This window comes from Delphinus delphis, chromosome 15 (assembly GCF_949987515.2).
Source record: "Delphinus delphis chromosome 15, mDelDel1.2, whole genome shotgun sequence".
Classification (NCBI taxonomy): Eukaryota; Metazoa; Chordata; class Mammalia; order Artiodactyla; family Delphinidae; genus Delphinus; species Delphinus delphis.
This window is the reverse complement of record NC_082697.1, coordinates 47,934,847-48,005,818: the sequence shown is the minus strand read 5'-3', so window position 1 is coordinate 48,005,818 and position 70,972 is coordinate 47,934,847. Positions and strand designations below refer to the sequence as shown.

General features: G+C 46.3%; 2 protein-coding genes and 1 non-coding gene across 6 annotated transcripts; 1 reads left to right on the top strand and 2 right to left on the bottom strand.

The window, feature by feature from the left end:
* Positions 1–35,405: 35,405 nt before the first annotated feature.
* SNX5 (sorting nexin 5) lies at positions 35,406–59,038 on the bottom strand. 3 transcript variants are annotated; one of them, XM_060031327.1, is made up of 14 exons: positions 58,933–59,038; positions 58,612–58,693; positions 48,752–48,856; positions 47,527–47,637; positions 46,350–46,471; positions 45,165–45,288; positions 44,395–44,490; positions 43,078–43,183; positions 42,920–42,995; positions 41,617–41,656; positions 41,441–41,527; positions 40,042–40,201; positions 37,449–37,534; positions 35,406–36,199 (listed from the first exon to the last, which is right to left on the bottom strand). In XM_060031327.1, the coding sequence occupies exons 2-14, from the start codon at positions 58,660–58,662 to the stop codon at positions 36,149–36,151; spliced, it is 1,215 nt and encodes a 404-aa protein (XP_059887310.1). In that variant the 5' UTR covers positions 58,663–58,693; positions 58,933–59,038; the 3' UTR covers positions 35,406–36,148. The 3 variants fall into 3 exon arrangements, with proteins under 3 accessions (XP_059887310.1, XP_059887309.1, XP_059887311.1); XM_060031326.1 differs by lacking the exon at positions 58,933–59,038 and having other exon boundaries at positions 58,612–58,833; XM_060031328.1 differs by lacking the exon at positions 58,933–59,038 and having other exon boundaries at positions 35,406–36,178; positions 58,612–58,833.
* Positions 53,436–53,672, bottom strand: LOC132439042 (small nucleolar RNA SNORD17). Its single transcript, XR_009522276.1, has one exon. It is a non-coding gene; the product is annotated as a small nucleolar RNA SNORD17 (small nucleolar RNA).
* A 14-nt stretch (positions 59,039–59,052) lies between the features above and the next one.
* MGME1 (mitochondrial genome maintenance exonuclease 1) lies at positions 59,053–67,922 on the top strand. 2 transcript variants are annotated; one of them, XM_060031330.2, is made up of 5 exons: positions 59,053–59,123; positions 60,435–61,012; positions 64,153–64,372; positions 67,111–67,243; positions 67,631–67,922. In XM_060031330.2, exons 2-5 carry the CDS (start codon positions 60,496–60,498, stop codon positions 67,790–67,792), a joined length of 1,032 nt encoding a protein of 343 aa, XP_059887313.1. In that variant the 5' UTR covers positions 59,053–59,123; positions 60,435–60,495; the 3' UTR covers positions 67,793–67,922. The 2 variants fall into 2 exon arrangements, with proteins under 2 accessions (XP_059887313.1, XP_059887312.1); XM_060031329.2 differs by lacking the exon at positions 59,053–59,123 and adding an exon at positions 59,184–59,357.
* Positions 67,923–70,972: the final 3,050 nt, after the last annotated feature.

Here is a 70,972-nt window from a genome sequence, read left to right as displayed (position 1 = left end):
ATCCAGGAGCCAGTGAACATTTCCCAAGGAAAGTCCTTATGATGGGATTTTTTCCTGTGCTCGTAGCTCCCCAGGTACGAGACATCACTGCAAAGCTGTACTTCACTGGTAACAGTGTAACACATGACAGCAATAAGGATAGACCCGCATGCAGCTGGGGGCTCTGCTCAATGCCAAGGCCCAAGGCGCCCACAGAGCCCCAGCCAGCAGACATGCGGCTGAGTCCACTGTCCTCGCTGCTGCACCCAGGACAGCACATCTGCCAGCACTCTGCTGGATACCTGACCTCAGCTGGAAGTCACGGACACAGACAGAACCTCCACGTGCCATCCAGCCATCCCAAACGGCCACGTGCAAATCCTCTCCTGGTTCTTCATCTCTTCTCACCTCGTGCTAACAGGTAATCGTGCTTAACAAACTTGGAAGGTGGATACAGAAAGCGCCATCCCGAGCTGGGTGGGACAAACTACAGGAAGCTCAGAAAACACTGTGTATTTAAAGAGCCGTTTTGAACAGCTGACCTTTTCAGACAAATCCCAGCAACCTTGGCACCGCCCCTGAGACGGCAGACTGGGGAGGGTGTGCAGCCATGGTGGCATGTCGATGACCACTCAGCAACACCTCCTGCGCCCTTTTCAAATGCCTACTGTTTCCTGACAATAGTGGTGGCCGTGGACAGGCTGGTCCCCGATGTCATATTCCCTCAATGGAGGCCTTTGTCTCCTGCCAGCAGCTCCACAGCCCTTGTCTTCACGATGCGTCACCCTCCACCGGAGCCCTGCTCTGTGGACAGTGTAACATGGTTCTGGCAGGGCTCAAAGGAGGCCTGCACTCCCTCCCAGCACGTGCAGAAGTGCCACTTGCAGGATGCAGAGCGGAGACCTCCATCCCGGAGCTTGACAGGAACTCGGCCAGCCTGAGTGGGGGATGATTTCATCACACCCTCCAGCTCCAGCCTCTCCCGATCACCTTCCAGCCACATCCCTGTTCCCGTCCCTGTTCCCATGGTAACCAGCCTTTCAGATGGACCCCCACCTCCTGGCAATCAGTCCCTTCCCACATTTCAGAGGGCTGACCCGAGCAATCTGTTGTGGAAGGGCAGGATGTGACTAGGTCATAACAGACATCGTGGCTTCCACCTTGCTCTCCCCAGGATCACGCCTCTGCCATGGGGTGAGGGCAGTCAAGCATCCCCGTGGAGAGGTCCGTGGGATCAAGAACTGAGGCCTCCTGCTAACGGCCAGCATGAGCATTGCATCCACGTGAGTGGCCGTCTTGGAAGCCAGTCTGCCAGCCCCTGTCAACGCTTCGGGTGAGTGTAGATCTTGCATCTTGACGGCAACCTCATGGGAGACCCTGAGCCAGGACCGCCCTGCTAAGCCACTCCCAGATTCCAGACCCACAGAAACTGTGAGACAGTAAATGACTGTTGTTGCTTTAGGCCACTAAGTATTGTTACACATAACATGGCATTAGGGAGCCTGATATTCTGGGTGATAAAGTCTGAAGCCTGCAGGGGCAAAGAGCAGAGTGGTGAAGGGCAGAGAATGGACATGGTCAGTGATCCAGCACACGTGGTTTCCGGATTCCTTACTGTCCTGCCCCTCGTTGTGAAAAAAGGAAGGAGGTGTTAAAAATGCAAGTTATCCAATATGCTCCAACCACCAGTCAGTACGTAGGACACCCCCTCCAACCATGAACTGGATACTGCCCTCCCACAAAGCACCCCAAATCATGTTCTTCTTATAAAAATTATACAGCTTTCTTGACTAGAGCCCCGAGCTCCTTTTCACAGAAACTACAGCCTGGCCAGACCCCCTCAACCAGTTCTGCACTTGGCCAATGGATTTCTCTTTAAAATCTAACCTCCTCTCTCGTCAGTTTTATCTTAGCTTCATTCTGAATTTCCAAGCTATCGAAATAACTCATCTCAGCTCAGTGATCACTTTCACTCTTGCGCCCCCAACATTGCATCACCTTCATATCTGATGCCATAATTTCTCCCCATCTGCATCTGGAAAGTTGACTGAAGTAGTGACCTGGGCAGAGCTAACCGCAGAGCCCTCCACTACAGACTCCACGACTGCCTGGGGCCAGAGACCCCTTGACGACAAACACTTTGCAGAAAGTTGTACAACCTGCCATAAATGCCCTGGAAATGCTCTCATTATCAATGAGTTTTCCAACCCATTATTCAAATGCTGGCTGGATACAGTTTATCCATTCACTCTATTCACCAGCACTGTCTACAAAGAAAGTTATCTTAGCTTGTGTACTACTTTCCCGCAGCTGCTGTAATAAATTGCCACAAACCTGTTGGCTTAAAACAATAGAAATATATTCTCTCACAGGTCTGGAGGTCGGAAGTCTGAAATCTGTATCCCTGGATGGAAATCAAGGAGTGGGCAGGGCTGTGCTCCCTCTGGGGGGCTCTAGGGAGGAATTGGTTCCTTGTATCTTCTAGCTCTGGTGGCCGCTGGCATTCCTTGGCTCGTGGCTGCATCACCCCAACTTTCAAGTCCAGTATCTTCAAATCTTTCTCTGCTCTGTCTTCACTTCACTTTCTCCTCTCCACGTGCAGGTCTCCCTCTGCCTGTCTCTTATAAGGACACACATAATGGCATTCAGGGTCCAGCCGGATAATCCAGGATAATCTTTTTTAAGATCCTTTGTCACATCTGCCAAGACCCTTCTTCCTTATAACATCAACAGGTTTCAGGGATTAGGACCTGATATCTCTGGGGGGCGGTGGTGGGGGGAGGCATTATTCAGTTCACCCACACCAAGATTTCCCACCTCCTGATCACTGCATTCTTTCCTAATGTTTACAAATAAACTATATCATGTCTGCTCTATCATTTTCCAAAAGTTAACATCAAGGTTACTGTCTCTACTTTTATCAATCCACTTAAGAACTCTGCTTCCCCAGGCCGCATCAGTCCGGACATAAAAATGGGGTCATAATAAACAAAAACAGCATTTCTCAAGTTTGCCATTACTGCTGGTTCTCCAGCCCCCTAGAAACATTGGGAATCCCTAGAACGTATCTCTTAAGTAGAGGCAGCTTAGAGGTTGAGATCACAATCTCTGTTTGGACGGTCTGGGTTTGACCCATCACTGTGACCAACTTTCCAAAGATGACCACAGAAATCTCTCCCCTCCCAATGCTCTTCTGCAGTGTGGACTCGACCCCCGCTCCCAGCAAGAGGTGGCGTCCGTTTCTCCACCCCTTCGATCTGGACGAGTCTATTGTGCGTTCTCCCATAGAATGTGGTGGAAAAGACACTGTGCCATCTCCGGGCAAAGCCCTAAACTGGGCAGGCAGTTTCCCATTCCTGCCTCTTGGAATGTTCTTTCTTGGGATGCTCCTTTCTGAAGCCAGCCACCCGGCTGCGAGGAAGCCCACCACACAGAGAGACCACTTGGCCGACAGCCCCCGCTGAGCTTCCAGACGGCCAAAGTGAGAAGCCACCATGGACGTCCAGCCCAGTCAAGCCTTCAGAGGCCTCATGCCCCACCAACGTCTGACTGCAACCACAGTGGACCCCAAGTGAAGACCACCCAGCGAGCCCAGTCAACGCACAGAACCACGAGTGACAATAAATTGTTGTCTTAAGTCATTGAGTCCTGGGGTGCTTATTATATACCAATAGATACTTAAATGAGCCACTTATTAACTGTGTAACCTGAAGCAAGTGACAGGCCTTAGCTGAGGGTCCAGCCAGAAGCAGACCCTGCAACAAAGACCTGGTGCATGTAGTTCATCTGCATTCCAGGAAAGCCAGGTAGGAGAGTGGGGAGGTGAGACAGGGAAGAGAAGGCAGCCAATAAAAGGGTAGCGTTTATGAGCGGGTTACCACAGTGACCCGTCCCTCCAGGGACCTACAACTACTGTCTCATCAATAAAATGGTGCAGCCATTGTGGACAACACTATGAAGTTTCCTCAAAAACTTAAAATTACTGTGTGACCCAGAAATCCCACTCCTCAGTATATATCCAGAATAATTGAAAACAGGATCTCAAAGAGATAATTTGCACACCCATGTTCATAGCAGCATTATTCACAATAACCAAGAGGTGGAAGCAACCCAAGTGTCCATCAGTGGATGAATGGATAAACCAGATGTCGTATATACCTACAGTGGAATATTTTCCAGCCTAAAAAATAAGGAAATTCTGTCATATGCAGCAACACGGATGCACCTTGAGGACTTCATGCTAAATGAAATAAGCGAGTCACAGAAGAACCAACACTGCATGATTCTACTTATGTGCAATATTTAAAGGAGTCAAATTCATAGAAACAGAAAGTAGAATGGTGGTTACCAGGGGCTGGGGGAGGGGCACAGGAGCTGTTCAATGGGTATAAGGTTTCAGTTTTGCAGGATGAAAAGTTCTAGAAACCTGTTGTTGCACAGCAAGGTGCACGCAGGTAACACTGGAAACTTAAAAATGGTTAAGATGGTAAATCTTACATAATGTTTTTTTACCACAATTAAAAAAAATTGTCTCAGCAAGGAGCAAACAAGTTGGGGTATTCACCATCAACTCCCTTGTTGAGGGTCACTCTTGGGGTGTTAACTCCACCCCCCATGCTAAGGGCCAGAGAACACCCTGTACAGAGATGCAGGAAGCCATCAGCACAGATGGGACTCTCAGGGGTGACCTCTGGGTGAGCAAGGACCTGGGTGGGGCACTTATGGGGTCTGACACATCACCTACCTTTGAGTCTCAGTTTCCTTGTCTGTAAAACAGGAATAAGCAACACCCACCTGGGCGGAGGTTGTGAAGGCTATTTTGGGTGACAAAAGCTCCCTGCCTGCTCCCCCCACCCCCGGGGCCTCCCCAGTCTGAATTTAAGTGCACACAGCTCAGTCCCGAGTTAGGACCACCCCCACCATCACACACCCTGCCTCCCCGCTTTTATTTTTACAAATCAGTGAAATATTTGCCCAGACCCAAACTTTTGGAACCAGCCTCTGAGGTTTGCAAAGACCGAGGCAGTAGCTCTGGGTCCCAAATGCACACTCCACCTCCTCCTGGACTCCGCCCCCCCTCCCAGCTCACAGATGTTCCCGCTGAGAGAGGTGGACACACAGGCAGCCTCTCTCACCAACCTCCACCAGCGTGACATCACCTCCCCCGGCAGACAGACTTCGCCCTTCTTTATCTCGCTCGTTTCAGGCTCCAAGCACGGCTTTAGACACCCTTTCTGGAGGCTGGGAGAAAATGTGCTAAAATACCAGCAGTGATCCAGCTGGTCGTAGGACTGAGGGAGTCGCTCTTTCTTCTCTATGCTTCCTGGATTTTCCACAATAAACACATTCTATTTTTTATTGACAGAAAAACCAATTGTGTTTTTTAAGCAAGCCACCTAAAAGCCCTGGTTGCCTCCGCATTTTTCGTAGCCTCAGCTCATTCTGAGCGTCAGTTTTTCAGCCATGATACTATTTCCTGCCTCTCTGGTTTGAGTCCTCTGCCTTTGGACCTTTGCTCCGTCCTTTGAACATTTGAGCTAATCACAGATGCTTGTGTAAACCACACCAGCCTCCCTCTACGTGTCTTGATTTTCCTTCTCACTGGGAATATTTATAACCCAAATTTGCTTTACAATCTCCCAAACCAAGAAATTACCCTCACGTTCTGATACGATGCACTAAGAACGTGCCACCCCGTCCCTAATATAGGAGGAAACATCAGACAGACCCAAACTGAGGGACAGTCTATAGCATAACTGGCTCTCACTCTTCAAAACTGTCAGTGATGACAATGGCTCCTTTCCTCCTCCCCAGCTGGAAGCACAAGGGAAGTTTTCGCCCAATATTCACTTCTTAGAGCAGATTGGGCTTCTGGAGGTAATTCACAAACAGGTGAGGACCCCTCTCCCACTGGGCCCCCTCTGGAGTTTCAACTCAGCCTGGTCTACACTGAGCCCCGAGCAATTCGTCAATTTCCGTTCTGGTTCCCTTCCCCAGCCCTGGTTCCTGTGTAGCTTTCTGCTCCTGGAGCCATGATTCTCTGCACTTATCTGTTGGTGCCTCCGATGCGGGGGCAGCAGTTTGCCCTGTGGCCTCACTTCTTTCACAAATCTAACAAGAGTTGTTGATTTAGTAAAAAAACAGGACTTCCCTGGTGGTGAAGTGGCTAAGAATCTGCCTGCCAATGCAGGGGACACGGGTTTGGGCCCTGGTCCGGGAAGATTCCCACATGTCACGGAGCAACTAAGCCCGTGCGCCACAACTACTGAGCCTGCGCTCTAGAGCCCATGAGCCACAACTGCTGAGCCCACGTGCCACAACTACTGAAGCCCACACGCCTAGAGCCTGTGCTCTGCAACGAGAGAAGCCACTGCAAGGAGAAGACCGTGCACCACAACGAAGAGTAGTCCCTGCTCGCCGCAACTAGAGAAAGCCCACGCACAGCAACGAAGACCCAATGCAGCCAAAAATAAATACATAAAATAAATAAATTTTTTAAAAAAGAAAAGCATTAGGGCTTCCCTGGTGGCGCAGTGGTTGAGAGTCCGCCTGCCGATGCAGGGGACACGAGTTCGTGCCCCGGTCTGTGAGGATCTCACATGCCGCGGAGCAGCTGGGCCCGTGAGCCATGGCCGCTGAGCCTGCGCGTCTGGAGCCTGTGCTCCGCAACGGGAGAAGCCACAAGAGTGAGAGGCCCGCGTACCGAAAAAAAAAAAAAAAGAAAAAGAAAAGCATTAAAAATATATATATATCTTAAAAAAAAAAAACTGTCAGTGTTGTGAAAGACAAAGAAAGCCTGAGGAACAGCTCCAGACTGGAGGAGACACAACCACAGGCAACTTGTCATCCCGTGATCCTGGATATCCTTTTGTTTAAAAGGAAGGTATTGGGACAATTGGTGAAATCTGAATCTGAATAAGGCCTGATATTACATCACTGGATTGATAGAAGTTTCCTGAGTGGGGTAAACGCACTGTAGTTCTAGAAGAGAATGGTTTTTGTATTTTTGGGAATTATACAGCTGAAGCTTTGGGAGGTAAAGGGTATCCTATCTGCAACTTATTCTCATATGACTCAGAAAAAACAAAACCAACACACACACACACACACACACACACACACACACACACACAGAATGTGGGCGAAGAGTAAAAAACAAGTTCTTTGTTCTATTCTTGTGATTTTTCTATAAGCCTGAAATTATGTTGAAATTAAAAGGGAAAAAAATCCCACAAACCTCAGGCACCGCAGGCCCGTCGGCCCCTGGGGCTGTCCTTTCCGTGTCTGTGCCTTTAGTTCTCTGACGAGAACCTCTTCCTCCTGTCTGGGGGCTCATCCCTCTCTCACCCACAATTCCCCGCTGACTGTCAGAATTTCCATTTGGGACTGTCTCAGGATCCCTTTCGCTAATGAAGACAAAAAGGCCTTTCCCTACCCTGCTGCAGAGCAGGAATTCCCCTCCACGGCAGATCCTGGATTCTCTCCATCACAGCAGTGGTTCTCACCCTCGGAAGCCCTAAAAACTCCACGCTGAGGAAACACCCTAGATTAGAATCTCTGGTGGGGGAACCCAAGCACCTGTGCTTGGAAAGCTCTCTAGGTAATTCTATTGAGTAGCCAAGACTTTAAAAAATCGACCCTACATCCCACCCAGAAAGACAACAATTAAGACCCCACCCCCACCCCGACTGCATTCCAGAACAATCAGACCAGAATCTCCGGGGTTGGGGCCCAAGCAACTGACTTGTTTAAACTCCCCAGGAAATTAGACCGCCATCACGCTGATTTCTAAATATAAAAATAAAAGAAACAATTGAAAACAAATCAAAAAATAAAGAAAAACAATCAGCTGGAAACAGGTGATTCCAAAGAGCAGCCACGTTTGAGAACCAGTGACTGAGGACGGCGGTTCCCAAACTTGAGCTGCATCTGAGTCTCCAGTGAGGCCTGATAAAGCGCAGATTGCTGGGTTCCACGCCAGGGTTTCTGATTCAGTCGGTCTGGATGGGGCCCGAGAACCTGCATTCCTAACAAGTCACTTGTCAGGGGACGCGCCTGCTGCCCCTCAGGACAAGACTTTGGGAACCACTGATGAGAATCTCCCTATTGTGTGTGGCGCTGGGATCAGCGAGGCGGCACCACCTGAGAGCCTGTTAGAACTGCAGACTCCCAGGGCCCCCAGAGCTCCTGATTCAGAATCTGCATATTAAACCAGCTTTCTTGATTTCCAAGCCGCGCTGCTCTAAAGGAAATCCCCACCATCTCACACACATACACGTGTGTTAGGGCCCCGAGCACTCAGGACTCAGGATGGAGTGGCTGCATCTGGGGAGGACCCCCATCAGTATGACCCAAAAAGCCCTCTCGTAAAAGATGGTTAACATAACCCAGACAGGCAGAGGCCACCAGTCTGCTGGACCAGGATGAGAGGAAGGGGGTGGGCAGAGGCCCTGTAGGGGTTAACCGTCCAGAAAGCACAGGTGGGGGTGAACACCCCAGGAGCCCCCTGGTCTGCCCTTTGATTTGACCACCAGAGAATGAAGTTGACACAGCTGCCTGACTCCTAGGAGACTCCTGGCTAGCCCAGTCACTTGACGTTCTTGACCTTGGACTGTGTCCTCACCCTGATGCAGCCCCTTTAGGGACTCTGAGCAGGGAGCCCAGCTCAGAGCTAGGTGTCTGTCGCCGCCACACCGTCATCGTTGCCTGCAGGGGCTGCACTTAACTGTCTGCGGGCGCTGCCCCGAGGCTGCACTTCACCGGCTCTTCACAAGAGTCCTGAGGTCGGTATTTATTATTAGCCCCAATTTACAGATGAAGGAACTGTGGCTACGAGAGGTGAACTTGCTTGCCCCAAACCACAGCAGCTGTTAAGTGGCAAGGGCAGAACTGACTCCCAAATCTCTCTGGCACCACCGTCTTGACAATAAACTAACCTGAAGCAGAACCCTCACCCGGAGAGCAGGAGCCTTAACTGGCCACTGTGCTCTTCCTGTGTTTCCTCTCTGGTTTCTCCTTTGCTGAAATGACAGAAACAAAAATTATTCTAAAGCTGTGACCCTTGGGCATGTGTGGCTATTTACGTATAAATTAAAATTAAATAACATTTAAAATTCAGTTTCTCAGTCACACTAGCCACGTGTCAAGCACTCAACAGTTTCACGTGGCTGGTGGCTACTGAAATCGCATAGGACAGATTGTGGAGCAAATTTCCAAAAGTTCTGTTGAACAGTCCTAGTCCGAAAAATTTTACATGCCCTTCACTACCCACGGTCACTCTTCATTCCAAGTTAACTTTAAAAAAGTAAAGAAATGAAACTTCAAACCCACAAAGCGTGCTTTTACCTTGTTCTCATTTGTCAAATAGAAGCCAACGTTTTCAGCCATGAAACATCAGGTGTTAGAAGGGAGGCCCCTACTGGCAACACATGGGATTACAACCTAGCACAATCAGACACTGGAAACAGGCCAGAGGCTGGGGTGGAACAGCCATCACTGAGGTATCAGGGAATACACAAGTGTGGGAGAAATTCCATATCTGGATAGGATCAGGGATGAGACTCCAGGAGCAGACCCTCAGTCAGAGAATCCATCCATTGCCAGACTGAAATCTCCAGTATCATATATCTCATGCCTAACACAATGCCTGACACCAAGAAGATACATAATAAATGTTACTTACTCAATTTCTAAAAATCTAAAACCAGTAAATGGCACGAATTTTCCAGTCATTTATCAAAATGGGCATATAGGTTTCTGCCTTTGATATTCTGATGTGATGATTATGTAACTTCCTAATAAAGCTTGGTCTTGATATTAAAAAAAAATTAGTCACTTAAATAATTGATTGAATGATTGATTCTGAGGATTCCAGAACTGCACCACTGATCATTTAATCCTTTTATCATTTTTTTCGCAATTGGACACATCCTTCTTTTTCTTTTTTAATTTTATTTGTTTATTTATTTATCTATTTTTGGCTGCATTGGGTCTTCGTTGCTGCGCGCAGGCTTTCTCTAGTTGCAGCGAGCGGGGGCTACTCTTCATTGCAGTGCATGGGCTTCTCATTGCGGTGGCTTCTCTTCTTGTGGAGCACAGGCTCTAGGCAGGAGGGCTTCAGTAGTTGTGGCTCACGGGCTCTAGAGCGCAGGCTCAGTAGTTGTGGTGCATGGGCTCAGTTGCTCCGCGGCATGTGGGATCTTCCTGGACCAGGGCTCGAACACTTGTCCCCTGCATTGGCAGGCAGATTTTTAACCACTGCGCCACCAGGGAAGCCCCCATCCTTTATATTAAGAAGCCAATGGAGAAACAGGATTTACTATTTCAGACACTTAGCTGACACGAGAGTGTTCAATAATCAAGGGTGGTTAGGACTTTATGAAATCATCAAGAACAAGATGTCAAAATTTTTGAGTCTCTGGTAAAACATGAAAAGACATTCCTGGTTCTTCCTTTGGCCCAAGGTGGCAGGAATGAAAGATCGCCTGCCTGATTGGGAGATGAATCAAATCCCAAACCATTCATTTATCCATTCAGTTCACAAATACAGACTCGGCCGCATGGGAGCCAGGTGGCAAAGGAAATGAGCTGGCGGCTGCTTATCTGAGCCCTGCGCACAAAAGAACACAACGCATCCAAAGCTCATCCCCAATCTGGAAAGCACCCTGGGCCGAGCAAATGCTCCACAAAGACCTGGGCTGGGGAGGGCAGCCTGTGGTCTCTGACGTCTCTTCTGGGGTTCCAGGTGCTGGGAGCCCTGGGCTATTGGATGCGAATCTTGACCGTGAAGAAATTGGAGTATAGATAGTGATGCAATCCCAGGGCACTGCAGAGGACCCCCAGTTATTGGGGAGGCTTTTCACGGGATCCAAGCAAGCCGATCGACAGGTCTGAGTCAGGGCTGTATTAATGATCTGGTGGCCTAAGGCTGCTTATCGGTCGCTCTCCAGAACTGGAGGGGACACAGGGTCTGGCCTAGCTTCACGGGGATGGAAGAGTGGAGAATGGAGAATATCATTTATTGCAAGATCCAAAACAGCCCGCCCTCCGACAAAAAACAAAGGATGGTCCCCCTATTTGATGAGTTTCACTGGGTTCCAGCCTTGTGCGTGGTCCTGTTCTAGGTGCTGGGGAGACAGATCGGTGAGCTTCCGGGGCCGGGGGCAGACTCATTACAAAGGGCCCTTCTATCTCATCCTCCTCTTCACAAGCCCACTTGAGCCCCCTCTCAATTCCTGGCATAAGTAAGGCACTATTTCACGACACTTTTACCTTAATTAAAAGGTCTCAGATACCCATACCCAATGTGCAAACGACTTGGACAGGGGACTATCCGAATGGCTGGGAAACATGAAAAGAGGCCCAACAACAGTGGTTACAGGGAAATACAAATTAAAACTACGAGTGCTGTGACTGCACCCTCACCAGAATGGCTAAAGCCAAACCTCTGGAAATGTCCAGGGTGGGTGAGGTTGGGGAGTAGCACACACTGTCAGTGGGAGTGTGGATTGGTCCAAGCACTGCAGAGAACTGTCGGGCAATTTCTGTTCAAGTTAAACAGGGACTTCCTTGGTGGCGCAGTGGATAAGACTCCGTGCTCCCAATGCAGGGGGCCCGGGTTCGATCCCTGATCAGGGAACTAAATCCCCCATACCGCAACTAAGAGTTCGCATGCTGTAACTGAGGAGACTGCCTGCTGCAACTAAGACCCAGAGCAACTAAATAAATTTTTTTAACAAAATAATAATAATTAAAGTTAAACATACACTTAACATACAACCAAGCAGTTCCACTCCTGGGGATAAACCCAAAGGAAAGGAGGGTGTTCATGCACCACAAAGGCCATGTCCAGAAATGCACATCACAGCTGAACTGCGAATACCCAGATCCTAAACATAACCCAAGTGCCCATCAGTTGAAGAATGGAGAAATATCACGTACGGCACTGAAGGGAAATGACCGAACTGCTCTTACATGCGATAATATGGATGAATCTCAAAAACAATGTTCAGGGAAAGAAACCAGACACAAACGAGCACATCCCGTGTCACTAAGTTCATATGGAGTTCGACAGGCAAAACTCACCGGGGGGACTTCCCTGGAGGCACAGTAGTTAAGACTCTGCGCTCCCAATGCAGGGGACCTGGGTTCGATCCCTGGTCAAGGAACTAGATCCCATATGCATGCCGCAACTAAGAGTTCACATGCCACAACTAAGGAGCACGCGAGCTGCAACTAAGATCCAGCACAACCAAATTAAAAAAAAAAGTCCTCATCCATGGCGCTGGGGTCAGACAGTGGCTGCCTGCTGGGGCGGTGGGAGGTGGCGACTGGGAAGAGGGCTTGAGGTGACTCACTGGATGATGGAATGTCCTCTGTGCTGATCTGGGTGGTGGTCACATGGGTGTAGACACAGGTAAAAATTCATCAAACTGTCCACCTAAGATTTGTGCATTTTACCGTGTGTAGATTATGCCTCAATAAAAGGGTAAAAGCAATCAAAGGTCTTGGTGACCACACTTGACAGAAGCATGGCTGAACATCAAAAGCTTACATGAAATACCATGACCACATCCCCTGGGGGTTTAACAGAACAGCGTCTCAAACACAGTCACAGTCCCCAGGCCCTTGGCAACAGTTTCCATCCTTACTGCTCACCTAGCACCAAAAGGGATGTGTCCCTTTCCAGCCAAGCGGGCTGCAGCCCCTCCCAGAGCTCTCAATGGACTCACTCCCTGGAGTTGTCCTCCAACAGCTCCCAAGCACCTGGGGTTGAGTGCTGCCGGCGCAGCCCTGCACCCCCGGAGCCAGGCCTGCTCAGAGCCTCGGAGACGGCCCTGCTGGACTTTAGTGGAAACTTACGGGGCCCTGAGCAAACTAGACACGCAGGGCTGGCCTGCAAGGAAAGGTTAGACAAAGGGGGCTTCCCTGGTGGCGCAGTGGTTGGGAGTCCGCCTGCCGATGCAGGGGACACGGGTTCGTGCCCCGGTCCGGGAAGATCCCACATGCCACGGAGCGGCTGGGCCCGTGAGCCATGGCCGCTGAGCCTGCGCGTCCGGAGCCTGTGCTCCGCAACGGGAGAGGCCACAACAGTGAGAGGTCTGCGTACTGCAAAAAAAAGAAAAAAAAAGTCCTGCTGTATAGCACAGAGAACTATATTCAATATCCTACGATAAAGCATAATGGAAAAGAATATTTTAAAAAAAGAATGTATATATATATATATATGTATGTATAAATGAAGCACTTTGTGCAACAGAAATTAACACAACATTGTAGATCAACTATACCTCAATAAAATATTAATTAATTTTAAAAAACCAAGAGAATGAGTTAAAAAAAAAAAAAAGAGCTGTCAAGTGGTAGGAAAGATCCAGACTGGAGGTATATTTGGGCATCATTAGAACAAATTCAGTTTTTAAGTCCATAGGAATCAATGAATCACCTGAAGAGAGATTTAAAGAAGAAAGAGCCTGAGCTCCTAGGAACCCAGACTTTAGAGATTGGGTAGAGCAAAGGGAGCAAGTAAGGAAGCACAAGAAGACTCCAGCGAGGCAGAAGGGAAACCAGAAGAGGCAGGTGTCGCCGAGGCTGAGAGACAAGAGGATTTGGAGAAGGAAGTGGCCTCCCGGGTGGGACGCGGCCCATAGGGTGGGCAGCACGGAGGCGGTCAGGACCTGGACGAGGCAACTCCAGTGTGATGATGGGCAGAAGCCCACTGGGATGGACCAAGGGATGAATGGACAGAGCGGGGTGGGGAGTGGAAGCTTGAGTGTCAGTGACTCTATCCAGAAGGTTGGATCAACTGGGTGCAGCTACAGGCAGATATGGACAAAGGACCGATGGAAGAATGGGCGGGAGGGTGTGCAAGCTGAGTGTCAAGACTCTATCCAGAAGGTTGGATCAACTGGGTGCAGCTACAGGCAGATATGGATAAAGGATTGATTCTCTTCTGCTCAACATATTATTGTGAAAAACTTCAAACCTGCAGAAAGTTGAAGGAAGAGTACAACGCACAGCTCTTCACCCTTCACCTAAAGTCATCATTTGTTAACATTCTGCCGCATTTACTTTCCACACACACACACATATTCATTTTGGGGTGAATCACTGGAAATAAAGTTGCAGATACTCCTAAATACCACAGCATGCCTTTCCTAGGAACAAGGCCATTCTCCTACATGACCTCAATGCCACATCCCACCCAAAGAAATTTAACATTGAATCGGTAACATCATCTAGCAGACAGACCATATTTACGTTTCCCCAGAAGTCCAGACATGGCCTTTATAGCTGCTTTCTATTTCCTGGTCCTGGATCCAATTGAGGTTCACTCCTTCCCTTTTGTTGTCAGGTTTCCATACTTTAATCGGAAACAGTCCCTGGCCTTTTTCTTGTCTTTCAGGGCACTGACATGCTTGAAGAGTTCAGGCCAGTTGTCACGTTGCCTGTCCCCATACTGGATTTATCTGATTGTTTCCTCATGACTGGATTCAGGTTAAACATTTTTGGCAGGAATACCACATAGATGATGTGAGCTTCTCAAGGGAGAGTTTTTGAAAGATGGAAAATACTCCATCGACTTGAATGCAGATGTAAATGACGCAGTAGATCAGGATGATGACGGGGAGGGAAATTGGCTCAGTGAAGGAGGTCATAACATCCTTAAATTGGCCAGAGGTGGGGTCCGGGGCCGGGGGATGGGGAGGGTGGAAACAGATGAAGGGATAGACATACCTGACTGGCAGCAGGTACGTCTCCTTGGTTGTAGCAAACAAGGAGACGCAGAAGGTGGTGTGAATGAATGAACATAGTCTGAGGCAGGGAGGGTGAGTCTGTTTGGATCTGATAGCTTCTACCTCCTCACTGAAATGAGGTGGCTGGTGGGAATGTAAAAAGGCACAGCCGCTGTGGAAAACAGTATGGCAGTCCCTCAAAAAATTAAGTAGACAGGAATTCCCTGGTGGTCCAGTGGTTAGGACTCTGTGCTTCCACTGCAGGGGGCATGGGTTCAATCCCGGGTCGGGGAGCTAAGATTCTGCATGCCGTGCGGCATGGCCAGAAAAAAAAAAAGAAGAAGAAAAAGAAGAAATTCCCAGGCCTAGATGTTTTCACTGGATAAGTTTATAAAATATTTAAGGAAGGCTTAACACCAATTTTATACAATGTCTTCCAGAAAATAGAAAAGTAGGGAGTACTTCCCAACTCATTTTATGAAGCTAGTATTATCCTGACACCAAAACCAGACAAAGATAGTACAGAAAAGAAAATTAGAGACCAATATCCCTAATGAACATAGATGCAAAAACCCTTAACAACGTATTAGCAAGAAAAGTCAGTCATATATAAAATGAACCATACATATTGACCAAGTAAGATTTATTTCAAACAATAAAATATTTGAATGCAAGGTTGGTTCAATATTTTAAAAATCTATCAATGCAATCCACCATACCGACAGTCTTAAGAAGAAAAATCACATAATCATATCAATCAATGAGGAAAAAAGCATTTGCCAAAATTCAACATCCATTTATGATTTTTAAAAAAAAGCTCTTAGAAAAATAGAAATAGAGAGGAACTTAACTTGAAAAAGGAATCTACCCAAAAAATCTACCACTAATGATATACTTAACGGCAAAAGACTGAATGTTTCCCCCGTAAGAGCAGGAAAAAGGGCAAGTAAAGGCTCTCACAACTTGTATTCAGCATCGTGCTGTAAGTTCTAGTCAGTGCAATAAGGCAAATACGAAAACAAAAGAAACAAAAAAGTAGGAAGGAGTAAAATGCATATGACTGGAAGAAAAAAATTGTTCCTGTTTGCAGAGAACATGACTGTCTATGTAGAAAATCCCAAGGAATCTGAGAAAACAATTCTAGAACTAATAAGTGAGCTCAACAAGATCTCAGGACACAAGTTAAACATATAAAAATCCATTGTATTTCCATGTTCTAGTAATGAACAGTGGACACCAAAATTAAAAATACAATACCATTTACAATTGCACAAAAAGAAAAGGAAATACTCAAGAGTACACATCTAACAAAACTTGTTCGAGACCTGTATGCTAAAGTGACAACATGCAAGTGAAAGAAATGAAAGCAGATCTAAATAAATGGAGGGACATAGTATGATGGTGGATTAGAATACCCAGCATAGCTAAGACGTCAGTTCTTGACAAATTGATATACAGGTTTAAAGCAAACCCTATCAAATTCCCAGAAAAGGGCTTTTTTTTTTTAGATACAGACAAGATTATTTTAAAATTTATACTGAAAGGCAAAGAAACTAGCATAGCTAAAAGAGTCATGAGAAAGATAAATAAAAATAGAGGAATCAGCCTATCAGATTTCAAGACTTGCTGTTAAGCCTGCAATTACCAAGGATGTATGGTATTGGCAGAGGAATATACATATAGACCAATGGAACAGAGTAGAACATTCAAAAATAAATGCACACAGACTTGCCCAACTGATTTTTTACGAAGGTGCCAAAGCAGTTCAATGAAGGAAAGAGAGCCTTTCCTACAGGAGCAATTAGACATCCACAGGCAAAAAAAAATTATCATCAACCTAAACCCCACATTTAATACAAAAATTAACTCCAAATGGATTGCTGACTTAAATGTAAAATGTGAAACTATAAAACTTTTAGAAATATGCATAGGAGAAAATCTCTAGGACCTAGGGAGTGGGGAAAAAATATTTGCAAACCATGTATCCAACAAAGAACTATTATTTTGTGTATATAAAGAACTCTCAAAACTCAACAATAGGAAACACAAACAATACAATTAGAAAATGGGCAAAAGACATGAAGAGAGATTTCTGAAGAGGACATATGGATAGCACGTAAGCAGTTGAAAAGATGCTCAATGTTATCAGCCATCAGGGAAATGCGGTTTGAAACCGCTATGAGATATCAGTACACATTTATCAGAAGTCTAAAATAATAATAGTGACAACACCAAATGCTGGCAAGGATGTGGAGTAAATGAATCCCTCCTACATTGTTGGAGGGAATGTGAAATGGAACAGCCCAACTGGGTCTTGGAAAATCTAAACATGCAACTCCCATATGAGCCAGAAATTGCACTGTGGGTAAATTATCTCAGAGAAATGGAAACTTATGTTCAGACATAAACTAGTACATGAATGTTTATAGCAGCCTTATTTGTAATAGCCAAAAACTGGAAACAACCCAAATTCCTTTAAGGGGCAAATAGTTAAAGCAACAGTAGTACATCCATACCATGGACTACTGCTCAGCGATAAACAGGAACAAACTATTGATACGAGCCGTAACCAGGATGAATCTCCAGAAAATTATGCTGAGTGAAAAAAAAAAGCCAATTGCGAAAGGAAATCTAAAGAAGAATGAATATATGTATAACTGAATCACTTTGCTATACACCTATATAACAAATTGTAAATCAACTATACTCCAATAAAAATAAAATATTAAAAAAAAAACAAAAATTTTTTCAAAAGCCAATTGCAAAAGATTACACATTGCGTGATTCCATTTATGATTCCATTGTTGAAATGGCAAAATTATAGAAATGGATTAAGGAGGGAATGGCTGGGCTTCCCTGGTGGCTCAGTGGTTAAGAACCTGCCTGCCAATGCAGGGGACACGGGTTCGATCCCTGGTCCGGGAAGATCCCACATGCCACGGAGCAGCTAAGCCCGCGTGCACAGCTACTGAGCCCGTGCACCTACAGCCCGTGCTCTGCAACAACAGAAGCCACCACAATGAGAAGTCCGCGCACCGCAACAAAGAGTAGCCCCCCGCTCGCCACAACTAGAGAAAGCCTGCGCGCAGAACAAAGACCCAACGCAGCCAAAAATAAATAAATATATATATATATATATATATATATATATATATAAAAGGAGGAAATGGCTGCAGGAGGCAAGTGGGTGTGGCTATAACAGCTCAACATGAGAGCCCTCCCCATGTACACAGGATCACTCTGTATTACTTCTTCCAACTACATGTGCGTCCACAATTATCTCAAAATAAAGTTTAATTGAAAAAATTCCAGTTGAATTATTAGGAGATAAAGTCAATGACATTTTCCAAAAGTAGAATGGCAACAAAACATGATAACCTGGAAACTAGGAAAGAAAACGTAAGAAAAATACAGCATTCATCCAGGTGGTCTGACATCCAGCTAAGATGAGTTCCAGACAAAAGAACAGAGAAAAACAGTGGGGCATGAGATTATCAAGGAAATTATACAACAAAATGACCAGAATGAAAGGAAGTGATTTTCCTATTGAAAGATTCATATAAATGTAAATCATCACGAATGTCAGGACTCTAGGGTGGAAGAACCCAGAGAAGGAGAAAACAGAAGTGTCTCTGGGGTCCTTTGGTGTCAGCACTTTCCACTTCCCCACTGCCGGCCACTATGGATCCCTGTGTCCTGGCTGCTCAGCCCCTCCAGCTTCTTGTCTCTGTAGGGTTTCTCTCCCTTTACTGTCACTTGGATTCAGGAAGGAGCCGACACTAATACCTGTGCTCGGTCTACCCTCAACTCGGACGTCAGGTGCTAGAATTTTACTCTGTGTTTGAACCTAAAATCTAAATTCTCTCCTCTGCCACCTCACAAAAGGCTCATGTACAACCAACAAGCCAGTCCCCTCCCAGCCTCTCAGTCTGCAACTGTGCCTTCTTCACGGGAGTTCACACCTGACTCTTACTGTTGTCTAGTCCACATTTCACCTGCATGGCAGAGTGAGTGCTTTATCCCTCGGTTGGGAGGTGGGGCGGAGTCTGGAAAATTCACTTTCCAGTGTAACTTGCCTGTCTTAGATCAACATGCCTAGATGTCATGTTTTTTAATTATACGAGTAATATTTGGATGCATTCTTTTCATAAAAATTAAGCCCTTACAAAAGATTCTGCCTTTACCCAGCATTCCCAATACAGGCAGACCTTGCAGGTTCAGTTCCAGGCTATGGCAATAAAGCAAGTCAGGGGCTTCCCTGGTGGCGCAGTGGTTGAGAGTCCGCCTGCCGATGCAGGGGACACGGGTTCGTGCCCCGGTCCGGGAGGATCCCACATGCCGCGGAGCGGCTGGGCCCGTGAGCCATGGCCGCTGAGCCTGCGCGTCCGGAGCCTGTGCTCCGCAACGGGAGAGGCCACAGCAGTGAGAGGCCCGCGTACCGCAAATAAATAAATAAATAAATAAAAGAAAGCAAGTCAGATGAACTTTTTGGTTTCCCAGTGCTCATAAAGCTATGTTTACACTCTACTGGAGTCTATTAAGTGTGTGATGGCATTAAGTCCAAAAAACAATGTACACACCTTAATTAAAAAGTACTTTCTTGCTAAAAAATAACTCTCATCTGAGACTTCAAGGAGTCATAATCTTTTTGCAATAGTAACATCAAAGGTCACTGATCACAGATCACCATCACAAATATGATAATAATGAAAAAGTTTGAAATATTGCCAGAATTACCAAAATGTGACGCAGAGACACGAGGTGAGCAAATGCTGCTGGAAAAGTGGCACCGATAGACTTGCTCAACATGGGGTTGGCACAGACCTTGAATTTTTGCGAATATTGTAAAACATGCAATATCTGCAAAGTGCAATCACGTGAAGTGCGACAAAACGAGGTGTGCCTGTACCAGAGGGATGCGTTTCCAGTCCCTTTTCTATACATTTTCATACATATTCACAAGCCCATAGAAAACATAGAGCATTGTTTTATTGCAGATTTTCTTTTTTACATTTAACACTTGAGAAAACTGTATATCCTTTTCCTACTCAATAACATGTCTCAGCCACCTTTGCACGTCAGGTCTTATAAATCTGCCATCTTTATTTCTTACTACTACACGGGTTTTATGCTATGGACATAACATGTTTATATAGTCATTCTTCTATTGATAAGTATTTAAGCTCTTTCCAGTTTGTTTTGCAAGCAGCACAGCTGAGCATCATGACTCAGAGTCTGTGATCCAGCAACCAGGGCTGGCCCCGAGTTGTGAGGCAGGGGTTGGGAGGGAGTGGTAAATACTAAGAAACTTTTAGAGCAATTTGGCAGTGATGTTATGTCAAATCTCACAATAAAAATCATGGGCTTGTATTTTGTAAGCCTTTCATTTTTAAAACTTTCTCTAGTGATTCATTTTTACTGTAAAAGTAAAAATGTATGAGTTTGTGACAGATTGGAAATAAAGGCTAGAGCTAGCCCAGGACCGCTGAGAAGCCCTGCTTTTGTGAACAACCTCACGCACACCCAAGACCTTACCCTCCTGCTCAAGGGTCTCTGTCCCACAGATTCAAAGACGTGATTCTCTGGGTTATAGGATGTGGAAATTTTTTTATTGCAATAGGTAGTCTCAACTTGCCTCTTTAATTCACTAGTATTTTTTTTAAAGAATTTATTTATTTATTTTTTCTGCGCTGGGTCTTCACTGCTGTGCACGGGCTTTCTCTAGTTGCGGCGAGTAGGGGCTACTGTTCATTACGGTACGCAGGCTTCTCATTGCGGTGGCTTCTGTTGTTGCGGAGCCCGGGCTGTAGGTGCGCGGGCTTCAGTAGTTGTAGAACGCAGGCTTCAGCAGTTGTGGCTCATGGGCTTAGTTGCTCTGCAGCATGTGGGATCTTCCCGGACCAGGGATCGAACCTGTGTCCCCTGCATTGGCAGGCGGATTCTTAACCACTGTGCCACCAGGGAAGCCCCTTCACTAGTATTTTTAATTCATATGTTCCTGAAAACCGGTGAGGTGGAGCTTCTTTTTAGATTGTTTTTTTTTTTTTTTTAATATTTATTTAATTATTTTATTTTTGGCTGTGTCGGGTCTTAGTTGCCACCACGGGTTCTTCGTTGGGATCCTCCACTGCAGCGGGTAGGCTCCTTGTTGCAGCGCATGGGCTTCTCTCTACTTGTGGCCCGTGGGCTTAATTGCCCCAAGGGCATGTGGGATCTTAGCTCCCTGACCAGGGATCGAACCCACATGCCCTGCATTGGAAGGCAGACTCTTAACTACTGGACCACCAGAGAAGTCCCAGAGCTTCTTTTTATATGGTTATTGTCTCTTTCTGTTCCTTGGAGGCCAGGAAGTCAGCCAGGCCCTGGGTTGTGACAACCCTTTTGTCATCTCATCTGCTTTGAAGCCCTAGGCAGTCCTAGGAGGGGGACCAGGCGAGGGTAATTTCCTCTTTAAATTTCCTCCTGTGGGTAATGGAGGCGGGGGCTGCACCCGGGCCCCACATCCACAGATATTTATTGGCAAAGCCCAGGTCCCCTCCCTCCGGACTCAGAAAGAAAGCCCAGGCCCAAGAGTTCACCAGGAGAACAGGCTGGGAATACAGGAGGGGCCGGAGAAGTAGTGAGAACATGAAACAGGAACTAGATGCAGGAGGTCAGGAGGGCCGGGGGAACAGTGCAGAGCTGGGACACACAAAGCGTGACTCGGTTCCCTCTTCTGGAGCCATCAGAGGGGCTGCCTGGGGCCAGAGAGACAGCGGACTATCCATCAGCCCGACAGTCTAAGTCAATAAGAAGCCAGGCGTTTCTTCTGTCTATTCACCTAATCTTTTAACACTGTTTATTGGAGGGGTTGACATAACTCAAGCCTCCTGAAATAATGCAGGGGCTTTTCCCCAACCAACTCAAACATCGAACCTGCAACTACCAAGACACTAGGCGGAACCATCACAAACACACACCCTGCCCAGCCTGGGAGGCAGTTTCCAGGCTAGCAAGAGGGCTGCAGAAGAGGAAACTGCCGTGAGAAGCAGGGGCAAAGGGAGAAGGCTCCAGGGTGTCCGGTGGAGACTTAGAACTGTCCTCACCCAAATTCATATCTTCAAGTGCCAGCTCTCAGTACTGTTTCTAGACCCCAGATAAGTCACTTAGCTTCTCTGTACCTCAGTTTCTTCACCTGTAAAATGGGGCCATGCCTGGAGTGGATGCTGTGGGTGTCCTGCCCGTAACCTGTAGACCCTCACCATTCCCAGGCACAGCTTTGCCTGAGGACTTTCTCCAGCCACCATAGCCTGCTCTGCCTGCATCCTTAGAAGAACTAGAGAATGAACACGCCCAGGAGCAGCCATCAACCCAAACTAATGGGAATCGGTATATAAGCACCCCTGCTCCTGAGGGGCCGGAGAACTCAGGTATGAATTCCACACTGTCTCCCAGGCTCTCCAGCAGGACTGAAGTCCAGTTGCTCATGGTGATGATTTGCTTGATTATACAATAATAATACAATAATAATACAGCAATGGCTGCCCTTCTCTCCCTGTCTCACCTCTCCACACCCCCGAGATCACTTCCCACAGAAAGGCCTTGCCCTTGAATCGTTATAACAAGGTCAGCTTCTGAGGGGCCCAAATGAAGGACCTCCCTTCCAACAACATTCTCAGTCGTTGGTAAGCTCAGTCAAAGCTCGTAGACAAAGGTCAAGGTTATCATCATGATATCTTGGCACTTCCTGTCTGCCACGCAAAGGGAGCTCCTGGTCAGCATGACTTGGGTGTTCTCCAGCTTTTGAACCCTAGGGGCTCCCTGGGGGGACTCTAAGGTAGAAGGAACAGAAACCATCAAAGACAATCATTTGGAGCCAACCTAGGTCCTACCTGGTTTGAATGGCTCCCGACACAACAATCACAACTTCCAACCTCCAAATGGTGGGGATTTCTGCAAAGACCCAGCTGTGCCAACACACCAAACAACTAAGATATATGTTTTAGGTATAATCTGGCCCATAATCGATTCAAACAGAAGATGTGACCTGTGGCCTCAATAGCCCACAGAACCCAAGGAGAATATCTAATAATTAGCCGAGTGAGGGCGGCAGCAAATCCTAGAAAACCGAGGGGAACCAGAAAACACGGGGCTGGTCCAAAGGGTACAGGGGCCCTGAAGGAGCTCCCAGAAGCCAGGGCTGAGAAATGTGAACAATAAAATAAAAAATGATAGTATCAGATTATCACCCACAGAATAAAATATCCCTAAGCCCACACAGATATAAATAAGTATTTGATTAAATAAGTCGGAGCAGAAGGGACAGCTCTTTTTTAATTTTTTAATTTTTATTGGGGTATAGTTGATTTACAATGTTGCGTTAGTTTCAGGTATACAGCAAAGTGAATCAGTTATATATATATATACATATATCCACTCTTTTGTAGATTCTTTTCCCACATAGGCCATTACAGAGTATTGAGTAGAGTTCCCTATGCTATACAGTAGGTCCTGGGACAGCTCTTTCTTGCAGTGGAAATCCAATCAATACATGTGGAAGGAAGGAGGGAGGGAGTAAGGGAGGGGAAGCCAAAGAAGTGATGCTGCAGACAAGATCTGATGGAGGCTAGAATCTTGAAAGGTTTAAGGAGAAAAGGCATCTGCACGGCCTCAAGGAATTTCTCCTGAGATGTCTGTCGATGGGGCTGGGGGTGGGGATGGGAGGTGAATATAACCTTACAGAGGAAAAGCCCCTCAGGACCACTTGACCAGAGAGCCAGGCATCGCTGCACAAACCGGCGTCGTGACCCCGTGGCCCCAGGTCCGGAGCTCCACGGCAGCGGTGCCCTTGCCAGATGTACGCCCTCCGCCCAGACATGAGGACCCCACAAAGCCTGGGCTCAGGGGTGTCAGTCAACACTCCTCGCGGTATCCGGGTCTGGGCAGACAAGGAACAACTTAGGGACTGTTGCTGATAGCAAAGCAGCAGAGATGCAGAACAACTAAATGCACGGGCAGGATCCTGGATGCATTCTTCTGGAGCCAAGAAGGACGTTCGTGGAAAAGCTGGCGAGGTTCACGCAGGGTCTTGGGTTGGATTAAGGGTGTTAGGACGAGAGCTAACCTCCTGGCTTTGATCGCTAGGCTGCGGGTTTGTAAGTTTGGGCAAGTTGGGAGAGGAGGACAGGAAACTTTCTGTACTGTTTTTGCAACTTTAATACTATACTTACTACGTTTTACTCCTACTTTTTGAAATGTAGTTCAAAATGAAAAGTTTAGAAAACAGCAGCCAATGTCCAGTTTGCCAGCAATGTCCTTCTTAGAAAAGGAACAATCGCCACACCTGTGCTGATCTGAGCAATGCTCAAAACTGGGACGACAGACCTCAAAATATTCTGCCGCGTGTGAGTGGGGAGGTAAGAGCCAAGGCCTTTTCTCTCTGCAACGCGCCCCCCAGGTTCAGAGGAGGCAAAAATTGCAGGATCGCATCTGAATAAACTTGGCAGAAAAAATGTTTGGTGGCCTGTCCGAGGGCCGGTCACACATTCATCAACAGCGTTCGCAGCTCTGGGCTCCCCACTGGGGTCTCCCAGGCCTGTGCACGGCATCCGCCAAGGCCAGGAGCTGATTTCCTGGAAAATAACGTGCAAAACTGTTTCAGACAACACGTCCTTTCACCACAACCTCTACGTGGCTTGTTCGAACTGGGATCAGGAGCCCGTGTTGCAGCCAGGAGCAGTTTGGGACATTTAGAATATTCTCGGGACCTCAGTTCTAGGCCCGTGGACCAGACCCGACATGTGTGGAGCCAGAGGACAGGTTCGAGGTGGAGTCGAGTGACCTGGGAAAGCCATGCTGGGCCCAGGGAGCCTGCTCGCAGAGAAGGGGGAGCCCCCAAGGAAGGACAGGGAAGCAGAGGGCTAGGAGGCGAGGGCTGCCATGTCTGCTGCCGCCCTTTAAGTAAATACCAGCCTGTTTGAGGAATAAATATTGACCAAGGCGAAGAGCAGCACAAGGCCAGGAGGCTGAGGCTGCAGAGGGAGCCTGGCTTAGAAAGGGTCCCCTGGAGAGAGCTCTCAGGATCCCCAGGCCACTGAGGTCCTCTCCCCAGGGCGTTGGAGAGGGGCCCTCACACACGTCCTCGATGTCTTTCAGCTGATGCTCCTGGGGGACTTGGGGTCAGTGGCCAGGATGGGAGCCACACCAGGGGCAAAGGCGTAGCCCAAGGGGCTGTCCCTGATCTGGGATGAGTGCCAGGCCTAGAAGGTCCTGGGTAAACACAGTCCTGCTTCAGCGGGTGCTTCATGGGTCCCGGGTCCAAAAGGCCTACCAGCATTCTCAGGGTCAGGGGAGCTTCTCAATGTGTGGGTACAGGGCTCTCATCAGAGGCCCCTGGGGAGCTGGGTAAAAATGCACATTCCTGGGCCCCCGGGCCCCTCCATACACTCAGAGGTGAAGCCTGGGACTGTGCATTTTTAGCACCTTCCCTGGTGATTCTGATGCCGGTTCAGGCATGAGGCCGGTTAGACCCATTTCGCAGAAGAGTAAGTTGAGGCCCAGAGCGGGAAAGGTGGGCATGGCTTCCTTTGGCTGCAAGGTGGGTGAGGGGCAGTGAGGGAGGGAGGGGAGCCCTGGCTTCACCTCTCCTAGCTCCCGGGAACAGCCAGCCGCTTCCACCCTTTGACTGGGAACGTCTTTCCCTCCCCCCACCCAGATTGTACAGATGACTCCTCTGGGCCACGGGGGTCTCAACCTCTGCCTCCAGCCCAGGAAGGAGTCCCTGCCTGTCCTCGGCCCCCAGCCCCTGGCCCTCTCTCCCGGCACTGGCCACGGCGAGTGTGACTGACCACGACCCCCGGAGGCCCCACAGCAGCACGGACACGGGTGCTGGAGCCACAGCCTCAGGGATAGCTCTGCAGCGCCACACTGCCCACCTCCACCTGGCAGCTCTAACAGACGAGGAGCTGGTCCTCCAAGTCCCAGGGCCGTCCCCCATCGGCCTGCCCAGGTCAGGGGAGAAGCTCACCCAGGCCGGACCTCAGGGCTTCAGCCTCACCAGGCATGGGGGCAACCCTAGCAGGAGGGCAGGGCTGGGAGTGGGGGAGAGGCTCCTGGGATGGGGGGGTTCCTCCCAGAGGAGGGAGCAGCTGGGGAAGCAAAAGCCAGCACCTGTCACCCCGCCCACCCCCTCCTGACCCGGGTCTCACCTTCCGTGAGGGCTGCATCTCCTGCCCATCCCTTTCGCTCACCAGATGGCCCCTAACAGGCTTGCTGGCAGCTCCCGTGTCCCCCCCCCAGCCACCCCAGGCTCCACTCCCCTCACACGGGTGTATCCCTGGCCCAGCACTCCCACTTCCTTTGCCTAGAATTGCAGACCCCTCCCCTGCCCAGCCATGGACACCTGCCCTTCCTCGCACATGGCCACTTCCCTGCTCAAACCCTCAACAGCTCCCTATTACCTGCCGTCTGAATCCTCACTCTGGGGTTTAAGTTCCACCTAAATCTGGCCTCCAAGGTGTCACTGGCAGTGTCATTATTCCATAAGCCTGTTCTGATTACTTATAATAAAAAAGGTAAGTATCTCCAGATTCTCCGACCCTCATAGAGATTGGACCTGCTTGTGGCCACTCTTTTCTTCTTTATTCCCACGTGGGATGGAGAAGATACCAGCCACCTCATTACCTTCCCTCACTTTTCCTCTGAGCCTAAAACTGCTCTAAAAAATAAAGTCTTAAATAAAGCCACCCCCTGAAAAAGTACTTGCGAGAGAGGAAGGGAGAGAGTGAGTGTGTTTGGGGTGGGGTGGGGGACCCACACTTGTGCAGAAGGAAAGGCTGGAAGGCTGTGTGGGTGTCTCACCTCTCCGTCCTGCCACTCAGTGACTTAACATGTAATTTGGGGGACATTAAAAATCAGTTTAAGGAACTTGGGAGGCAAGAGGCAGTTTGCATGAGAAAAGGCACCAACCACGACATTACACAGGCTGGGTTGGAATCTCCATGGTCACATGGCCTTGGGAGAGTCACTTGTGCCTTTTTCTCTCTGAGCCCTGGCTTCTCACCTACAATGTGCGGGATTATAGTAAATTGCAAACGTGGCCGCAATCTTTGCAGCACCTGCTATCAAAAATTGGATCGATTTGCCCTCCCCTTGAATCTTATATGTTGACAAAACATGTCCGAAGTGACCATGCCTGTTCCAAGCCCAGACTTGCTCTCCTGGAAGCTTGTCCAGCGGCCACGAGCACAAGCTGGGTAAGGCCTGCTGGGGGCCGGGAGCCGAGAACACTTACCCCAGTGGAGGCTATCTGAAGCCCCCCACACCAGCCGGCCTGGCCGCTGACCTCAGGCAGTTGAGTAAGCCCAGCTACCAGAAAAACTGCACTGCTGGGTCCAGCCAGTAAAAATAAACAGCTGCTATTTTAAGCTACTAGGTGCTGGGGTGGCTGTTACACAGCACTAGCTAACAGATATACTCACCAAAAATGCCCCGACCTTGCAACCTTTGCCCTTGCTCTTTCCTCGGCCTGGACCCTCTTCTCCAGATACCCACATGCCTTTCTCTCTCATTGTCCTCAGGTCTCTGCTCGGTGAGGCCACCTCAGCAGGTCCACCCCCACTCACCCTCCCAGATGTGTACCTCACCAGGGCGCCATCACCTTGCTTCTTTAAGTGCCTACTTGTTTGCTTACTGTCTCTCTCACCCCAACACTCACAGTAGATTAAAGCTCCACAAGGGCAAGGACAGTGACTCCTGCCCGGCTGGCTCTGCACCACCCTTGGTGGCTTCATGCCGGCAGCCCCCCATTGGCCCGCCTTGCTCTGGATTCTCACTGCCCTGGTCTTTGCATTCGAACGGTCCCTTTAGAGTGTAAAAGGGACTCCACACCATCTATTGGTCCCCTTTCCCTCCATCCACCACTGGGGACACTCCCACCTCTATTTTTCAGAGGGGAAACTGGGGTCTGAGTGACTTGCCAAAGGAGATGGGGGTATTTCAAGGCACATCTTGCCCAGAGCTCCCTCAGACCACTGGACAGAGGCACCTCCTGCCTCCTAGCCCAGGGACCCACTGGAACCCTGGTCGTGAGACCACGCTGGAGCCTTTTCTTCTGCTCCAGGCTGCACTGGGGCCTGACCTGCCCTCCCCGCAGAAGAAGTTCCAACAATCCCAGTGCCTCACGACGCTGACCTCAGCATTGCTTAATGTGAAGCACACCACAGGGGTCTTCGACTTTGGCCTGGGGTCCCTCTACACCGAGAGCTTCAGAGACTAAGGAAGAGGGGCAAGGAGGGGGTCCCCTGTAGCCTCGGGGCTGCTGCCACCTGCACCTCAACCTCCCTCCCACCCCCATGGGCACCTCGGGGTTGTCCTAGTAATTTGGGAGGAAATGCACCGAGGGCAAGTCTCTGGAGTTCCCGGGTGGGCGCTCCGTCCTGTTTGCCGTGGTTCGGGCTCTTCCCAAGCGTACGGGAAGGACTTGGGCACATTGTATTTGGGATGTGGCCCGGGAAGCCCTGGAAGAGGGTGTGGAGGTGAGTGGGGTCTGGGACTGTGGACCCACCTCTAACTCATCCCACCGAGGGCCAAGGACCCCCCCAGCTCCTGCCCCTCTCCGGGTGGGGTCCCTCCCAGGGGAGCAGCCAGGCCCGGGGGCAGAGGGCCAGCTGTAGGTGCAGGAACAGCAACAGGTGGCCTTGGTGGCCAGGGTTGAACCCAGGGTACCTGCAGTGCCGTGCGGGACAGAGACCAAAGAGTGGCTCCCCAGTGGCTGTGTCAGAGGAGAGCAGGGCCAGGAGGAGGGCTCACGTGGCTGACTCTCCATCTCCAGACCGAACGCAGGGTTTTCCGAGCCCACCTGGCTAAGGGCCTTTGCCCGCAAAGGCCCCTGTGTGTACACAGTATTCTCGGAGGGCAGCTCCAGTCTGGGGAGCAGGTCTAGGCCACTTCGGGAGCTGCCCACCTGGCCAGAGTACAGCCTGTTGCCTCTGGCTGCCCTGCAGGCGCCTATGAACTCTGGCGGAGCTGGAACTCCTAGAATTAGCCCCAAGGAGAGTGGCTCCAAACCAGTGGAACAAACAGCAGTGATTGGGAGTCTGCTGTGTGCACGGCCCTCAGCCAGGAGATGGCAGGATGGATAACAGGACGACCTCACTTTTGTGAAGCACTGACTGCGCCGCTCAAGGCTTTGCGTGGACCATCTCCCTCGGTCCTCACAGCCCCTCCAGCTAGTCGGAGCTATGACACTCATCTGAGATGACACTGATATTCCAGCATCTCAGGTATGCGCGGGGGCCCATACCTCCCCAGCTGGACCCTCTACTGTGCTCAGAGCAAGCCCCACCCTGTCCCCCGTCCCTGCGCACATGTGCAGAGGCCTGAGCTTCGGGAGCGGAACCCCTGTCACCGCTGATGGGAGGGAGGTAGATAACTCGGCCTGGATGACGTGGAAGCGTCACAGAGTCCTTACCCACAGGAGACACAGTCCAGGCAGAGAAACAAGCCCCGGAGGCAAAGGAGCAAGAGAAGTTAAACCCCAACACAACGCAGTGACACACGAGAGGGTGCCACCCAGAGCCAGACGCTGGGCACCAGCTGTCCTGCCCCTGCTCTTTACCAACCCTGTGGTTTCTAACAAGTGTCTGAAAAGGCACTTAGAACAGCACTGGGTGGATGGAGGGGCCGCTGCCTCCTACTCTAAACTGTTCGCAACAGATCTTCCCACCCCTTGCAGGGCTCTGCAAACAGCCGCTGTCCCCCTCCGCCCTCCCCCAGAGGGATCAGCCAGCAGGAAAGCAGCCCGTTCACTAAGGCAGGGATGGGCCTCCTACTGCAAATGGAGTCCCCAGGCCTTGGGACACTGCTGGGGAGACAACAAAATTAGAGGGAAGGGCAGTGAGCAAATCAGAGTGGGAGTGGGCGGTTCAGAGAGCCTCTCGTTAGGCTGGTGAGCTGTGCAGTGCGAGCCCAGGCCCTGCGGAGGGGTTACCTACCTCCTGGGGGGTTGAGGGCCCCTCTGAAGCCCAGGGCACCCCAGCCTCGGCTTCCACCTTCTGGGCAGACCCTGTCCCCTCACTGTAGGGGAGGAGCCAAGGGGCCGCCGGAGGGACCCTTTGACCTGTGTGCCTGACCTGTGTGCCCGGCCGAGCCTCATTTTCCTCATCTGTGAAATGGGGCTTATGAGAACCTGGCTCACAGGCAATGACCAGGGATCCACCTAAGCAAGTGGTTCTGATCCTGCCTCTCCATCAGAACCATGGTGAGTGCTGTGAACTGCCAGCACTGGGGCTGTACCCCCCAGCACTGAAATCAGAACCTTGGGGGTGGGCCCAGGCATCAGCATTTAAAATTCTCCCATACCAACAGCAGGTTGAGACTAGACCAGGCCTGTTGAAAGTGGCTACAACTCCTTGGTTCGTGTCACCAACACCAAGTTAAATGGCCGATTTGGAGTCGCCCTCCCAGATCTCCACCCTCCTAGAACAGAGGCTACTTGAGGTCAGGGCCCTCATCTGTCACAGCCACCTTTGCAGCCCCAGGGCCTGGGACGGTACATGGCATACAGTGTTTGTTGAATGAATGCTGGTAACAGAACGAAACCTTACATCTACAGGGAATCTAGGGTCAGCAATCAGCCGTGCTGAATACTCGAGGGCGTTTGGAAAGACAGCCCTGCCTCTCCACTAAGCAGTGGTCACTCCTTCCACAGACGTCTGCCAAGGACCCACTGCACGGCAGGCACTGTTCCAGGCGTCCAGGCACATGAGGGAACAAAAGAGGTGTGGAGCCCTGCCCAGCCTCCTTGAGCTCACAGTCCAGCAAAGAGAGACAGAAAATGAGCTGAACATACCAAGAGTAAAGATGGAGAGGTTTGTGAACATTTTTTCAAGTAGGTAAAGTAGATCAGGAATTAAGTAGGATGGTGAGGGAGGCCTCAATGAAAGGCAAGATCTGAGCAAAGACTGGAAGCATGTGAGGAAAGGAGCCAAGGGCGTGTGGGAGAACATTCCAGCTCAGGGCCCGGGGTGGAAGTGAGCTGGGTTCCTGGGGGACTGAGGGAGTTCCAGCTACAAATGACCACAAATTTAGCGCATGAAACAAGCACCATCTTACCGCGCTCAGGGATTCTGTGGGTCAAGGACTCAGGGCCTAGGGGGACAGCTTGTCTCTGTAACACATCGTCTGGGGCCTCAGCTGGGGAGCCGCAACTGTCCTGGGGTGAATGACTGGACCTGGCTTTCTCTAGAGGACACTGGCCAATACAGTAGCCACCAGAAACATGTGGCTGTTTATTCAAATTTTTATAAATTGAAAAGTCACTTCTTGCTAATTCCCTGACAGTCCAGTGGTTAGGACTCGGTACTTTCACCGTTGTGGCCCAGGTTCGATCCCTGGCTGGGGAACCAAGATCCCACAAGCTGTGGGAAAGAAAAAAAAAACAACTCACTTCCTCAGCTGTACTAGCTGCATTCCGGGTGCCAGACTTTGCAAATAAAAATGCAGGATGCCCAGTAAATTTGGATATCTGAAAAACAACACATAATTGTTTTGGTATAAATATATTCCAAATATTGCATGAGACATACTTAACACTAAATAAGTAGTGTTGAATTCAGAAACAATTTGACAGGGTGTTCTGTGTTTTCTCTACACCAGAACTACCATGTGGCCGACAGGCACCTCGCTAGACCACACAGACAGAACCTTCCCATCACACGGAAAGTTCTATTGTCTGCTTCCTGGGCTGGGATGGCTTGAAGGCTTGGGCTTAGCTGGGACCCGCGACCTCCTGCATGTGGCTTGGCTTCTCCCAGCACAGCAGCTGGAGACAGAGAGAGACAGAGACCAGAGGCAAGAGAGAGAGCAAGGCTTCCTCTGGTCCCTACCGGGAAGTTCCACCCCCACCCCACCCGCAGTGTCACTCTGTCCCATTCTATGGATTACAAACGTGTCACTAAAGCCAGCCCAGGTTCAAGGGGAGGGGAAGTAAATTCCTGTGCCGGGCAGTCACATTACAGAAGCACACAGGGGACGTGGACACCTTTGGAAAATACAACCTCAGGGTGGGGTCTACAAATCAGGTGGGGTCTTGCAGTCGTTGGAAGGACTTGTGACTTTATGTTGCATCAGATGGGGGCATCCTGAAAGGGCGTTTTGTGGATGAGGGTAATGATCAGATTCAGGTTTTAAACTGAAACGTTAGGAGCGAAGTGGGGGACCGTGAGCTCGTCCAGCAAGTGGCTGCCAGTGCTGGTGATGCGGAGGCTCCCTGACAATCCCGGCCCCTGCCCACCTCCTCTCTGCTTACCCAACAAGGACCCTCGCGACAGCACCCCACGCTGGCCTGTCCCCGCCCCCCCTCAGTGGGACAAGCGCTTTGCAGGCGGTGTGAACGGGCCCAAAGGCAAAAACCAGACTCCAGAAAAAACACTTGTGCAAGCCCCACAGGCTTCTGAGCAGGCGTTTCCAGAGTTTCCCTCTCGACATGGGCTTTATCCATCACCTGTTTGTGGGCGCTCACCGGCTGCTTCCCTTTTCCTCCCCCTCCTCCTCTGGCCACTTTTTCTGCCCCCAAATCCATGCCGCATGCCTCCCAACAAGACCAAATGGGCTCGTGATACGATCAACCCCGAGGACAGGGAGGCCCCAAGAGCCTCTGTTGGAGCCAAAGGCTGACTCACCCTCGAGTGACCTGCTCAGCTGCTTTGCAGGAACCTCCCTTCCCCAGACAGGACAGGCCACTGTGGCGTTGGGACTCCCACCACTAGGCCAGGAATTAGCACGTGTACCAGGCCTGAATCTGGGGAAATCGGTACTAGCCTAAGCCCAGCAGCAGCGTTTTAGTTTGCTGTCCCGGAATCTTGCCCTGTCTTAGGTTGATCCTCCAGAGCAGGCAGAGTCCCCTCCTGTGATTCTGCAGTGTGAGGGGACATGGCCAAGTACAGACACACAATCTCCATTCCATCTCCAAACTCCACCAAAATGACAAGAGTCTGCAGCGTGGCAGTTAAAAAATGAGGCCAGTAAACAGTTCCTGAAACGTTAAGCATCTGGCCAGCCTTCCACTACATGATCTGTGCAGCAAGCTTCAGCGGAAATCCTATCCCGACCCCGCAAGCCTCTCCCCTTTGACTGATGCTAAAAAATCCTCCTTCAGCTGAGGGTGCACCAGATGAATTAATGCAAGAGCTGGAAGGCAGCCATCAGAAATAAAATGGCTGTGGGCTGGGATTATGGGCTCTCCTTTTTCCTGAGTGTTTTGAAGATTACAGGTCTCACAATTTAACAAGCTTTGAAAAGAGGTTTTGTAAAGCATGAAAGTAAGACCCAATTAAAATTAAAATCTTCCTAAAATGGCTATGTAAGTCTTTGGTTTAACAAGTGACGACTTTGCGGGAGGGGAAAAAAGATTGCTGAAGAGACGCCCGAGGGTGGGAAGGCCAAGAAACCCTCACTTCCTCCACACTTGACTTCCGGGGGTCCTGCCCTCTTTCTGGTGGGACTGGCAGTGGAAAGACAAAGAAACAAAAGGTGTTCAGGCCTCTGGACCACGGAGACCATTCCAAAGGGAGAGAGAAGGTACTCAGCGGTTAGGAACCTCCAGAAACCAAGCCCTACTCTGGCATCCTGAACTGTAAAATACACTGCCTACATAGGTAGGGGGAAAATCAGAAGCATATTAACTGACTTTTATGGGATGTGGTAAAATAGGATTTTTACTTCCTAGTTTAGTTTGTATTGTCTGAATTCATTTTTGGTAGTCAGAAGTAAAGATTAAAAACAAATTAAATGCCTTTTGAATGGCAACTAACTAAACCTGCAATAAGGAGTCACTCTGCTCTGCCCACCCAAGCAAGGGGAGCCGTGCATCTGTTTTGAGGGGCATGGGGAACAGGGCTGGGGGAGGCTCCTCCTGGACCGCTCAGTTCCCAGCTGTCTCTCAAGTTCATAACCGGCCCCTGCCCAGCTGTGGTGCTCCCGGCCTTCCTTCCAGACTTGTCACACGGCCCAGCTCTGAACCCATTACCTCCCATCTGTCTGACACCAGTCCCAGAACGCAAGGAGCAGCCTCAGCAACAGGGTGTCTTGGGTCACCCAGAGAGGGCTGCTGCTCTGGGAAGAGACCATCGGAAACAACTCTGCAGACACCGGGCTGCCCCTCTGTCCCACAAGCTGAGGGCACGTGTGGGATCTGGGTGACTCTGCCCCTACAGGTGGAAGCTGACAGAGCAAGGTGACTTCCAAATGGGTCTAGGCATCACCTCAGATGAACCTCGAAGGCAGCACCTGACATGCGCTGTATGTGGTACAGAAGGGGCACTAGCTACCAGGTCTCTCAGAGCAATCCTCAAGCCTACAGCACACTCACTGAAGCTTTTAGAACACCTCAACAAAAGTCTCCCACACATCACTCAGAAGTGGCCCCAATTCACCCATGGGCTTGAGGAAAAGCGTTTTAGAGTGCTCTGTGCCCACCTGTGCCCCTGGAAGGTGCCTGGGCAGCTGTAAGTTTCCCACTTGGCTCTCCTCCTGCTGAGGCTGCACAAGGTAGTCCCTCCCTTGGGTCTGCACCCTCCGCCGCCCCCCAGGCGGCACATAGATGTCAGCACCCAGTCCCACACCGAGCCTTGCCTTCCTGCATCAGGGCGTTGGCTCCCTCGTAGCCAGGTTGCCTGGCTCCTCAGGAAGAGCCCAGGTTTGCAGAGGCAGCAATGGCTCCACTGGCCGACGTGGGCAGGGAAGGGGAGGACTAAAACACCCTCACCCACCCAGAACCCCGTGCAGTTTCACGAATGACCAGCAGGCCCATGAAGACTTTAGTGCAGAAGGTAAACACAAACACTCTGAGATCACTCGTATAAAATTAACTTGAGGGGCACCTAGTTTAAAGCACTGCTGCACCTTACAGATCTGTCTGGTTCAGAAGGGTGCCCCCTTAGCCACCAAGCAGGGCCGGGACTTGGACCCCAGCGTCCCAACCACCTGTTTCACATCCAGCAACAGACCTAGTCCAAAGTGGCCCCCAGTCAAGGGCTGAGGCAAGGTGAGCCATAGCCAGAACTCCTGGGACCAGCTGTGACCCAGGCACACTAGGCAGAGTCGCACACCCCAACGCCACATGACGCCTGTGTTACTGTGGGGGATCCGGGGGTGACAGGTGTGCGGGAACCGAGATGTGGTTAGGAACCCAGACTGGAGCACAGCTTGTTTAAATGCACTCGCTTCCTGCACCACGCCTCCCTCCCAAACGCTTTACGTGAAGGGAGCAGGAATTACCCTGTCTAGGCTCGTTTAGTAAATTTCAGTCACTGTAACTGGCTGGGAGGGCAAGACTTCAGCATCAGTTCAACATCAGAAAAAGTCACCTATGGTGTCCAAAACCAGAGTTTTACAACCCTCACACCAGTTACAGCTGATTAAAACACAGGCTAAAAGAAGTGGGTAAACTTTTTACACAGTCTCAAAGTATCTTTCGAATAATTACAAAAGATAGACATAAACCTGGCAGGCACCACCTTAAGGCTCAGTCACACCGATGATGGGACAGATATACCCTTAAAAACAGGTCTGTAGTCTTCTAACCTGTTAAGATTAGAACAGAGGCTGGGACAACGCCTGGCAGATACCAAAGCCCTCACCACCCCCAAGGCTTAGCTGCAAGTGCAGTCTCAGGGCACACCTGGCCTTGTTTCCCACAAAAACACTCCATAGTAGAGCATGGATTATTTTATTGTACACTTTATAAAAAGTCCAAACACACATACCGCCCCCCCCATTAGGTAGGGGGTTCACATCTTTCTTAATGTAGATCTGGCCACCTTCTAAATTAGGCCTTATTACTTGTTCTTATACCCTTAAGATGCTTCTCTTCCCTCAAATATTTATCTCCCAACTACAAAAATGGAGTTGCAAAGGGTGTATATAAAGATATGAGATTTTTCTTGCTCTTGTTATAGTACAAACAACTCAAGGTGATTAAAGAACCAGGAGAGTAAGAAAGGGGGAAATTACCTAATGAAGAGATGGAATGTCCCTCATCTGTAACAAGCGGCTGACTCATCTGTTATAATTGGCACCTACCCTAAAGTAACCGGTTTGTAGGGGCATGGGCACAGGGAACAGTGAGGCAGTGTATGCCAGACCACTGCTTACACAGACTCCAGAAGGCGCAAGATTCCCGCACCCTTTCTTAATTACGAAAGACAAATTAGAGGAGAACCCAGTACTTAGATTCTACCCGCTCTGAGGTATTAAATGCATAAAGATTAGTTATGTCGAAGTAGCATGCAATAGAAATATTTTTGAACCAACATGGTTAAGTGTTAAGATCTTTAGAAATCAAAATATTTATTCACATAATTTTAAACTAAAGCCAAAGGTAATAAATCTTCCGTGGTAATGATCTGAGTGCAAGTGATGCGGGCTTTCTTCACATTCACATTCACGTCCTTCGTTCAGTTGTTCTTGAACAAGTCGATGCAGCTCTGCAGGAGGGAGACGTTGTTCTAGAAGACAGACGTCGGGGCACTGGTGAGGCATGGGCCTCAGACCTACCGACTTCACTTGTCACAAGACATCTGGCCGGGTACTTGTTTTTCATTCAATGACCCCTGAACCACAATTCCCCTCATCCCAATTTCACGTTGGGGATTTCCTCACCCTCAGAAGGGCTGGTCAGCACTTCAGCACCTCCACCCCACACCCCAGGTTTGCTCCCACTGCAATCATGCCAATCCCACTCATGTGACTTAACCTAAATGTGGTATTTGAAAGCCTTGGAAATACTGGATAAAAAGTTGTTAAAAAGTAGTTGTGGGTGAGATTATAAATGAGATTACAAATGATAAATATTCACATAGGACTTGGCAGGAAATACTGTACAAAGTACTCACTTTAAAGGAATTCAAAAAACCTAGAATACTCAGAACACTATCATAAATGACCCATAAATGATACTTTAAAACTCCAATTTAAAAGGTCATATATACAGCAGGACTTAAAAGAGGCAAGTGAGTAAGCATCTCTGTTGTGGTCAAAATAAAGAAATTCAAAATACATACAAACGTTCAGTCTTCCTGCTTTAACCAGCACAGATGGCCAGTGACAGTGACCTGACTGCCCTGGCTCAGACAGCACCCTGAGGCTCAGTATCTGCTGTACCCAGGAACCACCCAAAGAGCCCAGAAACCCTGAGTGAATGAGCCTGGGCACAAAAAAAAACAAAAACAAAAATTCCCTAAGAGCTCCCCAGTAGGATTCTAATATGCTCTAGCACTGAGAACCACTGTTCTCCATCTTTTCTGGGCTAAATTATGCTACAGACATTATGAGGAAGTTTTCCTCCCTTTTAAACCAAAAGGGAATTAATATCAGAAGACACTTAGCAAATTAGAAAACTATTTAAAAAAAAAATCTTCCATGAAAACTCCAGATAACGAAGAGCTTATAAATGCTATGATGGATGCTCACAAATTACTGGAAAAACTCCTTCAGGGTGTGGCCCGCAAGGACGTCAAGAGAGAAGCTGGGTAAACGCCACCAAGAATGCTCTTCTCAAAAAGCAGTATTTCATCAAGACATACGGAGTTTTGGTTTGCAGTGGAAAAAATACTCTGACAAGTGGCTCCCACCCACACCTCAGGGGATTAAAACCACAAAGCAAATGCCATCTGCTTGATGACACTGGAATAGTGAATTGGTAAATAACTTGAAAAAGACCCCCCAAAGTTGACTTAGTTTGAAGATAACACTTACCCTGGCATGCTTTATTTCCAGTTCAGACATTTCAATCAGATTCTTCCTAAATGCTGCCACTCTCTTTCGTTTGAAATTGATTAGCTCTACAAAGCAAAGTTTACCAAGAAAAACAGAACAATCTTCATCTTTAACTTCCAAATACCATTTTTACAAATAAAATGATCTCCAAAGCTTTGGTACCCTACAACCACATTTTCTCATATTTTTGTCATCTCTGCCATTGGAACACACCCCCAGTCACCAAGAATGGCCCCTGAACACCTGGAGGTTTCTGAGTTGAGCTGCCTTGCCCTTTCCCTCTGGGAACCAGTGCTTGTGAAGGGTGGGCTAGGGAGGTAGTGGGCCACACATACTTGCACCAATGACCTTTTTTACGGATCATTTTTAAACTTTGAAAACTGCTTTTTTGTGGCTATTTCTACAGAACATGCCACCTTCGTGTCTATATCCATCATGAAAATTCAGGATCACTGTCCTATCAGACTCCCTCTGATTCCTTCCACACACTTGTGAACTCAGGCTCTACCCTGCAGCTCTCACCATCATTCCTGTAATCAAAATCCTCCCTTAGCTTAAGGTGGTGCTCAGAGTCCTGTATCTTGTCTACACAGCACCATCCAACAGAAATGTAATACAAGCAGCCACATTAAAAAATAAAAACTCAAAAAATGCATAGTGATGTTAACGATAGTAACTCGGATACATCAGGCTGGTTTTGTCAGATATCAAAATAAGCTCTTCTCCTTCCCTCCAGGACCAGAACTCCAGACTGACCCATCTGTCTCCCAGGACACCTGCCCACTGCCCTGTGCTTCTGCAAGAGTTCCCATCAATTCAGCCACAACCTTAGAACCTCAACCTAAGACAAACAGGCTAGGAGCCATTTATCTCATTATTCTACAGAGTACTGCACTTTTAAATAGTGTACACCCAGGCTTACATTTTGAATAAGGAGGATAAGATCAAACAACAAAGGGACAAACCTTGGGCAATAGAGACAAGCCTAATCTGGCACCATTGTAAAGCTTTGTGGCTTCTCTTTAAAAAAATTCTCAAAGCCACTAAACTCTGGCCTATATAATAACCTAAGATTTCAACTCAGTAGTTTTGAAGTGTTCTTTTTCCTTATAAATTTAAATTAGCTGTTTTTTTTTAAAAAAGCTAGAATTTTTATTTAAACTACAGTGCAGCGAGAAAGAGGTTCCTCTGAAAGAATACAAAGGGCAGCCATGGGAGCATGTCTGCAGGCCATTTGCAAAGACTGTACAGAGAAGCCCTGTCCCTCAGTGAGGGCACCGGAGTCCTGAACAGAGAGAAGCCAAGACAAAGGAGCAGAGCTCTTCCAGATACACCGGGACTGCAGCGCCAAAGAGGAGGGGGAAGTTCTGAGGAAACAGTCTTATAATGAGATACGGATTCCACATGGAAACCTGAGTTTTGAAGGGGGAGGGTGTTTTGAGGGTGAATCAAGTGTCCACTCTAATTTACATTCACATTCTGGAGAACACAGTCTTTACTTTTTGCTCTGGCATGTTCCATGGCCCCTAAGAACTTCAGGGCAGGGAGATCCCCACTAAGGAAAAGACTACCTAGAGTACACTCATGTTCAATGGATATGGTACACCATCTCCCAATTTTATTTTATTTTTTTGGCCATGCTGCGTGGCATGCGGGATCTTAGTTCCCTGACCAGGGATTGAACCTGTGCCCCCTGCATTGGAAGCACAGGGTCTTAATCACTGGACCACCAGGGAATTCCTAAATTATATTTTAAAAGCCCCTTACTCTGGAATGGTAGAAGGCAAGAACCAACCCTGTGGAGATGGAATACAACTGAGTCATTATCACAGACTCATGATCCCTGAAGAGTATATACGTGTATGCACACATCCTGATATTTCCCCACTGTTGGCTGAAAGGTCTAGAAGCAGAGGCACCCCAGAAGAAATGAGCACACGTAGCACTCAATCTGGGCTCCTGGAAGAAATGGCGATTTTCATGGCTGGAGTAGAAAAGGTCTAAGATTAGCACAAAACATCTAATCCTCAAAAATACGGGCGTGTCATAAGGCCACGCCAGCTTTAAGGGCGCTCTCACTGGCTCAGTCTGGACAGTAGGAACACCAAAATAATTTCATATAGTCATGAATTTTAAAACTGTTTGAAAACAGGAATCCATGGGTCTAATGAAGATGATAAAAATAAAAATATGGGAGAGAAGGGAAGGCTTGTGTTAATAAAGGATAGACAGCACCAAGTGCTGACCTGGAGGAGTGGGGGAGAGGACAACTCTGTATTGTATCAAAGGTTACCAAAGTTGGTAACTGTACTGTAGGGATGTAAGAGAAACACAGCGAAGTTTTCAGGGATAAAACTACTAAGAAAGATACAACTTAATCTCAAATGGTTAAAAAAAAAACCACCCAGATATGTTTATAAAATCACACAAGTAGGAGCACATGTACGTGTGCAAGTGACAAGGCAGAGGATGTACGGGTGTTCTCTGTACCATTTGTGCAACTTCTCTCTGTAAGCTTGAGATTATTTCCTAATAAAAAGCAAAAAGTAAATAAAAAGTGGCCCCACTCAACCTTCTTTTGCAGATTCAGAAAGCTGTTCAAATTTCTGGCAGCATTCCTGCTGGTGTGCCTCAGCCAGCTTGACATCTTTGCTTTTTAACCGGGCCTTATCCAACGCCTTGTTTGAATTCTCATAGTCAATGAGGGCTTTAGTGCGTCTGTATAAGAGATCCTGAGAAGAAAATTAACAGATATGATGCATGGTAGTTAAACCAATACCGAAAAACCTCTAGAACAGAACAGGAAGACTATCTGAAGTACTCTAAAAAACAGACAAGTACCTTGGGGCACTGCCTAAAATGTCAGACATCAACCACCTCCTGCACCGCCCCCGCTTTAAATCTCAACATTAGGCTGGTAATAGCAGTGCTTAATGCATTGCTGACGGCCTTTCCGGCATTCTTTATACGGATCAAGAGAAGGAACCAAACAGTGACGACTACAGGATTTTTTTTCTCTAAGAAAACATGTCACAAGACAAGTCACCTAAAATAAAACTAAACTATGGGGGAAAGAATGAACTTCTACTTCCTGATGACATTTTCCCATTAGGTATTTTCCCTACCTAATTTTATGCTGCCAGGTTTAGTATATTTCATATAAAAATAATTTAAACATTTTTCTTCAGGACAGTGTAGACAGTGAAGAATGCACGTTCCATTCCCAAAGGTCATTCTGCTGACCACTTCACCTTGCTTTTGGTTAAGTAATGCTCTATGACTCAAAGGCTGCAGTGACAACTGCAATTCAATAAAAGATCACAACCCCAAAGCCTTTTCTGCCTCAGAAATAGCCCCTTTGGCATGTGTCCGGTTATCTCTGCATCCAACAGCATATTATCTCCCAAGCCATTACCTGTCTACTCGGCACCAGCCCTACTGCCCCTAAGTTCCTAAGCAATGCAAACTAAGGACACAATGTCACAAAAAAGGCACGTCACTGTGAGATGATTTCAATCTAAAACGGAACTGGAGGATACACACCCGCACCCTCAGAATATAACTATACAACTTAAGAACTGAGAGACTGATTTCCCACAAACACCTGATACACAGGAGACCCAGACTTACCTCCTGACCAGTGAACACCAGCCAATGAGCTTACTGCTGGGGACCAGCTCCCTCACGCCAACCATCTTACTGCCAAAGACTCTTCCTCTTTGCACTCCTTGCCCCAAAATACATCCCACCCCACACCCTCAATGGACTCTCCTGTGGCTTGCTACAGTGTTTCCCACACTGCATGCAACTCCTCTCCTACTCCTGAAGAAACTCGAGCTTGCCTCAGTTTACTTCTTTATTTAGGCTGACATCACTTACATGAACAATCCTGACAAATTCCCATCTTCTTTCATTTTTAACAAAGAGAATACATCGGTATCATCAGACCTCTTCTGGGAGAACTCCCTCACCTTAGCAGCCTCTATGTTGAGCATGTAGTATCGGAGGAGCTCTGTCAGCTTTAAGTCTTCATCTGAGGAGACTCGACTCTCTACTTTCTGTTAAGAAATCAAAGGCCACCATCATCTAAGCAGAAATCTACAGATTATAAAACACATACCTTGAAGACCAACATAAAAATCCTTACCCTAAGTTTTTCAAATAGCTCAGCCGCCTTCAATAGGTACCTGCAAATATACACGATTTTGGCTTACGGTCTTAAATCATGTATGAAATATGCTTATCAATGCTCTAAGACATGAATGGGCAAATTCAGGAGTCCTAGTCTGTGGCGCTTTAGAATTAACTTATCAAAGCAATGCTTTCATCACAAGTGGCCCAAACTAGCAGAGAAGATGGTTACGAAATCGAGCACATTTCCAGTGCTGCACTCACCGGCATTGGTCTCTCTTGCTGCCACTCAGCCACCTTGCTGTGCAGAACCTGTGTCCCCAAGTTTTTATCCGCTGTTAAACTTGTGTTAGTCAAGGTCAGGTTCTAAGCCATAAATACGCTACTAGTTTGTCTTGGTTCTGTCATCAGCCTGACTCCCATTTTCAAGTCTGAAATACTAACGCCCCCTAGACCAAGCCTAGGTGTAAGTAGAACACAGTCATTTGACAGTAACAGTGAGGGATGGTTCCAGGATACAGTGCCCACCCTGCACAGAGCTTAAAATCCACAGTTGATCAAGTCCCTCATCTATATGGTGTATTTGCATATAATGCACATACACACTCCTGTATATGTTAAATCATCTCTAGATTCCTTATCACGCATAAAATGTAAATACTATGTAAATAGTTGTAAGTACACCGTAAATGCTATGCAAATAGTTGCTGATGCACAGCAAATTCAAGTTTTGCTTTTCGGAACTTTCTGGAATTTAAAAACAAGTATTTTCGATCTGCAATTGTTTGAAGCTGTAGATGCAGAACCCACAGACATGGAAGGGGCCAACTATACCATCTCACACCAGAAATAACTAGAATGAAGAAACTGTGAAAAATTAATATAAAAAAATGCTCAAAATCAGACTGGGGTCATTACTTCACCCTTATGGCTACCTTAACCAAATCTCTTCAAGTCAGCCCAGGGCATTACCTAGTAAAGCGCAAGCACCATTTGCCAGAAAACACAAAGCAAACTTCTCTCAAAGACAATTCCAAAATCAAAAGAATCAACAACAGACACATGTAAGTTTGACAGAAATAAAGGCTTTGACAACAACTATCACGTTTGGTACAGAAGTGCCCTGAGTCCCCTACAAACGTCTTACAAGTTTTTATGTTCAGAGGGTGTATAGTATAAAGTGAGTGCTGGAGACTATGGTCCACCCGAGATGGGCTTGGCTCAAGAGCGGAACTGAACCTGTGTAGTCATTACCCATTTTACCACCCAACAGCTTTCAATTAGGGGATTAGAGAAAATGTTTTCCAACAAAAACTTACTTTTTGATGACCGTGGGCTCTTCTAAAGCCAGGCTATGCAAGCAGGCTGCAGTGTGGATGTAATCGTCTGCTACATCTGCAGGAACAAGGATAGCCGTTTTATGTGAGCAGAGCTGGCACATTAGCAGACTAAGGGGCTAATGGGCGAAAGTATTTACTTTTGTGAGCGCTGGTCATTCTGTCAGCCTTTGCACAGGAACCCTTGATCCTATCGTAATAGTTACTGAGGAAATGCTTCTCTTGCTCAAAGAAGTCATCTACTTCCTAAAGGGAAGGAAAAAAGAGGTCTAAGAAGCAAAACTTCTTACAAATATGTATTTTATATTAGAAAAAAACACTAAAGAAATAAGCTTATGCATAAGAAGTTTAACCTCTAAAGACTAGGGAAATAAAAATAATTTTTTTTTGAAATGCACTTTTTATACCTGGGATTAGGAAAAGCGAAATGCTAGCAGGAAATGTCAACAGAGAGAACCACTTTGAAGAGACATTTAGCACAGCCCAGTAAAACTCAGCATCTTCTCTAACCTCCAGCAATTCCGCTAGAGCAGTGGTTCCGCCCAGTGGGTGGCTCCCTCGCCTCGGATACCTGCACCTGCCAAATGTGTTCGGTTCCAGACTGGGAGGCAATGCTGGCATCTGGTGGGCACTGACCAGGGATGCCAAACGCCCCCGCAATGCGTGGGGACAGCACACCTTCAGCTGTGCCAGAGACAGCCCCAGAGCTTCCACATTTCTGACAACGCCCTGTCTTTCTCAGCACCTACACCCTGGGCTCCCTACTCAAGCCCTGAAGTGGCAAAGTCAGACACCAGACAGTAACTGTTATGGTAGAAGGGAGGGGCGCTGAGGAGTGAAGAAATAAACCACACCTACAAGGCTAGTGAGAAACTTGTACATTTATTTGATGTTCTAGAACAGCACTGTCCAATAGAAACATGTGAGCTACACGTGCCGCTTAAAACTTTTGTAGTAACCACATTATAAAAAGAAACAGGTAAAACCCATATTTTATGGTTCCTTCTCCCTATCAAGTCCTTGAAATCCAGCATGTAAACAAAACATAAAATTCAGTTCCTTCATTACACCAGCCAACTGCATCTGTCAAGTGCTCTACTGCCACCTGAGGCTGGGGCTACCAGGGGGCAGTGCAATTCTGGAGAATAGCATGAAATACTGGTCTTGTAGCTTATTTTTTTAAAAAAATAACTGAGTAACCTCTCCTTACAGAAAAGGAGAAAATGAAGATTTAAGTGTGGAAAGGTTCTTATCCCTTCTCCTGGGAAAGAACAGAGTATTTTTGGAAAATAAGTGAAAATTCAATGAGTAGATAAAAATAACCAAATTTGAAAAAAATTATTTACATTTTTGAGAAGCTAATACCATTTGTTTCACAAATATCTATTCTGAAGAAACAAAAGGTCACCTATTCACACAAAGAGAAGAATTTTCTCAAATAGCTAAAGGCCACTTACCTTAACTCCTGAAAAAAGAACTTCATCAGCACTTTTCACCACACTTTTGAAAAAGCCACCAAACATCTCTTTGGTATTTTTCCGCCTAACACTTAGCTAAGGAGAAATCCAAAACAGTTAACGGTACATATATTTCCCATCAAGTCCTGAACACATTCCAAGTAACTGTTTACTAGTATAAGTATACACTTAAGATACCTCTAATTCTATCGTTAACAACAGATCTAAAATATCAAATAAACAGCTAAATCTAAGCACAGGTTGTAATTCTAAAAGTGTAACTTAGGAGATATTGTGAAAAACTATCTAGGTATCAATATCAAGTCTTAGTGCCTTTAAATTCTTGATAGAATTACTGTGCTGTTATGCTGATTATTCACTGGTTAGAAGACCTGAGGAAATGTCTAGGTCAGGGCTTGCCTCATACATATTAAACAGCAAGAAATGTAACGTATTTTTGTAAAAAAGCAAGCATATGTCTCTCTTTCAATGAATAAAACAAATGTGGATCAACTTAAATTATTTTGAATAATCCCAAGCTTAACTGAGGGGAAAAAGGTCAAAATATTTACATGCAACATTTTATAAAAATGCCTTACACATTGGATCTATTGCCCTGGGGGAGGTAGGCAAGGGAAGGAGCATCTAAGAAAGGTTTCTGTTGTGTTGATAAGAAACTCAACCTTGAAAGTCAATTTTTCAGAAAATATATCAAGTATATTCTTTGTACATTTTAACTGGATCATGGAAATGGAATAAAAATGCCTTACATCTTGATCATATTCCAGGAAAATGTGAAAGTTGCGATCTTTACTGAGAACAGGGTGAGAGGAGAGCCGCTGAAGAAAGACTTCATGGGAAGACACAGTCTTCTTGAAGACCGCGAGATACTCACTGGAAGAGAAGCGCACAAGGCCTCAGCTCAGCTGACCACCCAACACTGCTCCCTGGGACCTCACTGTGCTGCTCCTGCAGCCATGCAGAACACCTCAACTGGACCCAAAGCAGCTTGGTATAATGTAGCATCCAACTAGGTAATAAGGCAGTTCTCGTTTTGGAATCTGTGGAACAGCCACCGAAAGGGGAAGCGATATAACCAGAGTTGATAGGGTACATCTGTGAAGCCCAAACCCACATGTACTTAAGCACAAAACACTGGCTTCTTTATAACCATGAAAACCCTTTAATTTTGCAGCCATGTACACAGCAGTGAGTCTAACAAAGCCTGGAACCATCAGAAACTACTAAGTGGCTTCATCTTAATCTACACACTAGAGATGACTCTAAACTTCCCAACAGTAGGAACTTGTCTGTTGTGTTCAGCGCTCTATCCTCAGAGCTGTCCACGGGGTACCAGGCTAATGGGCCTGTGGCAGCATGCTGAAGAGACTCGCTGAGATGGACCCCGAAGAAGGGAGGGAGCCAATAGAAAGAAGTGCAAGGAGGGCGTCATAAGAAACTGTATGCAAAACTCCAACTATGATACAGAATAAAGAATCCATTTTTCTTTGAAAGAATTACAACCAGATTAAAAGAGCCATAGCTGTGGCTATTCTTAGAATGCTTCTTTGTAGCAGCACTCACTGCCATCTAGTTTCAACCATACTTCCAGTAAACAAACTTCAGGGAAGAAAGTTTTGTACATTATCACAGCCTGAAGACTTGTTTATATATAAAGACAAACGTTTAGTTCTTCACTTTATGCCAGACCAACACTCCATGACAAGCATGGTCTACAGATAGAACCACCATCTACTCAGCGTCAGCAGTCCCCAGGGAATCAATGTCTAAAGTACAAAGACCAGGCCCCTTCACCCACACTCTGCAAAATGTGGTTTGAGAAGACAATAGCCAGGTAACTAATTAACTGAAATTAGCTGTCAGATTCTCGCTTCTGCACACATCACCACTTTTATTCTCAAAGGGTAGAGCCCCCATCAAGAAAATGCACTTACGCTTCCAGCTCTTGCTTCATCTTGGCAAATTCTTCTTTGGTCATAGACCCTTCACCCTCTCCCAGTTTCTGCATCTTCTCTCGAGGGCCGTCGAAGTCAGGCTTTGCAGGCGCGGGCGGAATCTGCAGTCAAGGCAGTAACTCGTGAGGGTTCTTGCCCCCGATATGTGCAACTCAGTGCCTGTGCACAGGAGGCAGGGAGCCCAGTGGGGCTGCCTGAAAATCAACTTGCACTTTTCTCTTAACCTTATTCCTTTCGGCCATTTAAAAGAAGTGTCCCCTACAATGGGCACTCACTTTGACTGCAATCATTTGTTCGGTTAATCATTGGACAGTTGGTAGGTATGACAGTTTATCCTGCTTCAATTGTCAGTTTAATTTATATATTATAATCAATGCTAAAATGAAGCCAATGAAGTACGATGAAGATAATAATCTCTGGATTTATAAAGGAATTTATTCCAGAGGATAAAAGATTCTAATTTTGTGTGGACATTCTTAAACATAAGCTTCAGTACTGATTTTGTTTAACTATTTGGCCAGATTCTTCAGCTGGCCTGGCAGGAAAAGCCATGTTTCTCTCTCCTTTAAAATCGGCTAAGGGACTTCCCTGGCAGTCCAGCGGTTAGGACTCTGCGCTTTCACTGCCGAGGGCGCGGGTTCAATCCCTGGTTGGGGAACTAAGATCCTGCGAGCTGCACAGTGCAGCCAAAAAATAAAAATAAATAAAATCAGCTAAGTCTCTTCCCAGAGCCACGCATTAACTCTCAAGGGCCAAGCACAAAGACAACTGCCCCCTTTACGCCTTCAGCAGAACACACCTGAGAAACCCAGCACACACTACCACCAGCAGAGATCAATTCCACTTGATGGCTGAAAGGAAATGCCAGAGAAATGCTAAACCCAAAGGTAGACAAGACTTTACACCATGAAACTGCTTACTCTCTTTTATTGTACAGAATATAAGACTATGCTTCATCTTACAGCTAAAACGCTATTTTCACATACTTTAGATTTTACCAGTAATAGCTAACACATACTCTAGTTGACAAATGAAATCAGACTATTTTCACAATCTATTACAAATAAAAGTGGGTAGAAGTCTCTCAAAACAAAATGAACAGCAAGGTAGAAGAAATTGGCTTCAGTAATTATCTGATTACCCAAAATGTACTTACAATAAGCCCAGCGTAGTCTGTAGTTTCAATAAGAGTGTCATGTAGCCACACAAAGTCTTCATGTTGCCTTGTAACAGAAAACTCTGGGCTCTGAAACGTGGGCAGCGTGGTCTGTAAAGAAAAAAGAAGTGACTGTTAACTACTATTTTCAGATAAAGTGGCTTGGGTTTCATGCAGTGCACTATGGGAAAATTCTGCATAATAGAACATCCAGTTTTTTAATGAGATCCAATAAAGAACAAAGCTAAGATTCAACACGTTCTTTACGGAATTCTAGTCACAAAACTCCACCTTTCAGGTCAACTCAAACAGATATAATCACGTAGGCCTCACGCTGCCTGAGTGACAGGTATGTTAATACCACCAAGCCACTCAGGTACACAGAGAAAACCTCATGGGAGAGGACCTCATAGACAACATATTACCAATATTATGCTGGAGATGGCATAAACCAAGAGCTCTAGCTTCAAACTTCCTGACTCAAATTGTGCCTCAGCCATTTACTTCATTTAAACCTGTACCTCAGTTCCTCACCTGTAAGATGGGGATAACAGAATACCATAAGATTGTTAGAAAGAGAAAATTAAGCCCATGTAAACCCTTTACAAAAGTGCCTGGCATAAGACAAGCACTCAATATATTTTAACTAGTATGGAAGGAGAAAGGAGGCTAAAAATGTTCCTGAAAAGATCCCAAGGAATTAAACTTTCTATATTTTTCACAGATTGGCATATTGCTTTTGTCAAATGAAAAATCTGGAGAAAAATTAACAACATTATAAATCAGTTATACTTCAAAGTAAATTTTTTTAAAAATCTGGAAGAAAAAAACCTCTTCTGAATCATAATAGGTGGGGTGACGGCCAAGAACTTAGTAAATATGGGAAAAGCAAGCACTTCCCACGCACGCAAATTACAAACAAAGGTGGAGTTCTGTGGCAGGTGGCTCCAGCTCTGTCGCTCTGCCTGGTTTGCTTCCCCACGGAGCAGAGCACAAGCCACACTAAACACCAGCAAAGCCCACAGCCCCAGGGCTCCACCACAGTAGAAAATGCTGTAAGAAGAGCACTCATCTGATGCTTACTAGGAGCAAGTGGAGGGAGGGGCCTCACTTAGCAGGAGTGCCACACTGCACTCAGGTCACTAGGTCTCTTCTCACACCCACTGTGAATAACAAGGCTGCAACCTGGCACTGTTTTTATTACTGAAGTCATTCTGTCACTTACCTTGGTGTGCACCGTAAATTTGACTTTATCCCTCTCACTGAGTGCATCAGGTATGTCAATCTGAAGCGAGGGATCAACATTCAGGTCCACTGACACAGATCTCAGCTGAAATACATTTTTTGGCTATTAGTCTCAAGTTCATTTTAGTCCTAAAAAGTATCCTTCCAAAAATGGGGAGCTAGTAATTAAAAAGCAGTCTATACAAGACTTCTATTGTTCTATTTTAGAACAAAGTTGAGATAGTATTTGAAACTGTGGGGAAACCTGCTCTTAAATGCATGGGTGGGTCCAGTGAATTCCTGTAATCTAAACAAAGCAACTATATAATTCTAATATCATGTACATTACATACTTTATGTGTACGTGAAAAATACATTTAACCAAATAATTGAAGAACTGTACTAAGAATAAGAAGGCTTCAACTGGATAAAACGAAATCTTGAACTTCTTACATAAATGCCCAAATTACAAGAATATTCAAGAGGCGTTAACAGACTGTACGTATATCTGAAAGTTAGAGGCTGGGAAAACTTGGAAGTACAGAGAACAGTCAGGTGGTATGGGATCTTGCGTGGAGAGATAAAAACCCACTCAAGAGTGGACCTATTGATATTCAGGGACTGCAAGGAGATGCGAAATCTAGACACAAGAAGTGAATTGTAAAAACCAACAAAGGCCTTAATTATCAGAATTCTACTGCGATTACACATAAGGAAGAAGTGTGAGCACTGCCCAGGAAACAAAAGTAAATGATTTTTGTTAGTTGGAAACTCAGAGGAAAATAATATCCAACTCCAGTTTTGACTGTTTAAAAAGAATTCTTGGAAGAAGTGGACTGTTAGGAAAAAGTGGTTAAAATGGTCTTGCTTAAAAAAAAAGCTTTCCTACTGAGTCTAAAATATGATAATTTCTTTCATTCTTAAGACAGACAAGCTGACAGTGGATCTGAAGGCCTGACACAAATAAGAGATTGCAGGGATTAAACATCTCATCCTTCCCCCAGCCCCCAACTGTAAACTAGTGCTAAAGTTGCCAGAACCCTCTAGACTATTAAGGAAAATGCCAAGTGAAGACTGGAGTTAAGAGGATGAGAGAACAGGGAATCCTGAGTATTTCCCTTTAAATTTCCCTTTGAATTCCTTACTTCAAAATAAAAAGACCAAAGACTGATGAACTTCTGAAAATAGAAAAACTGGTTCTATTAGGTATGAAAAGATTAAACATATTCTCTAAGAACACATGGATTACTTCTCTCTCCTTTGTAGTATCTCAGAAACTGTCAGTACTTCCCTTTTTCCTTCAGCACTGTGACCAAGAAAAAAATTTTAATTGCAAAAACCAGAGTGAGCCCTTAGAACAATGGCTTTCCTCTAAGAACTAAGGCTCACGTTCTTGCCACCAGAACTTGATTTTTAACATCAAGTATTTTAAGATCACAATATACTTAACAGTTCCTTACATATCAACCTAAATACATCTTCCAAGTGAACTCGTGATGACTCCTATGAAATATTTGCTTGTTTGGCTTAATTTTCACATGTCCATTTATGAAATCTCTGCAAAGAAAGATAAAGCTTCAAGGTCAGGGATACTTCATTTTATCACAGCTGTGACTCTCTGACATATTTCTGATAAAAGCTTCCTTCCTTCTGATAATTTACCACTGGGCAAATGCAGCATTCAAAAAGACCTCAAAATATACACTAAATTTGACTGCAGAGAATACTGGCCACCCCACTGATCTCATGTTTGTACGCGCCCACTGATCTCATGTTTGTACGCGTCAAGAGTCAGTACACGAATAAAGTAGGTCAGGTTACTGGTGGAAAGATGGGGCCGGCCCAGGGACCGTGTCTAAGGTGCATTTCCCTGAGTTCAGCAACAACAGCCATGTTTCCTGAGATTCCATTTCCCAACGAGGTCACAAATCCTGGTTTCCAGCAGTCTCTCAATTTCTGAACATACCGTCAATTCCATTTTAGCTCACTCCCAGCCCAGTGAGCCTGCGAGCACCACAAGGACTGCCTTGGGAATTAGGGTTAGAAGACCCAAGGGGAATGTAATCTAGTAAACGGGGCTCATTGAAGCACCAGTCAAAGCAGCAATGGACTTCACCAGCGAACATCAGATGTCACCTCTTTCCCACACCTCCAACCATACAGAAGTAACAGCCCAGGTTATTCACTGTGTTACTATCTTCTTGTCAGCAAAGATATTTTGTTTTTTAGTCTAAGAGTGTGATGAGAACACAAAATAACAAAAACCACTAGAGGTTTGGAAAGACTGTGCACTATAACAAGATGCCAAGCACCCAGCTTCTCCAGCAGTAATCACTTTTGCCTAAATATACCACCCTAGGAAGGGACTCAACAATCCCACCACCTGACATGATAAACACTCCCACCCCACCACGAAAACAAAACAATTAAAAAAAAAAAAAAAGAAACCCACAACAGATAACACGAAAAAGTCTGCATTTGGGCCTCAAAGAATTGTCTGAAAAAGGATGGTGGCAAAATTCTGAGTATGCAGACCATCACCAACTCAAATGATCCCTATTCACAAGTCAAAGGAACTTTCTTGTATTGTAGCAAGATAACCCTCCAGATAATGAAGCCCATAAATCACCAAGGAGTAAAAAGTTGTGAAACGTTTATACCTTCTAAGTCAGCACTGTCTCCTCACTCCGGAAGCATCAACTGTGATTAAAAGCTCAGCATTCCTTTTTCTGCTTGGTCAACAGAACCAACACTCCATAGCCCCACGGCACAGTACTTGCTAAATAATCAACAGGGTGGAGGGTACAGCGAGTGAGTGACACGCCTCCATACACTTTCGCCCACTCACCATCTCTGCCCCCTAGCCTAAATAAGTGCCCAGAGTGCTGCCTTAGCCCTGTTGGCCAACACTGTCTGACCTGGGCCACAGGTGTCAAAACGACTGGGACAGCTGTTTAAAGCAGCGGGGAGAGGCAGGCAGGAGAGGCAGGCTTCAGAACAGAGTCTAACCTTAGGCACGTTAACTTTCCCTTTCCCATTCCCTTAGGTCACTGGTGAGAATCAAATTTAAAACACATTTATTCTCCAATGCACAATGTTGTTTTAAAACAGACTTTCTTTTGTAGATTTCCACAGAAACCACTACATCACATACTCCAACTTTTAGATGGAGTTTCAGTCCCCAATATACTTCCTTATCAGACTAATCCTTACAGTAAGGATTACAGTGATCTTTGTGAGAAGAAAAGGGGGTAAACAAGCATCGCTTCATTTAGAAAACAAAATTTTAACTGTTTTAAGAAATCTGAAGGCTTGGTAAGAGAGCTGAAAAGGAGAAAAACTAAATCAATCCCTGTGCATTCCCTCACTTGTTCATCAGCCTCCCAGCTGGGGCACCTGACACTGGCCACAGGACAGATCTGCAAAGCTCTGAGCTGCTAAGGACCACTTTTGGTCCAGATCTCACTTATGACTCACTTTGGTACACAACTTTAATTTAACGCCATTGCAAAGCCTCCTCTTCAAAAGGTTAAGTGGCACACAGATGGCAAAGAGCACCTCTGTGGCTGGACGACACAGAAAGCCAGATTCAGAAATTCAGAACCCACAGAAGAAGATACGTAAAGTATAAAAAATGTTATGGCAGCTGCAGACTCCAGTTTACATTACTGCCATATAGCCAAATGACAAACACAATGGGAAGAAATCATCTCCACAGTCACTCTGATCTGCTAGAATGGCGTCTAGTTGAATAGCCACTTATGTCTAACCAGTTTTGTATACATGCAAGAAATTGAATATGCCAGCCCCTATATTTCCATCTTAATTTGAATGTTGCAAGGAAACTACTGCAGATAGAAGAAAAGCCTGCATGTATACACTGAAATGACTTTCCATTCTCCAGTACCGAAGCAGAAATGTACTTAACCAGCACATGCTACATCAGTGTGCCTCTCCTTCAAACTGTTTCTCTCCTAAGGATTCTGCTTTGCTTTCCCTTCACCCAATGGCTAAGGTAAAAGACCCCTACCAGGGAGAGGGCCAATATGACAAATAATCTTTGAATGGTCTGTAAACAGCATGGAGTCAGAACAGGCAAGAAACAACCAGGCCATATTTCAGCTAGACAGGTACGGATACCTTGCCTAATCCAATACTCACTAGTGAGGAAATAAAACCAAAAATGCTCTGCGGCAGACACACTGGATTTGCAGTAATTTCTGAAAACTGACTCACATGATACATACTTACGAAACATATATTACTTTGTTACTGTTTCAGCTCACAGGAAGGAAGTGCTCTGTAAGAAATTCTCATACTGTATCTTTCTCCGAACCCCTCCTTATGGCTCAAATACTGTAATGGTACTGAATTATTTCTCACTATTTTCTCCCACCCTGAAGGTAACCAAAACTTGTCTGTGTTCTATCCCACTTATCCCTGAGGCACTGGTGCATGAAAAACAATTGAACTGACTGTGCAATACATGAGCTGCTTTTACAGGTATGTGTTCATCTCCCCCCCCACCACTGGCTCCCCGCTTCCTATAATTCAGGCCTGCCAGTATCATATCATAGTCCTCAAGGACAACACAACCAAAGACTTCTAGATCTCAGTCTACTAACATAGATAATAGTTATGGAAACTAGCCACAAGCTTAACAACTAGATAAAGAGCTGCAGCAAGTGATCAGATTTCCACCACTCATCTTGGTGAGATGAGACCCACAGGGACCCATCCCTGCTGACACCAACCATTCTTACCGGTAGTCCACCAACACACAAGCTGTCCACAGTAGAACACTGCAGACTGCAGGGCATTTGGAGGCTACGCAGCCCAGAGCTCCTAGAACAGAAATCCAGGCTTCGAAGAAGGTCAGTGCAGCGCACTCAGCGAATGGATAAACTGAATCATCATTTCACAAGGCTGCAAGCCCACGAGCCAGTGGAATCCCAACGTGGAACCAGAAAGAGATTAAGTTGAATTATTGGCTAAAATAAAATTCATTGTGAAATTCATCTAATTACAATCCATCTAATTGCAAGATACCTGGATTATTTTCAGGAGTTCACAAAGTGAAACGCTTAACCACATGATCTATAATGATCTAGCACAGAAATTCTATTGGGAATCAACATACCACTGCTACAGAGGAAGAAGCTGCCACAGACAAAAAACTAATTTCCTCCATTCAAAGCTAAAGCCCTTCACCTACTACTAGATTTCATCAAGTCTCCCTTCCAAAAGTTCCTGGTCTATCAAGTCCATGGCTCCTTACTACAAAACAGTCTTACTTTATGATCAACCCAAGATGAAATAGAAAAAGATTTGAGAATAAAATTTACCTTCACCAACAAGGATGATTCAGCAACGTGGATGGAGCTGAGCTTGAGCTTGTGTCATGAGTTAAAGATACAAATGGCAGCGTGGAGAGAAGAAAAGCTTGCCTGCTTCCTGGTGGGACTCCTTGTACGCTAGTCAGAGGCACCACACATTTCGCAGATCTTTCAGATATAAATATTTCAGCCCTTCATCCCTCACCAGATACCTGGTCCCCACTAGCACAACATGTAAGCTTTGTACTGCTCTTCATTAAAGATCAGGTGAAAGCCTTAAGGCTGGTGACATTTGCATTTGTGCTCCTCACCATTTACACTAACTAGACCCAAAGGCTTAGGGACCTGCCCCTCAAAAACAAGTAAACCATAAACTCTTCTGGCAGAAAACGCATACCACAGATTAACATAAGCAACTATTTTGAGAAAACTACACTTTTCTATCCAGACCATATAGCAGTGCCTGAAAAAGTTACACCAAATTTCTAAAAGGAAGCGGGGGAGTCAAGCCAAGAACCCAATCTCTAAACTAAAGTTCAGTCTCTCCTGAACCTCAAACTACAACTTCACTCCTCCCTGTGTATTTACGGTTTGCCTTTGGGGTATGAAACAGTTGAGAAATTCCATATCCCCCTTTTAGGGGGAAATCTCTCTTCTTAAGAGTTAACTCAATGGCCAATCAGAAAATATACAGGTGTTGGAGGTGAAGTATCTTTTTTTTTCTTTTGGGGGGGGAGCTAGTTTCTCATGTAAAGATGTAGAGAACCTTCTCAATTTGAACCTGTAAAAAACAAATTTGCTATTCATGCAAGACAAGATTTCCCACTATCCCTTCGCTATTTCAAAAATAAAAGGCAGAACTTATAAAGCGCAAAAATACTTTTCTCTGAATAACTGGGTTCATTAAAAGGTTGTTTCCCTAAATACAACCTAACTTCACTATATGTGCCTTTCACCACTGGCCAGTGGTACTACTGACCTACAGAAGTACATCCTAATATCCTCAAGCAATCAGGACAACAGAGCAAAAAAGCAGGATTTTTAAACCAAGTTCCACCCTGTAGCACATTTCTCAGTGATCTTCAATTCTGCACCACAATGCTTTGTGAGTACTGTGGCATCCGAGCCTCAGGTTTCCACTGTCCAAAGGGGGCAGTGAACTCCAACATGGTAAACACAGCAGAGTTTGTAACTCTCAACTGCCCAGAACCCTTTACCATTTTTTGGTAAGGCTCCTCAATACTGGGGGGAAGGCTAATTCTACCAAAGATAGTCAACGATCTGACCCACCCATATCACACCATTTTAGAAAGTTTAAATTGGTGATTCTCAACCAAGGGACATTTGACAGTGTCTGCATTTATTTTTGACTGTCACTGATGAAGGGAAGAGAGCTACAGGCACCCAATAAAGGCCAGGAATACTGCTACAATATGCAGGAAGGACAATTCCCCACAACAAAAAATTATCAAGCCCAGAATGTCAATCGGTAATGCTCAGGTTAAGAAACCCTGGTTTAAACTGAAGCTCTACATTAGATGTTAGTCACTTACTACGTCTCATAGCAAATGAGAATTTGGATCTCAGAATCCAGAAAATTCTCTCATAGTTGCCCTAAGCCATTTCTTCCTACAGCCCAAAAAAAAAAAAAAAAAAAAAAAAAAGTGGGCAGATCATGACCTGCTATAGTAGTATTCACAAATGGGGATCTTAAGACACTGTCTGCAAGTTACTGATCCAGAACTAAGGCTTGGGCAGCTTTGAGAAGCCACACTTCCCGAATTTAAGAAGTCAAGCCATAAACATAGTACAAAACTTCAGTCCACAAGAATCAGTTACTCTGGACTTGCTGCAGTATTGGTGAAAATTCAGGACTGTTCCTATACTAACATAAATTTTAACACTCTTCATCTAAGCTGGTGGAGAGTGGTGTCCCTAGAGACAACTTCCACACCAGTTAACAATCTGCAAACCAGAGCAGCAGCATAAATGTAAAACATTAATGACTGGCTCTGGGAAGGAAACACTGTCTACCCAAAGCCCATGTAACCAACTAGTGAAAGTTAAGGTGAAAGTAACAGCACTAGGCTGGGGAGGGCCCTTACAGATTCTCCTGTGTGATCATTTGCTTCAGTCCACTAACAAGTTAAGAATAATAAAAATCCCAGGAGACAATCAGGACTCGCACTCCATTTGCCGTAGGTTGGCAAGACTAACAGGACCAAGACTCATCACAATAGACATACACTGAGTCTGTGAGTGGGAGCCTAAACGCGCTGCCCACTGTTTAAAGGACCTTTTGGCAAACAGGAAGCCTGGGTAAATATCTTATGGGAACAAGGTTCTGCATAATCTCCATTTCTCCCCCCAACCTTTAAAAACTCCAGACACCTTAGAATGTTGATGCAGCCAGTGCGCGAGGCAGGGCGGGGACTGCACTACACCAGTTTCTTTATCGTGAAGATGCGGCCTAATGGTGTTAAAGGTTCAGTTAAATTTCTCAGGGGCTCGACTTAGCAAAACCTTACTTTTCTAAATTTTAAAGACCAGAACACCATCTTTCCCATCAGTAGAGGACTAGTTAAAGAACAAATTAATCGGGTTTCCCTGGTGGCGCAGTGGTTGGGAGTCCGCCTGCCAATGCAGGGGACACGGGTTCGTGCCCCGGTCCGGGAAGATCCCACGTGCCGCGGAGCGGCTGGGCCCGTGAGCCACGGCCGCTGAGCCTGCGCGTCCGGAGCCTGTGCTCCGCAACGGGAGAGGCCGCAACGGTGAGAGGCCCGCGTACCGCAAAAAAAACAAACAAACAAACAAACAAAAAAAGAACAAATTAATCATGCAACTGCTTTCTGGGAAAGGAGACAAATCAACACCTTCAGCTCAAAAGGATATGACTAAATGGAAGTGCCAGGCTACCGGATATAGGCCAGTACTCCTGTTTTGCTGAACTAGCCAAAAGTTCTGCAGGAGCACTCAAAATCCTCAAGAATTAATTATGTTCCCTGCCTTATTAGCAGGTCTAAACCTCAAGAACCCCTATCCTCATGGAAATTCCAAAGCAATCATAAAGTTTAAACTTACATTTTCAGCAAAAACGTAAAATATTTGTTAACTAACAAAGTTGAATTACAGCAAGAGAACAGTTTGCCCAAGATTTGCCCTCCTGTTATTCCACTCTTGTCCCAAACTCCCCTTTGGTGAACAGTAAAAATCATCTAGACTTGATCCACATGCCAGGACTAGTATCGGATACCAGGAAGTAAAATGAAGCCACGTGTTACAGTAATATTTTATTAAGTTTACTATTTCCTTATTTCTGCAATTAAAAGAAAACCAGGAAGAAAATTCTATATAATCCTTTCCTGTAGTCACTAAAACCAGGAGGCAGGAAACAGCCTTCAGAATCCTCTATTGCTCAAGGATCAGAATGGTGGGGAAGTTATTTTAAAAACCAACCACAGGTATACTATACTAACAAATAGGAAGGTCGGTTGAAGTTTTAAACAGCTGTCTAAAATAAATTCTGGACCAAGAAAGAAGATGGAAGGTAGGGGATGGGGGGGGTGGAATCCATCTACCCAAATTTCTATTCAGCCATCTAAACGTCTAGAGAGAAAACTACCTTTGGAATGTTCCAGAAAGAATGGTTCTCAAGTTCCCACTTCCGGCTTTAGGGAAGGAAAAAAAATTACTTCTTTCCACTTTGAAATAAAAATACCCCAACCAAGACCCTATCCTCACGCTTCATTTCAGTAACTAATACAGCAGTGACCCCCTTGCTGAACAATCCCGCAGCCGTGTGCGACCTTTGGCACCACTAGATGAAAAGCTCTCTCCAAAGAGCTGTGGATCAAAAATGCCTTTGATTTCTTAAGAGATGCCTTCCACGTTACTTAAATGTCAGAGCGCCTCGAATTTCTAGATTAGTTATTTTGATTTTCTGTTAGAAAAACGTTTCTGTTGACGATTCTGCACAAAACGTTGCGGCTCATACCAACCCCTGTATATTTCAAACTAACTTATAAGTAAAGGACGAATCAAAGTGGAGGCTTACCTCAATCTTCAATTGGTTATGGTGACATAAATTGCATTAGTCACCTTTTAGACCTCAAGATCCAAGCGGCATGGGGGTACCTTACATCAACACGCAAATCTTAAGAGCGAAACTTAAGTTCAACTATTTGAGCACCTCCTAAAAATGACAGCACTCCCTCCCGGAGCGGCGCACTGAGCGCTTATGAAGTTGCAAGAGACACTCTCGATACCTGACTGGACTGCATCTCCCCAGTATTTTGGAGGGGCTGGGGTGCGGTTTCGAGCTCCGTCGTTTGCTGCAAAGCGGGTCACGCGTGCACCGCGCGGTCTCCCCCGAGAAGTTTTAGCAACTTTCCACGCCGAGCGCGCGCTCCCGCGTCTCCGGCCCCTGCCCCGCGAGCCCCTCCCGGGAACCAGGGCAAAGAGCGTGGGAGTCTGGGTGACCGCCGGGGCCTCCCGGCCCGGGGGCCGAGGGCGGCCAGGGCCTCACCTTGCTGCGGTCCTCCTCCTGCTGCTGCAGCAACTCGGGAACCGCGGCCATGGCGACGCGGGCCTCGAGCGTGGCCGCCTGGCTGTGCGAGGAGAGAAGAGGCTGGGCCGCCGCCGCCGCCAGGGCTCGTCTCGAGGGCGGCCGCGGCCCCGCCTCCGCCAGCCTCTCTGCCCGACGGCGGCGGGAGGCCTCGCGACTCCTCCACCGTCCCAGCAGCCCCAGGAAAGGCGAGCGGCGCCCCACGTGCTCCCCCAGGGCGGCCTCCCCCGTCCCCGCTGCCGTCCATCTTGGAGCCGGGCAAAGAAGCTACGCGGGGCCTACCCTCGCTCCGAGCCACGCAGAAGCCGCCGACCACCGGCCGCCACGGGGACGCGGTGCCCCTGACACTCTCCCAACGAGGCGCTTCTCAAGAAAGGCTGCGCGCTCTTGGAGGGACGGAATTTATTATTCAGTCAGAGTCCAAGATGGCGACGAGCTCTGACGTAAACGAAATCTCGTGAGAGAGAGAGAAGGTGAGATTTGGAGGCGCCCGCGCTTCTGCGTGCGGGGAGGGTCTCCACACGGATCGCTCGAGTGTCCACTGAGATGCACGAGGGGCTAGGGGTGGGGCGTGAGCACCGCAGTGTATGCTGGGGCCGCCGTGCCTGGGGCGGGGCCTAAGTCTGGAGCAAAGCGCGGGACTGACGAAAGTACCTGCTCGCGGGATTGTCGCGCCCTGGAGCTAGCAGAGCGCGCCGGCTTCCGAGGTACCTCCCCTGCCGGCCCTCCCTAACTCTGACGCCCGCCCGAGGGGCCGCCGCCGTCCTGTCCCCGCTGGGGCTGCGCCTCCGCCGGAGCGGAGATTGGGCGGTGGGCCTTGCTGATGGCCTCTAGCCGGCAGGTCAATGGGGACCCTTCAGGAGCGCGGGTGCCGCGTCTTGAGCGGGCCGGGTCGCAGTGGTGCCCACCTTGGAGGGTGTGAGGGGTTAGATGAGAACTCTCCACGCAGGATACGTAGCAGAGAATCTGGTGTTTAGGGATGAGTGGAGGCACTGTTAACTGTCGCCGCTCCTCGAGCGTCCTGTGTTTCTTTGTCTCACACACGCCTACCTTCGTGGCCGGCACATGGCTCCATAGCTGGGGACATGTGGCCCCAAGCTGTCTAGTTCACGTTTAACAGGTGCCGGTCCTTTAGAAATAGTTTTGTCCGAGTATTACTGAGTCCAAGCTCGGCTGCAGGACAAGCCAATAAATTGACAGATGAGCTGTTAGGGTAAAGTATAGAGACCTTATTCAGAAAGCCAGCAGCCAGAGAAGATGGTGGACTTATGTCCCAAAGAACTATCTTCCCCAGTTAGAGTTAAGGCTTCTTTTATACTAAAAGGGGAGGGGGTGTGGCTGCTTGTTGCCCACTTCTTGGTGCCAGAATCCTTTGTTCTTACAGCTGTCCACGCAGGTCTGGTCACAGTGTTCCTATATACCTGCAACAAGATCGTTATTTTCTGTTCTGCAACTTTTTAATCTCTATATGATTGGAAAAGTGTTAATACCTTTAAAGGTCAGAGCCTTGAGAATGGGTTCTCCTGTGTATTTCAGGCTATAGGCAACGTACTTTTCCAAAAGGTGCAGAGCCGAAAAGACTAAGCCCCCTGCAACAGGGCACAAAGGTTAGAGCTAAAGTAATAGATTCAGTATGGAGTTAGGTTTGTTTTCCTCTGTTAAACATGTCGAAAAAGCGTACCGAATACAATTTTAATGTGCAATATCATACTGTTGCAGCTTTCGCTTTGATGGTTTAAATATTTAACACATTTGATATCTAACACCACTTTTCTCTTTGATAGGAAAGCGAAAATTAAAAAGGTCCTCGACATTACAAGTAGACTAGAGGGAAGTGAAAAAAATATGAAGATGAAGGTATTTCAGACCATCTGCAGGCAGCTTAAAAGTTCAAAGGGGTTTTCTGTAGAACCAGCCCCCCGTGTGGTCTTCTCCACTTCCTCTTATTTGTGTGGCCGGAAGAAAAAAGTGAACCCTTACGAAGAAGTGGACCAAGAAAAGTACTCTGATTTAGTAAGGTCTGTCTTGTCATTCAGAGGCCATGCTCAGGCGCCACAGTCTTTGTTTGAGGAAGATGCTTTACTCTACGGACCTGTGAGGAAGTGTAAGGCCCCAAAGCAAGAAGAAGCAGGAGTTCCACGAAACTGGTGTCCTCTCTTCAATCCAGAGAAAAGCGGAAAACCAAATGCAACAAATGATCCTACAATTCCTTTGAAAATCCCTTTGCAAAGGAATACGATACCAAGTGTGACCCGAATCCTTCAGCAGACCATGACCTCAGAACAGATTTCCTGTTTGGAGAGGTGGAAACGTCGGATGATTCTGGAACTGGGAGAGGATGGCTTTGCAGAATATACTTCAAGTAATTTTCTTAATCCTGATTCTGTATGGTTATCATGTTTTCCAGAATACAGAGCACCAGTGTCAAAAGGATGAGTTTTTCTTTTTCTAACGTTAACTAGTGAGGAACTACTTTCAAATGATAATTAGTATTAACAGCATTTTTTATATATTAACTCATTTAATCCTCATGACAACTCTATGAAGCACAGATACTATTATCCCCATTTCACAGATAAAATTGAAGCACAGAGATCAAGTACTTTGACTAAAGATGTATGAAATTCATTTATTTTATAAGCTACAAACTTAAGTATTAGAATTGCCTGTTTCGTTTGATTATGGGACAATCGCTTCATAACGGAATTCTAGTTGTTTACTAGGCATTCTGTTCAGAATCTAGTAAATACCCCCTTGCTCTGCTTATCAGCAGAGACTGACTCATAAATTTAAAGATGGGCAAAAAGCCAGAACATGTGATCTGTATTTAGGTCTTAGTAAATTGAGATTATCGGATGTTCTTCATTAGGAACTGAATTGATAAACTTCAGCCTTCAACTCCTAACTCACTAACTTCTTAGACAAGTGAAGAGAATAGCTTTCTTAAAATAGATTCCATTCAAAAGCAAGATGAAAGAAAAGACCAATGGTACAGGAGAATTAGCTGGTCCCCCATCAGGATTATAGTTGTTGAAGCTAAGTTTTACACTGAGCATTCCTTAGGCCATGCTTCCCAGAGAGCAGTACATGTACCCCTCGTGGTACACAAGAACTTTAATTTTTAATTTAAGAGCAATGCACTTATTTTGAGGCATCTTAGAAAAAACCTGTGTGTATGCATAACACATTAAACCTGTGGTCACGTGTTTTAAAGAAAAAATATTAAGTATTTAGGTGGCACTTGGACATGGCAAAAATGGTCAAGGCCGGAGCCCCATGTAAATTCCTTGGCTCCCTGGGGCAAGGACTATATGCAGGAGCTAATTGCCTTTTATTTTTATATAAATTTATTTTATTTACTTTTGGCTGCGTTGGGTCTTCATTGCTGGGCGCGGGCTTTCTCTAGTTGCGGTGTGCGGGGGCTACTCTTCATTGCGGTGCGCGGGCTTCTCATTGCAGTGGCTTCTCTTGTTGTGAATCACGGGCTCTAGGCACACAGGCTTCAGTAGTTGTAGCACGTGGGCTCAGTAGTTGTGGCTTGAGGGCTCTAGAGCAAAGCCTCAGTAGTTGTGGCGCACGGGCTTCGTTGCTCCACAGCATGTGGGATCTTCCCCGGCCAGGGCTCGAACCTATGTTCCCTGCGTTGGCAGGCGAATTCTTAACCACTGCGCCACCAGGGAAGTCCTACACTGACTTTAAATTCTAAAATATCCACGCTGTCAGTCAGAATATAGGAAACTCATGTGTTTTTTTTTTTAATACGTTTTATTTACTGGGACCTGAAAACATTTCACTTTTATTCCTTTAATTGAGTGAATTACTCTGACTTGATGCTATCTGCGATAACTCTTGAATCTTTTAAGATTTATTTTCACAAGTTTAATCACGTTTAACGTTCTCAGCTTTACAATCCTAAGGGATTCTGTAACCCAGATCCCATGTTTGTTGCCCCTTAAATATGAAGACCTCCCTGGGATTAAGACTGCAGTGGGGAATGAGTTGTCTATTTGCTTGGCTGTTGATAAACAAATTTTTTTCCTTCATGTTTTTAATATGTTTGTGTTCTGCTTCAGTAAAACTAGTCTGTAGATAAATACTGCTCTTCTTTTCCCTAGGTTTTAATTCCATAAGGCTTAAATTTGTAGGCCTTTTATGTGCTAATAAGTCCAATTAAGCCAAGTAAATTTGGAGTAGAATAACTTATTTCCTCAGTTGAATTTCACTTCACTTTCCAAGTAATTTCCCTGAAGCAATTCCACTTTTTGCCAATGGTAGAACTGACCTTTCAAAATCTTTGTAAAAAATACTTGACAAAGGTAATATGGTTTGACATTACCTCATTAGATGAGATGGTTTTCCTCATTTTCTGTGGGTCTGTCTCCAAGCATGTATATTTCCTGCTCTGTTTCTGTGTGTATCTTCCTGATTTTTCATCTCTCACTCTGCTGTGTCAGGGACCAGAATGACCTTAGGCTCTGGTGCCAGGCCCCAGGCCAGCATTTTGCTTTGAGGCAAATTAACAGCACTGCCTAGGCCTTCTTCATTAAAATGGGGGTGATGATCTTATCTTGCCAGGTTGTTGTGTTTGAAAGTTAACAGTTTGAAAGCGCCAAGGCCACTGCTTAGCACAGCAATACTCTCTTTTTCTTTCTTTCTCTCCTTCCCTTATCAAAAGTCAAGTGAATATGTAGTGTTTCTTGCATTTGTTGAATATGTTTGTGTCCTCTTTTCTTAAAAGTGTATGAGAAGGGACTTCCCTGGTGGTCCAGTGGTTAAGACTCCACACTTCCATTGCAAGGGGCACGGGTTTGATCGCTGGTCAGGGAACCAAGAACCCACATGCTACATGGAGGCCAAAAAAAAAAAGTGTACGAGGAAAAAAAATTCAGGACAGAGCCACTGTCGTAGGCTGTTCTTGCCCTAAAAGAAAGTGCAGGAGAAAAATGTCATATATTTTCCTCCTCTCTGCCCCAAATCCCACAACATTAATTTGTGTGTGCCTTGATTTTCACTCTTTGCCAGTCACTAAGCCTGTTGGTAAAAGGATGCCTCCACCTATGTTCATAATTAAGATTTGGTTGTAAAAAGAACTGTAAACAAGCACAGTTCCCTAATATTTATCACAGCTAGTTAACTTACTGGTTACCTAAATTAAACGGACACTTAAATTCACACTAAATTCTGTGTGAATTCACTAGGTGTGGTCCTGTAAGCCCAGATCTTCAATTCTAGCTTTGACCTAATGCTACTAGAAATACTTCATTTTAATCTATTTTATTATCTAAGCTCTACTAGTCCCTTTTGTTTTCAAAGTGCATTCTTAGTGTATTTCACAAGAGGCTGAAATATGGTGTCTTAGGGGTTGTCACTTAAAGGTAACTCATGTAATTTTTAATTTGATTGTTGAGAGTTTTATAGAGTATCTGTTCGTTAGTATTAGCTTTGTTTGGGGGTTTTTTTGTTATTGCTGTTGTTTTCCTTTTCCCCTGATTTTCTTTTCAGACATGTTTTTACAAGGGAAACAGTTTCATGAAGCCTTGGAAAGCATACTGTCACCCCAGGGGAACTTAAAAGAGCCTGATGAAAATCTTCTCAAATCCGGCTACATCCAAAGTATCCAGCATGTTCTGAGAGATGTCAGTGGAGTGCAGGCTCTGGAAAGCGCTGTTAAACATGAGACCCTAAAGTATGTAGGTCTGCTGGACTGTGTAGCTGATTATCAGTAAGTATTCAATTTTTTACATCAAGTGTGGAGGTGAATTCATTCTGGGTGGGACACATGGTTCCCTTCCAATGCTAGTTTTTCCTTTTAATTCCTGCTTCAAGGTGTGGCCTCTGTAAAGTCACATCAGGTAAGAGCCATCTCATCCTTGTAAATCTACATTCCGAAGTCAAAGTGTTTCGTGGAGAAAAGGTACAACTTTCCAGTATCCCTAGGATGGCCTTTTTTCCAGCATGTTCCCCTCCCCTCCCCCCACCCACCCCTAGCAAAGTACCAGCCGTGAGATCCAATTTGATTCCTGCATTTTCTTTCCTGTTTCCCTAAAAATAGCACCTTGATCTGTTGGCCCTGAAAGTCAACTCTTTGCCTGGCTTCCAGGCCGTGTTTGACATGGATAGGAACTCTGAGCTTAATAAAGCTTCCCATGGCTTTTAAATTGCTGCTTTGTTCCTGTTTTCACCACTTACTCCTGATTTCAAGGGTAGATATAACCTGCAAATACCCCTATTCCCAAAAAAAAAAAAAGGAAAGAAAAAAGCGTATGAGCGATACAACAGGATAAGGGGAAAATCTGTGAGTGAAACCCTTGGAACTCTAGTTAAAAGTTACTGGGCTCTGGAGACAGGCTGCCTGAGTTTGGTTTCTGGCTTTTCTTCTTAACCCTGGGCTACTTACTTGGCTTTGGCTTCTCTGTACCTCAATTTGTTTATCTGTAAAATAGGGCAAATAATAGTACCTACCTCATAGGTTTGTTATAGACGTTAAATGAGACATTCCCTGTACGGTACTTAAAATGCACACTATCTACTCAGTAAATGTTAGCAACATTATTTTGATCCTATTCTCTCTTGATCCTATTCTCTTTTTAACTGCTGTTGGGTATGAATGAACCATATCCAGTTCCCTGTTGGGAGCACTCAGGTTATTCTAGTTTTTCAGTTACAAACTACAGCAATGACCGTGTCTCCTCCTATTCTGTCGTGAGTTTCTCTTGGCAGGCGCACGGGTTCGTTGGTTTGTTTGTTTTGGTGAATGATATGTGAGGTTTGGATAAATTCCGTTGATCTGAAGTAGGCCTGGGCGTGAATACTTCTTAAATTTTCCAGGCATGTGTCACTTGCACCCAGGATAGCAAACCGTTGCTCTATGGTACAGACCTAAAAGGGAAATTGTGGGGCCACAGGGAACATGCGTTTTAACACTGTTTTGTCATTTCAGCCTGCATTTCAAGATAAATTAGGCTGAGCAAAATAAATTAGCTCTTTTTATTTGTTGAAGAGCTATTTGTGGACTGTCTCATTACAATTTTAATTTGGGTTTATACTACTAAGTTTTTTTCCATGTTATTAAGTTCTACAAGTTATAGTACATTGCTAGAAACAGTGGTACGTGGCAGAAGTCTTTACTGTAGGGTGTTTTGATTTTTTTCAAGAGAGAGAACTGGGAATGGTAGTGCCCTGGGGATGCTGGGGCCCTCTCTTCATTTGCATAGATTGTCAAGCTCTACAGCAATAGAAAACAGTTATAAAGATGACATGTTACCTCTATACCTGCACCGTCCAGTAGAGTAGCCTTTAGCCATAAAAGGCCATCATTAAGCACGTGACTGTGGCCAGTCCAAACAGAGGTATGCTGTAAATATACAAACTAGATTTCAATGACTTTGTACAAAAGAGAATGTAAAATATCTCATTAATAACTTTTTAATATTAACTATATATTGAAATGATATTTTGGATACGTTGGGGTAAATAAAATATTAAAATTTCATCTTTTTTTTTTCTTTTTGGATGTAGCTACTAGAAAATTTTAAATAATGTGTGTAGCTCGCATTTTATTTCTTTAGACGGTGCTATTCTAGACTTTATAGATTTTATAAATACCTTGCATAAGTTGTAATCTAGTGCTACGGTGACAGGAAGGTAGCTCTGTGCAGATCTCCCTCTACACTGCTGGTTTTGAAGCTGAAGTGAGCAGATAGAGCCCTTTGAGAATTCTCAGTGCACCCACCCTGCGGCCCTTTTGACATCTGTGCTTGGCAAGTGTAAAAGTCCGCCGGGATGGGGTGGGGGTGGGGGATGTACTGGTTATTTAACTTAAAAAAAGTGGCAGGAATTTTTCTATTTTCCCAATATCCCTAATAGTAATATCCCTACCCTGTGTGTAAACTTTTAGGACAGGGACCAGGTCTTCTTATTTATATTTCTGCATATAGTTGGTGCCTGTTAAGTGTTGATGGATTTGAACTCCAGCTTTGGTTTCTGAGGCACCACGATGCTTAGTCCTTTACGATGGGGACTTTGCTACTGGTCTGTTGTGGTTCATTCTGATAGACGTTTGAAGCCAAATCAACTAAGATAATAATAGTTTCAATTCCCTTGTCAACTGTTAAACCATGGAGGTCCAAAGGAACATCTAGAAAGTTTAGAAGCTTGTGCTGGAGGAGTTGTTTCCCAGCACTCGCACCTGGGCCCACACCTGCAGCTCCCATGGGTGCACTTAGGAAGCATCTTCCGTCATACCTCGTGGCTGACCTGAATGAGGGGCTCAGAGGAAAGAGAACGTCACACCTCTTCAACCCTAAGTAAAGCTCAGGAGAGCCGACTTCTTGGAATGTGGGGAATAGAAGCAACAGTCATTGGGTGACAAGTACCAAACTATGTGTAAGAAGAGGCTTAGCCTAATAGCGTTTTAGTGTGCACTATTACCTTCAAGGGCTTCCTTTGGTTTCTCTTTAGGGGCAAGCTGTGTGTGATTGATTGGAAGACATCAGAGAAGCGAAAGCCTTTCATCCAAAATACATTTGACAACCCGCTGCAAGTCGTGGCGTATGTTGGTGCCATAAACCATGACATCAACTACAGCTTTCAGGTCAGGACGCGGAGCCTCCGCTTACTTAAAGCTTTGCTCGATGCTGGGTTATAGCTCCTTCCCTCCTTAGGGTTTTATTCTGTTTGTAACCCACTTCTTACTCTGTTGCTGTCCTTCTACCACTTCAGAAAGTACTTTCCCCCTCTTCCTGGGCTTTTTGTTGTTGTTAATCTTTAACGATCACAGTCCATTCTTTAGCATCTTAACTGTCATCTTTGTGTTCTTGTGTATCCTGGGCCAGTCTTTCATCAACCCGCCTTAGAAATTGAGTTAGGAGCTGTTACTGTAGATTGTTCTGTTCTGAGTGTGCCCTGGAGTAAGAAGGAAATGGACCTCAACTCTGTTGCTACTGTGGAGATGCTGGAATTGCCCTGTGTTCCTTCCTAGGTTCAGTGCGGCTTGATCGTGGTTGCCTACAAAGACGGGTCCCCTGCCCACCCACATTTCATGGACGCAGAGCTCTGCTCCCAGTACTGGGCAAAGTGGCTTCTTCGACTAGAAGAATATACAAAGAAGGAAAAGAACCAGAATATTCAGAAACTAGATTAAAGGGCAGGAAGCTGTGTGGGAACGTTCAGAGCTTTCTCAAAGTTTGGGAACATGTATCGCTGTTTCCTGTGATCTGGAACGAGGTGCCACAGGGTCTGAGAGCTGCAGTAACACAAGCAGAACTAGTAATTTGTTGAAATTTATTGCAACCAAAAAGGCAAAGCCAGAAAAGTTAAATTTAAAGAGCTGGACTTAAGCACATAAAAGACCAGCTCTGCTACCTCTGACTAGCATTTACCCGAAAAAAAGGCAAGCAACACTGGCACAGTGTTGGTGGCTCTTGGACCCCCATAGACCTTTCTGTGTCCCAGGCAGGGCGCCCAGTCTTTGAACTGAGAGATTCAGGGCGGTGAGGCTTGGTGTGCCGAGCATTTCCCCTGGGTACGCCGGGGGGGAGGGCTGTGCGCACCCCTAGGGTATGTGTGCAGTGAGAATTCCTATCAGCCAACTACTGCTGCCAGTGCCGGCTCCTAAAACTTGTTTTATGTATGTGGTTCCCTGTATTTCATTTGGGGGAAAAAGCTTCCATTTGACATTTTTGAAAAATAAACATGATTCCTTAGCCTCAAGTAGACATTGCTCTCTGGACAGATGGAGCACACTCACCTTATCGTGGGCAATGCCCCTTGGCATCCCACCAAATAACCCTCAGAAGCAGCCAGGCTCTAGTCTGAGAATCGTAATTGTAGGTATTTTGGTAGCTAGCTTCTGGTTTGAGTCAAGGGATTGTGTATGTGGAGAAAATGTATTGTTTGTGGAATTTTCCAGCTATGGGAAACAATAATAACATGTAATTTTTTCCTATGTTTGATAAGTAATAAAACTGACTAGTTGCCCCTGGGTTCGGGAGACTTAATAAACGCCCACTACAGCCCTGGGGGAAGGCTCCCTGTTCTATGGAGTAGATTAGCATTTAAGTTACAGTTGCTGTCTTAAAATAGTAGGGTGCTACAAACACTTTTTTCCTTCATTAGCCATTAATTATAAGAAATAAAATACAAGATGTGATTAAGGAATGAGGCTTTTGGTTTTGCTTTTTATTTAAATTTGTGCATTTATAGAGTGATTTCACAAACCTGGAATTGTTTAGATTTTGTTTCTAAATTCAGAATTTTACCATTGACCCAGTACCTCTGGGGCGTGTTGTATGTACATGCACACACGAAGGAGGTGCCCTTGACCATGGTCACCTCACACGGAAAGTAAGCTTCGGGTAGGAGGGGGGAGGATTGAGGGAGACCTGGTGTTGACTCCACACACGTCACATATTTTACAAGCAGCGTATATTCCTATAGCCTGTAATTTCCAAAGTCAGAAACCAAGTGAGAGCATTCGGAGTTGTCCCAGCAGGTGTGGCCACTGCTCCACCAAGCCTCACCCTAGAGTTGGGGAGCCCAGACCCAGCAGGTTCTCTCGGCTTAAGATAAACACACCTTGGACCTGTTACTCTGTCCCAAGTCTCCCAAGCTGAGGTGGTGCGAATTGTTCCATGAAAGACCCTCAGTCCAACCGGGAAGGCGTGGTGAGAGTGAAAACAGTTAAGGGCCCCGGAACTGCACTGGTTCCTCCCTGCATCCGCCACACGCCTCAGGCTCACCAGTGAAGGAGGCTCTCAGTCCCCTGAGCCGGGAAGGTCAACTGAAAACAGCTTGTCTCACTACTACGGCAGAAGAGGAAGTTTCTCACGGAGTCACAGCTCTTCCAGAACTACCGTGGGTGTTCCTAATGTTTGGAACCACTTGTTCCCTTAAGCGATGTGGCATGTTAAACTCCAGGGAAGGGAAACAGGATTTGCAACAGGATAATTAAAGTATTTGTGAAAGGAAGTAGAGATTGCTCTTCTGAGGAGGCCTCCTCACAGAAGTGCAGAACAGAGCCGTACCGTCCTGAGCTTTGAGGCAATCCCAATCCGTTAGAGTCAAAGCTAATCTGCACGCCAAGCTATTCCACCTTTCCTCTGCAATTCTACACTTCTTCCCCGCCCCCTCCACGCCCCGGCTGTGTGGCTTGTGGGATCTTAGTTCCCCAACTAGGGATTGAACCCAGGCCCCGGCAGTGAAAGTGCAAAGTCCTAACCACTGGACCACCAGGGAATTCCCTACACATTCTTATTAATGCATTTGGCAGCTGGCAAAAGCTCCATGCTGGCACTAAAAACCAGTTTTCGATTTTTTTCCCCTCAGACCTGGCTTCTTGCTCAGAGCCATTAGCCCCCGTTAATCTTGGAACATTAACCTCTATAAACCTTTCAGAGTTCTAGGGAAACCTGTCAACGAATGACCTATGGTTTCATATGTGTTGACCCTGGTCAATACCGGAGGCCGGTTAGTCATAAGTCATTGTGTTTCTAGGTAACCAATTTGCCTACAGCTTTAGAAGAACTTGGAGGGGGGAAATTTGTTTTAATCACTGACCTTTCCACCTGAGCAATTAAACATTTGATTGTAACCTACCCTACCCTCCTCCTACACACAAAAAGCGAAGCAAGGGAACAGTTGGAACTTTTATGTTTAAAGAAACACCTCAGTTGTTTGGAGCTGGTGTCCTAAAGAGAAGCACTGTCTTAAAGCAAACCAATTACTAAGTAAAAGGCAGAACTGACTCTCCCGGGCTCCCTTCCTTTCCCTCCATCCTTCTTTTCCAGGTTAACAAAGATGTGCTGTGGCTGGAGGTCTAACCTGCTGAACTCGAGCTATTTACACCCCAGGAGGGAGCCTGGGGGAATCTCTGGGGAGATACCCTGCCTGAGCAAAGGCTCACCTGTTGCCTTGACAGTCACAGCTGTCAGGTGTAAGAATTGCGTTCGTGGGGACTTCCCTGCGGTCCAGTGAGTAAGACTCCACGCTCCCAGTGCAGGGGGCCCGGGTTAAATCCCTGGTCGAGGAACTAGATCCCACATGCCTTAACTAAGATCCTGCATGCCACAACTAAGATCCTGCATGCCGCAACTAAGATCCTGCATGGCGCAGTTAAGATGCGGCGCAGCCAAATAAATATTTTAAAAAAGAAACGTGCTTGTGAAGATCAATCATAAAATGCTTTTCTGAGTTAGAGTAGGGTTTGAGTTTTTTCCTTTTTGCTCAAGAGGGAGGGAGGAAGAGAGAAAAAAGATAATAGACACTACAGATAAAAGCCGTTTTCCCTAATCCCACTTGCCTCTCCCCTGAGACAAACACCATC

Bases quoted from the DNA above. Each gene is read 5' to 3' on its own strand.
- SNX5 (XM_060031327.1), bottom strand. From the start codon at position 58,662: ATGGCCGCGGTTCCCGAGTTGCTGCAGCAGCAGGAGGAGGACCGCAGC. The intron at 48,857-58,611 runs GTGAGGCCCTGG...AATGTATTTCAG, and splicing joins AGGAGGAGGACCGCAGCAAG to CTGAGATCTGTGTCAGTGGA. The intron at 40,202-41,440 runs GTGAGGGAGTTC...TTTTCTTCTCAG, and splicing joins TCAACATAGAGGCTGCTAAG to GATCTCTTATACAGACGCAC.
- MGME1 (XM_060031330.2), top strand. From the start codon at position 60,496: ATGAAGATGAAGGTATTTCAGACCATCTGCAGGCAGCTTAAAAGTTCA. The intron at 64,373-67,110 runs GTAAGTATTCAA...GTTTCTCTTTAG, and splicing joins GACTGTGTAGCTGATTATCA to GGGCAAGCTGTGTGTGATTG. The intron at 67,244-67,630 runs GTCAGGACGCGG...GTTCCTTCCTAG, and splicing joins ACATCAACTACAGCTTTCAG to GTTCAGTGCGGCTTGATCGT.